Genomic DNA, 72,089 nt, shown 5'->3' with positions numbered 1-72,089 from the left:
AAGAACAATTAGATATTGAAACAATCATCTTCATGTTAAAAAAATAGCATCACATTTGTTCAACTACAGTTAAACAATTGCTACGTTTTTGCTTCTATTACTTGCAGTGGAAGTACAGTAAGTACTACAACATACTACACTGCAAAATTGCCAGATTACGGGCATATTTAATAGCAACTGATACTTTTGTTAACACTCATAACTAATCTTAAATGCTTCTTCAACCAATCAGCTCCTTATTATTCATACACATGGCAGTTAGGAGCTGATTGGTTGGGGCATCATTTAAGATTAGTAACGAGTGATAACAAGAACATCACTCTTTAATAAATATGCCCCTATGTACAATAACCTCTGTGCAACACCGCCACTGACAATTTGCATGTTTCATGGATGCAGTACCGATGTCTGCACAGTTGAGAGATTACTTGCTACAGCGCATGTGTGAAAAGTCTAGGATGACCTTACTGTGCACATGCGAACCTAGCTGTGTGATGACGTACTCATTTCAGTTCGATATCGCTGTGATTAGTGATGGCATCTACGATCCATGGGCATTTCTGGGTGGACTCTGGGAGATGACTTGAAGGGGGTCATTCCGAGTTGATCGCTCGCTAGCAGTTTTTAGCAGCCGTGCAAACGCATTGTCGCCGCCAACTGGGGAGTGGATTTTTGCTTTGCAGAAGTGCGAACGCTTGTGCAGCAGAGCGCCGGCAAAATCTTTTTGTGCAAAACAAGACCAGCCCTGTAGTTACTTTGTGTGCGTTGATTCTAACGAAGGGGGGGGTTTGACGTCACACACCCGCCCAGCCACGCCTGCGTTTTTCTAAGCACTCCCTGAAAACGGTCAGTTGACACCCATAAACGCCCACTTCATGTCAATCTTCCTGCGTTCTGCCGTGCGACAGGAATGTTTGTTACACTCTGTGCAAACCCACGATGCTCGTTGTACCTGTACGACGCGCCTACACATTGTGGTGTATACGCATGCGCAGAAATGCTGATTTTTAGCCTGAACGCTGCGCTGCGAACAACAGCAGCTAGCGATCAACTCGGAATGACCCCCGAAGTGAGGTCAAAAAGATGAGGTGCAATGGAGCGTGTAATGGGAGTGTCATGGCCATGGTTCAGCATGCGGCTAAAAAAAAAATCCGTAGTGCCGAAGCCACAGTGACCATATTTTGTGAAAGTTACATGGAGGCTCTGTGCGAGGCAGGGGCTGCTTGAGGAGTCGCTACTGCTGGTGCATCGATGTTGGAGTGCTCTGATCCACCAGTGCACTTGATCAATGCAAAGTGGGCATTGCAGGGATTGCTCAGTCCCTCGCATGGTACTGCACAGGGGGAATCCATATTTTCATAGTTGGAAATCCGTTGGCAATCACATCCGCACATGAATAGCGTCTACCGCTGAACCAGGCCAAATATCTGTTTAAGCTATTTTATACTGTCTATTTATTTGTAAAGTTATTAAATCTCTTCCTCCATGATTCTTTTCCTCTGTGAAAACTTTCAGTAAGTGAACATCATGGGACAGTTTACAGTTTTCATTTTGTTTGGGTAGATGATTTATGAACTGATGTGCAGTGATGTAAACTCTACAGAATAATAGCGCTGAGCAATTTGTGCTGAAAAGGGTGAAGCATCCCCTTCCGAATAGTTCAGACTGACAGAATGATGTTAGGTGAAAGCACCTTATCACTCAGGGAAAATACAAAAATGCTCCCAGGCCAAATTATTCATTATGAAGTAACTAGGAGGGTGATTTAATGTTGCTAATGAGGAGATTATACCTTGCCTTAATTTTCCACCTGCCCTTGAGCCGCCATGCTTGGGAGTGAGCGTCTCGGAATCTAAGTCTGCTGAAAGCATCTATTAGCTCCTGAAACGTGCTGTAGTCCAAGTGCATTTGTGATTCTTCAGCTAGATTTGTTGCTCAAAAGACCCTGGAAGACATTGTAATTCATTAGAAAACAAACCCTTAAAAACCTAATCACCTGAAGGCAAATGTGGCAGGTGTGTAATTGAGAAAAGTGCAGCTGAGTTTTTAAGAGCACATTTAATAGTGCAGTCACAGTAATTTAGTAGCCAAAATTAAACTGCAATTCACCTCAAATCAACTGAAAAGGTTTAATCCCAGAAAGGCTCAACCAATTTATGTAATTAATTTACTGAAAGGACAAGACAGTAAAAAAAATTATACAGTGTATTAAAAATGTAAATGACTTTGCTTACATCTATAAGTGAGGCGCCATGTTTTGCCAATTACTGTCACCGCATGCCAGGTAGGCTTGTTGCAGGTGGTTACTCATAGACACAGTTGCTAGGACTGTGTGTTCAGTACAGTTCCTTAGGTTTTTCTGATTTGGGCCTAATTTTGGGCCTAATTCATTTTTGTACACAAATGCAATAGCGATTTTCTAGGCTGATGTTAGCAAGTGAAGCTGTCACCCTGACATGAAAAGAGAGCATCCCAAACTCATTTGGAATTGCACATTCGCAACCTATATGCAAAAATGAGGAACATTGATGATAAGGAGCCCGATTCAGACCTGATCGCTGTGCTGCATATTACACTGTCCTGCGATCAGATAGTCGCTGCCCGGGGGAAGTGAAAATGTGCCCCGTGTAAGCGTGAGATTGCATGTGTATGCTGTATGAAAATTCCCCTCAGTCAGTGGACAGCTGCAAAACCGTTCAGATCACACTCACCATATAATGTTTTTCCCATTCTCTGCAGTATATACAGTCTGTGCGTAGCTCAATACTTACTCCTCGAGTGCAAAGAGATCAGGCTGATCGGGGCCAGAGCTGACGTCACACAACTTCCCTGAAAACGCTTGGGAACGCCTGTGTTTTCCCAGACACTCCCTTAAAACGACCAGTAACCACCCACAAACATCCTCTTCCTGGCAATTACCTTGCAAACAGCTGTGTGATCGAAATTTCTGCACCATCCTGTCGCTGTTTGTCAACACGCGTGCGCATTGTGATGCATACGCACAGTAGATCGATAATCGCCCGCTGTGCGCAAATGCAGGGCTGAATCGGGCCCAAGGGTTGGTCTATGGCTAAGCAAACTGGATACAGCAACAGTTACTCAGATGCCATGTTTTTGCATGTATGAGGTTGCAGCCATCAGCAGAATCACACCCCGAAAATTACCATGGCTTGCTTACGTTTTCCTAATCACTCACCGTTAACACCTCCAAACAGTCACTTCCTGTCAATCACTTTTCCATGAAATCCTCATTGCAAGTGTGATCACAGCGGCACCTTCATGCAAGCGTATTGCAATCACAGCACATACACAGTCTGCCGATAATCGCTCAGCTGCGTGATAATCAGCCATTGCATATAAACATGAATTAGGCCCACTGGTGTTTATTTGAACATCTACATATGATTTTATGCATACAGTACGTGAGGATTGTTTGGCACAGGCCGGCATTCTGTAAGTAAAGCTGAGCATACACATTCAGATACAATGCCTGTTAGATCGATAGACATTTTATCTGACAGCCTGACACCCAGCAGATATCATGGATATATTATGAGATGTCTCACATTGTCTGGCACACAATATCTGCATTCCTCCCCTGGGGAGGAGACATTTCCTTGTTGCTCCCGGTTGAAGTCCAAAAAAAATGTCTGTCAGTTGGTGGAGCAGCGCACAGACTGACGGATGCGGCCAACTTCACACTTCAAAATATCAGACAGACATGCTGGACGATCTCTCTTGTTCAACTGATTGATATTTATGGATTGGTCATGCACATACAGTGGGCGGGATGTACTAAGCGGAAAATACGGTAAACTCCCTGTTTACCGCATTTTCCTGATGTACTAACCCCCGGCCGGCAGGACAGCGCCGCGGCGGGGTAAGCCAGCTTTAGCTGGCGTACGTCCATAGAAGCCTATGGGCTTCTCTCCGCGGCGCTGTGTGAGGGATCCGATCGGATCCCTCCCAGCATGCCCTGCGGGCGCCCCTGTCACCCCGCGCATGCGCAGACTGACTCCTGGGGCCGAATCACGGAAGTCAGGCTGCCGCTGCGCATCGCGGAGGACAGCTCTTATCGGAAGAGCTGTCCTCCGCAATGCTGATCGCATATGTTAGTACATATGCGATCAGCATCGTGGCGCAGGGCGGCGATGGGCGGCGATGTACATTAGTACATCCCGCCCAGTATACAATCTGTCATATATCGGGTGGATCAGCCAGATAAATGTATAGGGTATGCCCAACATTTATAGAATTCCAGCAAATAGCTTCATCATATTTCATAGTGTTATATCAACTTTCAACCTCACCTGCTTTGTACATTTGGATCTCTAATGATGATCTAAAACTCTTCTGAATGATTAAAACAAATTTTTTTTTTTTTGGTCTAAGTACTTTAAATAATCATTTTTTAAAACATTGTCACCATAATTTTGATGTTAGCATGCAGCTTCCCTTTTTGTAAAAATTAACTTGCATCCTGACCTGACCTTCAATAGCTGCTGTTTAGATTGGCCTGGTGAAGGTTACAATTCTGGGCCAGAGAGTGTAGCAGATGCTATGGGATAAGCTGCAGCCTCAAATTTACATTTTCTGTATCACAACCATTTACAGGCTGCCCTCTTCCATCAGGAATACTCCTGCCACGCCTTCTCCCACAGATTCTGGTTCATTGCTGTAAGAAACTACAACCAGCTGTTAATTTAAAGAGAGTATATAAGACACACCTATAAACTCATTACTGATCATTTCTTTTAAGAGCTGATGTCACCTTTCTGGACCAATTGGCTCATATTATGAAGTATGCCAGAGCAATTATCAAGTTATAAACAAATTTATACTCTGAGTCAAGGGTGTAGCTACTATAGGTGCAGAGTGTGCAGCTACTATGGGGCCAAGAGATGAGAGGGGCCCACTTTCCCTGTCACAGTTAAGCTGCATACACACGGTGCGATATTCCTTGCGATATGGACTATAGAGTATGCACTTGCGATGCTGATGCGCGGTCCTGTTTGAAAGGAGCTGCAAGTTATAAAAAATATATAGTTAAGTTCTATTGTTTGTATTATTTGGTGCGCTTTCTTCTCGTGCATCTAACCATGTGATTCACACAGTTGAAATGGATAACAATCAGTTTAGAGAACACCAACCTGCTGCCACCAGTCATGATGATGACTATAGTCCAGCATCTACTAAAGTCAGTGCTCAAAGGCATAGCGGATCTAAGTCAGGGCATCTAAAACCAAAAACCCAATATACAGTGGTAAAGAAAAAAAACAACTCTTATACAGGGAAGGTTTGGTGATGACAAACATAAAATTCCCAACATGCCATTCACCACACGTAGTGGCAATGAAAGGCTCAGGCCTTGGCCTTTATTTCTGAGCGGTGGTTTTGCACCTGTCAGTAAGGCATCTTCTTCTGCCTCTCATGATGCCTCAGACTTGGAGTCTGGGAGAGGTGTAAAAAAACTGAAAACCACTTAGGCAGTAGAACAAATTGTGAATCAGAAATAGAAATGTCACAAATACCAAAATAGAGTCTAAGTGTGTCCTCGAGTGCTATGTGTGAGTCTGACCTTTCTGATACTCTACTTGCAGAGAAACTGCCTACCACCGTTTCTGGTCCCTCTATATATGTGGGGTTGAGCAGCATAAGTGTTGCTGATGACATAGAAATTGAGGATGCCACCATGGAAATGCAAGAGGATGAGGGGGAGATTTGTGTAGTTGACGCTGGCACTAATGAGGGTGTTGAGGATGTGGATGTTGTTTGTGTTAGTCAGTCACCAGTGGAAGCATCTCGTGGCCATGATAAGAAGAAGGCCATTGTCATGCCTGGGCATAGGACCAACAAATCCACCTCTTATGTGTGGAATTATTTTTATAAAATACCTGACAACATTTGTCAAGCCATCTGTAGCCTTAGTAGAACCACAGTAAGCAGAGGTAGGGATGAAAGCATCTAGGAACCTCCATCCTATTACATCATCTGCAGCAAGCTCATACCAAGTATTTGATAACATTCACAACTGGTGCTAAAAAAATAACAACCAGCAGTCCAGCATCAGCTAGCTCCCTTCTCTCTACTAGATCCCAGCATGTTTTATTAGTAGATAGTTTCCGTTGTAGCTAGAGATGAGCGGGACCGACCCAAACTTTGGTATCCGAGTCCAGATCCGAGTCCAGCTCGGGTTTCCCACCAGAATTGGATCCCAAAAGAGGCAAAACGTCATCATCCCACTGTCAGATCAGCACCATTTTCACTCCAGCTGTGGAGAGTGTACTGAATGGATGTGTCCATCTCAGTGCTGGGTTGTGTGGCATTGGCATGGAGCTAGTGGCTGCTGTGGGGCTGGAATATCAGTTCCTGGGTGCTCTGTCTGTCATCTGCTATATCTGGCAAGGCGTGCTCTTTCCACCTAGGGGTTATCTCTCCATACATCCAGGGGCTCTGCCCAGTGTAAATTAAAAACTCAATATACGGTGTACATCCAGGGCTGGTCTGTCCTATAAGTATCAGTCCAAGGGTGCTCTGTCTGTCATCTGCTGTATCTGACAAGGGGTGCTCCGCCCCAGTGTAAAATTAAAATAATAAAAGCTAAAAAGCCTAGAAAAAAATTACATATATATATATATATATATATATACACACACAGAGGAGGAAGGCCTGCACTCACAGTACAAATACATCAGGCCCAGGTGCCCGCCCCGATGTCTAAGCACCACAATGTAGCAAATGTAACGGGCGGCACTCCAAGGACTTCAAAACGTGAGAAGAACAGCATTGATGCTGTTCTTCTCACGTTTTGAAGTCCTTGGCGCGCCGCCCGTTACACTTGCTATATATAGCTCCTGACGAAGTCCCCAAGTGACGAAACGCGTTGGGCGTGGCTTGCATTTGCAGATGAGGTTTGTCTTCCGCCTGATACAGAGCAGACGGTATCTCCGTGAAAAATACCCCGCTGACCGAAGGATCATACCGTGGCGGCAGTTATCGGAGAGAGTGGCTAAGTGCATTAACTCTTACTTACATGTACGTGGATATTTACATGAGTAAATTGTTACTTTTTATTATTATTCATTGGTGCGCTCTCCTTATTTTTGACATTATATAAATATATATATATATATATATCACTGGAAGAGAGTGGCACTCTCAGGACTTCATTCAGGTAAAGAAGGACACAGCGGTCACAAACTTGGTCTAATCGACGTTTCGATAATTTAATATCATCATCAGGATCCTAATGACGATGTTAAATTATCAAAACGTCGACCGCTGTGTCCTTCTTTACCTGAATGAAGTCCTGAGAGTGCCACTCTCTTCCAGTGATATTTATGGCCGATTGACCATTTGTGGAGGCACCTGGGCATTTATGTGCTGTTTGTGAGAGTGCCGGTCCCTACACTGCTATATATATATATATATATATACTACACTAGTTTCTTCTATGACTATATATATATATACATCCATATATTGCCGGCACTCACTTGACCTGAACAGCATGCCCTGGTGCAGCATAGTCCAATTCACAACTTCATATAAGAAATGGCACTCAGAGTCGACGTTGTAAGCAAAGAACAAATCTGTATTGAAGTTGAGTACTTTCGGGGACAGCACCCCGTCCTCAGAACCTTACAGCAGATAAGACAGATCTATATATATATATATATATATATATATATATAATTATTATTATTTTTTTTGTGCTGTACCCCAGTGTACTTTACAATTTTAATTTTATTTTCATAAGTACTGTGGCACTGCCGGTCAGACCACAGTATATTATTATTCTGTACTCACACACGTATTGTGCAACACTGTGGGTGAAGGTGGTACCCAGTAATATATTTTCATATTCATACATGTATTGTGCGACACTGTGGGAAAAGTTGGTACCGCAGTAATATATTTTCATACTCATACACATATTGTGCGACACTGTGGGTGAAGGTGGTACCACCGTAATATATTTCCATACTTATACATGTATTGTGCGACACTGTGCGTGAAGGTGGCACCACAATAATATATTTTCATACTCATACACATAATATATTTTATTTCGTACTCGTACACGTATTTTAAGACACTGTAATCTCTGACTCATACACGTATTGTGACACTGTAGGTGGTACTTTTTTGTACAAATTGTGGTGTGTGTATGTACCCCACTTGGTACATGCTTGTTGATAGATATGGAGGACGAACAATTGAGAGAGCAGGAAGCACATACTAGTGCTGCATGTGCTGCCACCAGTCATGATGATGCCAAAGGGCATAGACGGCTTAAGTCAGGACATGTAAATCAAAGGAAAAGGAAAAGTTGGATTAGAAAAAGTCGGATTAGTGCAATAACTAATAATAATTTGTTGTCTATGCTATAAAGACCGTAGTCAATGCCCCAATTGATTCAATTAAATTTTTAGAATCAAACAAATTAAATTTAATTACTAATCAATCCTTCCTTCCACTACATACATACTCTACCTCCCTTGGGCCCCTGATCTAGATAATTAATACAAAAATTAGTTGTGTATATTGGTCAAAAACATACATATTTACAACATGGTACATACCGTGTGTAAAGCTGGCTGAGGCAACCTGAGGCGCTCCACCCATTGTTGACAAACAACTTCCAGCAGGGCCGGATAATACTGTAGCATGAATCCTGGGAGTTATATTTCAGCTAGAAAGCCACAGGCTGCTTTTCTCTTATGTAGAACAGCAAATCTTGGTCCCATTATCCCCAACAACCATCCTGAGCACAAAATAAACATCTGTGTACATATTCACACTGGTAGTAGCCATTTATGGTCTGTTCCCTATGATTATCAATATTCATGAGGTTGTGGCACAAAATGGCTGCACAAACTGTGTGTTAGCAACAAGTGCTCTGTATATGTCACTCAAATGATCAGGTTTTAGATGGTTGGTTGAACTTAGTTCACATAGGATTGGACACAAATTGGCTTCAGTGAGCTTGCTCTGATATACACACAAAACATATCTGTGCAATGGTACAAAGTCAAACATTGCATGATGTCTTCTGACAAACTGTTCATGCTCGAATAGCGAACCTTCTCCAGATCAAAGAAGTCTTTCAGGAACTGAACAACTTAATCTACATTGAGGTTGAAAATAACTTTAATGGATATTAGCAAACCTTCTCAAGGTCAAAGTTGTCTTTCTGGAACAGAAGAACTTAATCCTACATTAAGGTTGAAAACTATTTTAACAGATGATTAGCAAACCTTCTCTTACAGCATTTAAAAATACACTGCTAAAAAAAAATAAAGGGAACACTTAAACAACACAATGTAACTCCAAGTCAATCACACTTCTGTGAAATCAAACTGTCCACTTAGGAAGCAACACTGATTGACAATCAATTTCACATGCTGTTGTGCAAATGGAATAGACAACAGGTGGAAATGATAGGCAATTAGCAAGACACCCCCAATAAAGGAGTTGTTCTGCAGGTGGTGACCACAGACCACTTCTCAGCTCCTATGCTTTCTGGCTGATGTTTTGGTCACTTTTGAAAGCTGGCGGTGCCTTCACTCTAGTGGTAGCATGAGACGGAGTCTACAACCCACACAAGTGGCTCAGGTAGTGCAGCTCATCCAGGATGGCACATCAATGCGAGCTGTGGCAAGAAGGTTTGCTGTGTCTGTCAGCGTAGTGTCCAGAGCATGGAGGCACTACCAGGAGACAGGTCAGTACATCAGGAGATGTGGAGGAGGCCGTAGGAGGGCAACAACCCAGCAGCAGGACCGCTACCTCCGCCTTTGTGCAAGGAGGAACAGGAGGAGCACTGCCAGAGCCCTGCAAAATGACCTCCAGCAAGCCACAAATGTGCATGTGTCTTCTCAAACGATCAGAAACAGACTCCATGAGGGTGGTATGAGGTCCCAACATCCACAGGTGGGGGTTGTGCTTACAGCCCAACACCGTGCAGGACGTTTGGCATTTGCCAGAGAACACCAAGATTGGCAAATTCGCCACTGGCGCCCTGTGCTCTTCACAGATGAAAGCAGGTTCTCACTGAGCACATGTGACAGACGTGACAGAGTCTGGAGACTCCAAGGAGAACGTTCTGCTGCCTGCAACATCCTCCAGCATGACCGGTTTGGTAGTGGGTCAGTAATGGTGTGGGGTGGCATTTCTTTGGGGGGCCGCACAGCCCTCCATGTGCTCGCCATTAGGTACCATTAGGTACCGAGATGAGATCCTCAGACCCCTTGTGAGACCATATGCTGGTGCGGTTGGCCCTGGGTTCCTCCTAATGCAAGACAATGCTAGACCTCATGTGGCTGGAGTGTGTCAGCAGTTCCTGCAAGACGAATGCATTGATGCTATGGACTGGCCCGCCCGTTCCCCAGACCTGAATCCAATTGAGCACATCTGGGACATCATGTCTCGCTCCATCCACCAACGCCACGTTGCACCACAGACTGTCCAGGAGTTGGCGGATGCTTTAGTCCAGGTCTGGGAGGAGATCCCTCAGGAGACCATCCGCCACCTCGTCAGGAGCATGCCCAGGCGTTGTAGGGAGGTCATACAGGCACGTGGAGGCCACACACACTACTGAGCCTCATTTTGACTTGTTTTAAGGACATTACATCAAAGTTGGATCAGCCTGTAGTGTGTTTTTCCACTTTAATTTTGAGTGTGACTCCAAATCCAGACCTCCATGGGTTAATAAATTTGATTTCCAATGATAATTTTTGTGTGGTTTTGTTGTCAGCACATTCAACTATGTAAAGAACAAAGTAGTTAATAAGAATATTTCATTCATTCAGATCTAGGATGTGTTATTTTAGTGTTCCCTTTATTTTTTTGAGCAGTGTATATTGTTAACTGCCATGTGTTTGCTGCCCACTGCTGTCGCTTAGCTTATTTAGCCAGCTTGCTTGGTGCAACCATTTGGCTTAAACTGGACAAAATGAATATTGTGAGCTGTGTCAAAATTGATTGAAAATGAGTGGAAACTCATGTTTTTGAGGTTAATAATACTGTAGGAACAAAAACAGGCACAAATTATTTGATTTTATCTTTTTTTTATGATTTTTGTAAAAAAATACAGATTCAAAACCAAAACCCACAAGGACGGTTTTGGCAAAACCAATACAGATCCAAAACACACAGGAGATACAGATCCAAAACCAATACCCAAGATTTTGGCCAGCGCACATTAGCCTTGTGTCTGATGTTTTTCAGTGTGATGTGTAGATAATGATATTTGTTAATTTTTGAGAAACCTAATACACAAAGCTGCTGTGGAACATTGAGGCTTTATGATTTAGCCCCAAAGGTTAGAAATGTATTTCCAATTATATAAATTTTATTTAACCAGTATACTACTACTTTTTAGCACTTAAGGTAATATCATCTGTGTCTTTAAGGATAACAAAATCATATGATGTAACAGTATGAAAACAGAATTAGAAAAAAAAAGTAATACATTTTTCGAATTAACCAGGTTCTATCACATAATCTCATCTTCCTTTCTTTCTCTCTCTCTCTGGGGCATATTTATGAAAGTCCCAACAAAAGCTAAGTATCTTTGGGATATATTTAAAAAATCTGCCACAGTCTCTCCATAGGTTTCCATGGGGGCTGCTAAACTGTCAAATTTGACCCAGCAACCAAAAGAATGGTTATTAGCTCATAGTAACCTATAATTATTAATTTATTACCGTTTATTATATAGCGGACACATCAGTCCCTGCGACGGGAGGCAATCAATTTGCCAGCTGTCGGGATCTCGGCGGTCAGGATGCCGATGCCGGAATCCGGACAGCAGAAAATGGCGACAGCCAGAATACCGGCGAACAAGGGATATTCCCACCCGTGGGTGTCCACAACACCCATAGCGATCGCTACCGAGCCCGCAGCGTAGTGAGTGCAGGGACCCCGCAAGGAGTCTCGTAGCACTCGCCATGCTGCCGGCATTCTGGCGGCCGGGATGACACTGTCGGCATAGTGACAGCCGGCATCCCGTCCGCCGGGAATACATATGTATTCCCTTGCCCCAGTGCAGTTTACAATCTATATTCCCTATCACAGGTACATGCACACTAGTTTTTTTTTTTTTTGGGCAGGAGCCAATTAACCTACCAGTATATTTTTGGATAGTGGGAGGAACCGGAGTACAGCAATCATGGGGAAAATCTAAAAAACTCCACACAGTTAGGGCCGTGGTGGGAATTAAACCCAAGACCTCAGTGCTGTGAGGCAGTAATGCTAACCATTACCCCATCCGTACTGCCTATGGGTTGCTCTTAAAAACACTTTTTTTTTAATTACAGTATTGAAGCATAAATATTATCATATTAAAAATGCACTTAGTGATAAATATGTCTCTCTCCCTGTCTCTCTCTCTCTCTCTCTCTCTCTCTCTCTCTCTCTCTCTCTCATACAGTATTTACATGACTATCAATATTATTATCAAATTAACACAATTATTTGTAAGCAATTTTAATTCATAAAGAAATGAATTTAGAATTTGAAAGCTGTGTTTTAGGATAGGCAATGAAACATTTTTTATTTTTTAACATTGCACTTTGAATAGCTCCACGTGTTGAGCTGAAGGTGTAATCTCTTCCAGACCACCGGGGTATGGAATGAAAACTGTAAAACACATTTTATTAAACAGAGTCACAAGCAATGTGAAAGATCTTGAATCTATTCAGAGCATGTACTTCATTACAGGCTTTGCAAATTAAAACACAAATAGGATTAGAAAAGAATAATGTAACAATCTCACAGTATGGTCCCTGGAGCATTAAGTCATAAATTGGGTTTGCATTAAATTGTGCCTGCAGTATTGAATTCAGGGAAAGTGCTGTAGGCCAGAGATAAAGCATACTAGTTATTCGCCAGATCCAGTTTGTTCATGGACATGCATTAAATTTGTTAAACAAGATACAAATATCTCCTATTTCATATCTTAATGCAAAATGTGGATATTGCATGTCAAACATTAAGGGTTGTTATGCATTTAAATTGCAGGTCTCTTACATAATGTGACTTAGCCTATAATAAGAGTACTCTGCTGGTTGTGATTGGGGCATGGCTTGTCTTAATAACTTGATTCTACAAACAAGTTGTTCCAGGTGATAAATACTGGCTTTATGGTTTGCAAAAGAGCACAATAGTATGGAAAGATGTGATAAAAATCTAATAAATATAAAAGGAGAGATGCTGAGCTAAATTTGCGCTAGCTTGCATGTTGTAAATTGCGCAGACACTGCATTATCCCACAAAGTTAACCCACATATATATGTGCAAATCAAGACTTCTGTATACAGTATCTGCCCGTTGCACCTACTTATGTATTGGGATGGAAAATGAGTGAAAGGAGACGTGTAAAAGTACAAACTCAGGGGTCTATTTACTAAGCCTTGGATGGAGATAAAGTACCAGCCAATCATCTCCTGACTGCCATGTAACAGGCTTTGTTTGAAAAATGACAGGAGCTGGTTGGCCGGTACTTTATCTACATCCACTTTATATCCATCCTAGAGGTATATTCAATACCTGTCGGATCCTTTCCGATGGAAAGGATCCGACAGGTCAGTATTCAATGCCTGACAATGGCAATCAGACTTTTTTTTAAAAGTCGGATTGACATTGTCAGAAATGGGGCTAAAACCTGTCAGGTTTGGCCGCGCTTTCAACAACACACGCGGATCGGTGGCTGAAGCCAAACGACAAAACAGCCCCCTATTGAATAGGTCGGAACCCCTTCCGACCTAAACCGGTCGGAAGCTTTCCGACAAGATGGCAGCTTCTGACAATTATTGAATACACCCCCAAGGCTTAGTAAATAGACCAAATAGTCTGAGTAGAGCAAGGAGGTGTTCACACAAATGCAGCTCATGTAGAACTGAAGAAGCACACATATACGCTTTTAGGAGGCGTGTCTTATACCTGCTGCGGTGCATGATGAGGAAGATGATTTGGCACAAACCTGGCTCATAAGCTCTCACAATTTGTATGGATGTGCTTATGGATGGCTATATGCTATTTTGGTATAGTCTGTTTTGGTATTGTTGAGAAAGTGCAGTGTGTATGGACCTCTGCCGATGTCTCCGATAGTTATATGGAGACATTTATCCATGAGACAGTTTGGAATTAAAACGATTGTTTGGAACTAAATGATAGTTGGGAGTATACGTTGTATATAGGCCATATCAGGCTCATCTTGGTCAGTCTGAAATCACTCTAGTCATTAACAGCATTGGGCAACATCTTATAGTGTGTACTCAGCATTATACTTTCTGTTTTTTTTTCCTGTTTATGGAGAAAATTTATTGAAATCCCTTGAAATTGTGTAAAATTACAGCTTTGTTTTTTTTTTTTTTTTTATCGGTTGCGATGTTGGCAGCATTGGTCACTTGATTAAGCCGAAGTTTACTCAGAAGAACTGCTCAGCTTGGGCCAGGAAATCTGCGTTGGCAGGTGCAGATTTCAGGCCGGCCAATCCCTGCCTCAAATTTAGGCTTATGGGGCACTGTGTGTAATCAAGCAGCATCCATTCTGCACATGCACAGAATAGTTCCTGCACATGCGCAGTCCACCCACACTCGAAGATGTATTCAAATTATCGGGTTTGCGCACATCTCTGCATTAGGCCCTTAGTTTTGTTAGCCTCCATGATAAGTACAGCATTCTAGGTGCAACTTTTACAGGGAATTTTGTAGTGGAAAAACCAGGAAAATCAGATAGAAAACAGGTAAACTGGAAATTTGAAAGGGGAAATCCTGGCTGGATACAACAGAAAGAAGGTTCCCTATAAAGTGCATATAATACATTTTATAAAATATAAAGTATTGTACTTTAAGGCAATAAAATCACCCTGAGATACTAACTATTCTCTCTCGTTGCACACCTCCAATATCAGTACAGGGGTAACCTAGATAATTATGTCAATCAGCTAAGCATTTTAAAATAATGATTTCTTCTGCATGCTGTTCGTGAATGAAAGTGTGTGGTGTGAAAAGGATCATTATTACATACATGGTACTATGTTAAGCCAAATTAACTTTGAAAAGAATAATGGCTTACAAATATAAGCCACTCGCCAAGTAGTAACCCATCCCATGATTTACTCTAGGCCTGTCAGGAGGTCTGCCTGACGGTAGATGTGCACGTCACACGATATACTGTCCTTATCCTGTCTGCCCCTGTATGTCTTTGTCTAATCCTTTTGTCTCTTCCCCTATTTTACTTACTTGATTGTAAGTTGTTTTCCAATTATGATGTGTATAGTGGTGGTTACATATCTCTAAACATGGAATTGTCAATTGATTAATCACAGTATTGTTTGTATCACCTACATGTACCAAGATACATTGATTCATTACTCAATAAAAATGTATTATTAAAAAAAAAAAAAAGTAATTCAGCATTTGTAGGAACAACAATAATGCAATGCACTAGTAACTGTAGGACAAGAGCCCAGGCAAGAGGAGGATGCCAAATAATTGTATCTTGTATGACAAGAGGAGGTAAGGGAGGGGAAGGTACAGCACTCAATGAGTCTATACCCTAAGTAAGAGTGATCATACAATATCTGAGTCACTGAATTGTACTTGGAGACATAACAAAAAGAGCACAGGTGCCGTGAATAGTGGTAAGGGCAGAACAAGAGGAAAAAAGCACTTGCCCATGAGAGCTTGCAAACTAAGGGAGTGGACAGGGAACATGAGCAGATCAAGAGCTCAGAGATGAGTTTTCAGGGAACATTTAAAGGTTTGGAGACTAGTGGAGAGTCTTATTGTGCATGGGAGGGCATTCCACAGAGTGGGTGAAGCCCGGGTAAAGTCCTGTAATTTTTGAGTGGGAACAGGTAATACATCTGGATGAGAGACGCAGATCTTGTGCAGAGTGGAGGGGTCTGGTGGGAGATATTTTGAGATGAGTGAGGAGATGTATGATGGTGCAGTTTGGTTAATAGCCTTGTATGTAAGTAAAAGCATTTTATATTTGACACAGTAGAATACCGGTAACCAATGGAGGGACTGACAGAGCGGATCAGCAGATGAAGAAGGTCTGGAGAGGAAGATTAGCCTCGCAGCTGCATTTAAAATGGATTGAAGTGGTGAGAGCCTATGTTTGGGAAGACCAGTAAGGAGACAATTACAATAATCAATGCGGGAGATGATGAGTGCATGGATTAGAGTTTTTGCAATGTCTTGTGTAAGATAAGGGCGTATTTTGGATATGTTTTTAAGGTGCATGTAACATGATTTAGTGACAGATTGAATGTGTGGAACAAACGACAGTTCAGAGTCAAGGATGACACCTAGGCAGCGAGCTTGTGGGGTAAGGTGGATAGTTGCATTGTCAACAGTTATGGCAATATCAGGTTGGTAACTACCCTTAGCTGGTGGGAAAATAATTAATTCTGTTTTGGAAATGTTGAGTTTGAGGTGGCGAGATGACATCCAAGATGAAATGGCAGACAGGCATCCAGTGACACGAGCCAATACAGATGGTGATAAATCTGGGGAGGATAGGTAGATTTGAGTATCATCAGCGTACAAATGATACTGAAATCCGAAGGAGCTGATTAGTTTACCAAGAGAGGAGGTATAGATTGAGAAAAGCAGAGGACCTAAGACTGAGCCTTGCGGTACTCCAACTGATAGAGGTAGAGAAGAGGAGGTAAAATCAGAGAAGTGAACACTAAAAGATCGATTAGATAGGTAGGATGAGAACCAAGTAAGGGCTGTGTCCTGAAGACCTAGGGACTCTAGTGTTTGTATGAGAAGAGAGTGGTAAACAGTGTCAAAAGCAGCAGAGAGATCTAGAAGAATAAGTAGTGTGTAATGGCCTTTTGATCTAGCAGTCACTACTTTGGTCAGTGCCGTCTCCGTGGAGTGTTAGGCACGAAAGCCTGACTGAAGTGGGTCCAGTAAGTTGTGGGAGTTAAGAAAGTATGTAAGGCGAGTGTAGGCAAGTCTCTCAAGTAGCTTGGAGGGACTGGGTAGCTGAGAATTGGAACGGTAGTTATAGAGTGTGTTTGGGTCAGAGTTGTGTTTTTTCAGAATGGGAGTAATCACTGCATGTTTAAACATAGATGGGAAGATGCCAGTAGAGAGAGAGAGATTACAGATTTTAGTTAAGGTTGGGAAAAGCACAGGAGACAAACTTTTACTGACCTGTGAGGATATAGGATCAAGAGGAGAGGTAGTGTAGTAGGAGGATGAAAAGAGTGTTGGTACTTCATCTTCACTTGTGGGATCAAATGAAGAGAAAGTGCCAGAGGGTTCAGATAGGGATTTAAGCAGGTCACTGGCTGAGTTAGAGCATACCATTTCATCTCGGATTTTATCAATCTTATCGTTGAAGTAGGAAGCAAGTTCTTGTGTACTGATAGTAGCTAGTGGGGGAGGTGAGGGAGGGTAAAGAAGTGATTTAAATGTATTAAAAAGTCATTTGGGGTTGGTGGAATGTTAAGAGATGAGAGATTGAAAATATGTTTGTTTGGCAGGGCCTGACGATAGGAGTGGTAGGTAGTCTTATATGTGAGAAAGTAACTTGAATTCTGAGATTTCCGCCACTGACGTTCTACCTTCCGTGACAGTTTTTGTAGGTGTCTTGTTGATTTAGAGTGCCATGGTTGGCATCTAAGCCTACGTGGAGTGTGATGGGTAGCTGGAGCAACTTCATCAAGGGCACTCTCTAGGGTCTGGTGCAGGTGGGATACAGCAGTGTCAGGTGTGGTGAATGTAGAGATTGGCGAGAGACGTTGTTGCAGAGAAGTGGAAAGTTGTTGAAAATTTATATTGTTAGTATTTCTGCGTGTTAGAGGAGGCTTGCTTGATTTTAGTGTCCTAGAATTTAAAGTAATAGAAGAGATTGTGAAGGTGATCAGGTTGTGATCAGAGAGAGGGAAAGGAGTGTTAATGAGTTGGGAAACTGAGCAGAGCCTGGTGAACACAAGATCAAGGCAGTGGCCCTCCTGGTGAGTAGAGGAGTCGGACCACTGGGTTAGGCCAAGAGAGGAGGTTAGAGAGAGGAGTTTGGATGCATGAACAGATTGTGGACTGTCAAGAGCTATATTGAAATCGCCCATAATGATGGTGGAGATGTCAGAGAATAAGAAGTGTGGGAGCCAGGCAGAAAAATCTTCTAGAAATTGTTGTTTAGGTTGCCCAGGAGGGCGATAGATAGCTGCAACATGCAGAGAGAAGGGGGTGGAAAATCCTGATAGAGTGAACTTCAAATGATGTGAATGTGAGTGATGGAACCTGAGGTGTATGTGAAAAACTGACAGTAAGATTCCAACCCCACCACCTTTACTATTATTGGGCCTAGATGTGTGTGTGAAGTGGAAACCACCGTGTGACAGTGCTGCAGGGGAGGCCGTGTCTGATTGTGTGAGCCATGTTTCTGTTATAGCCAGTAGATTAAAGTTGTGAGATATGAAGAGGTCATGGATGGATGTTAATTTGTTGCACAGAGCGTGCATTCAATAAGGCACATTTTAGTGACTTGGAGGGGGATGGGAGACATGTGATATTTATGAGGTTAGATGGATTTCTATGTTGTTTTGAGACAGCCGAGTGTGAGAGGGAAAAAGTGGTTGGGGCCTGGATTTGGTGATATGTCATCAGCTAATAAAAGCAGAAGAGTGAGATAAATGTTGGTGGATGTTTGCGAGTGTTTATTCTGGTGGCCAATTGTCATGTGTAGAGATAGTTCTATGCCACATGGAGAGAGTTGTTTTAATAGCAGTCCCTGTGCCAGATAAGAAGGGGGCAGTCCGAGGGGGTAGCCAAAGCAGGTCAGTAAGTAGTGTCGGTGACACAAAGGAGCGCTCTATCAGAACCCAGAGCTTCGGAGCTAGGGAGGTAAACCAATCCCGTATCTGACTAAGTATGCATGCTGCATGATAGCCAGCCAGGTCAGGGTAGGACACCCCACCAATACGTTTAGGTAGAACAAGGGTCCGTCTAGCTATACGCAGTTTGGATCCCTTCCAAATATATCGGGAAAGTACCCCATTGAACTTATCACTGAGCAGTTTAGGGAGAGGCCTGGGTATAGCCCGGAATAAGTACATATGTTAGGGAAATAAAATCATCTTAGCAGCCGCAATACGACCCAACCAAGATATATCATGATTCAACCAGTCCTTGATCAACTTCTCAAAATTATAAAGCAAAACCTTGTAGTTACAATCAAACAAGTCCCAGTCTCTAGCTAAGTGGACCCCAAGATATTTAATAGATCTATTTTGCCATGCGTATCTGTATTTGTCCTTGAGTATCTTAACTTCCTCGGTCGGGATGTTTATGGGGAGAGCCTCAGTCTTAGTAGTATTAAGCTTATAATAAGATACATGGGAGAATTCCTCCAGCACTCGGTGAAGCGGCGGAAGAGAAGTTTCGGGATGTAGCAGACAAAGGAGAATATCATCCGCAAATAAGCTAATTTTGTGGGACAAGCCCCCTATCTCAGGGCCCTCAGCACCTCAGTAGATCTGATCTTTGCAGCCAACGGCTCTATGGCCAAAGCAAATATAATGGGAGATAGTGGGCAGCCTTGTCTAGTGCCGTTAGAGATGTTAAATTTCGCGGACAAACAGCCATTTACAAATACCCTCGCAGAGGGAGCAGAATACAGTGCTAGTATAGAATTTAGTATCTGGCCACCAAGGCCGAAGTGCGTTAACACTGATTTCAAATATCCCCAATGCAGTCTATCGAACGCCTTCTCGGCGTCCAAAGACAAAACTAGCAGAGGTTTTTTGTTATGGTCACAGTATTCTATGATGTTGAGAACCCTACAAGTATTATCTGGGGCCTGCCTGCCCGGGACAAACCCGACCTGGTCAGCCGAGATTAATGAGGGGAGAAGGGGACCCACACGAGTTGCAATGATCTTAGCAAATAACTTAATATCCGTATTTAGCAGGGCAATCGGGCGGTAATTATGGACCGAGGAAGGAGGCTTACCCGGTTTTGGGATCGCTACAATCTGCGCTTCCAGCATTTCACTGGGGAGCCTCCCCGAGGTGGATGCCTTATTGAAGACTGCTAAAAGCAATGGGGCCAGACTGCTTTTGTAGGATTTGCAAAAGTTAGCTGGATAACCGTCAGGGCCCGGAGCCTTATCTGCAGGCACAGCATCAATAGCCGCCTTCACCTCAGAAAGAGGCCAGGGAGCGTACAGGGATCGGCAGGCGGCCAAATCCAGGGCAGGCAGGCCCAGTCCACCCAGAAACGCATCAACGCCAGAGTCTAATGGCTGGGGGGGGGGGTATTGGGGTCTGTGCGCAAATTATAAAGCTGGGAGTAATATTCCGTGAAGGCATTACCAATTTCATAGGGGTCCGAAATTTTACAGCCTGTGGAGTTATACACATGGTGTACCCGTGCTTTCGAACTTCGTCCTCTCAGTTTCCTGGCGAGAAGGCGACCCACCCTGTCACCTAAAACGTAGAAGCGCTGATTTAGCCGCGCCAAATTCCGTTGAACCTCTTGGAGAGCAAAAGTATTAACCCTTTCTCGTGCCTGTAAAAGAAGCTTGTAAAGAGACCTATCAGAGGGTTTCACTTTGTGTGCAGTCTCCAATCTAGCAGCTTCACTTTCAGCCTCAACAAATTTAGCCCTGTACGCCTTTTTAAGTCTAGCTGCCGTTTGTATGGCCGATCCACGCACTACTGCCTTAAGGGAACACCAGTGATTAAAAACGTTTGTCTCCTCGGGGCAGTTGGTTTGTAGAAACAGGGAAATAGAATTCTGAATGTGCTGCTTGGCCTCTAGCTGAGCTAAAAGGAATCTACAAAGTCTCCAAGGGCTCGGGGTGGCCCTACGGGACGCTAAGTCCCATTTGACAAAAAGAGGGGAATGATCAGACCAAGTCATGGGCAGTATATCTATTCGGCTTATAGACGGCAAAGTCCATTTATCTGTCAACAGTAAGTCTATTCTCGAATACGTACGATAGACATGCGAGTAGTAGGTATAAGCTCTAACCATCGGATGTTTGGAGCGCCATGCATCATATAGGTCAAGTTCGCCTAATAAGGTACGGAAACCCAAAGCAGATTCCGGGGGTGCTTTAGTTTTCAATGCCGGAGATCTAGATCTATCAACCCGGGGATATAAGACCAAATTAAAATCTCCAATGTCCATAACAGCTCCTTTAACGTGTTTCTGGAGAACCGCAGAAAATTTCCTACGTCAGTGTCCTCAAGTCGCCCAACCAAAATCAGAAACCTCCCCTCAGGGTCAGCATATTGAGAGGAAACTACAAATGGGCAATGTTGTGAGAAGAGAACAGCAACTCCTGCTTTCTTAGTGGGACCATTGGCCATATAACAGTGAGGGAATCTATTGTCAAAGAAGCGGGGGGGGTTTACTTTGCGGAAATGCGTCTCCTGAACCGATACAATCTGCGCTCTCACCTTATGGAAGGAGGTTAGGGCCACCTTCCTCTTTTGAGGTGAGTTTAGGTCTTTGGCATCGATGGAGACACAGCTAACCATAGTGTAGAATTAGAAATGATACCCAAGCGAAGCTATCACTATGTGTGCACTTCACTGACCGACACTTAATCCAAATGGGGGAAGGGAGGGACAAAACAATGGACACATCAGGGGAAACATATAAAGAAACAATACAAATACAGAAAGCAAAAGAACAGACTCCAACGGGAGTCATAGCGAGGCGTCCAGCAGTGAACGCCTCACCCAGGAAGAATAGGGGGGGGTAGTGACCCACCTCCCCTGCACCCATCCAACTAACTGCAATCCAGTATGCTAGTCCATTTCTGGAAACAGTAGGAAAAGTCAATGGATGCCCTACATTCCTATCAACAGAGAGAGGTTAAAGAAGAACTCTAGAAAATCTAGTCAGCAGTAACCCATGCTGAGAGTATTACACGAGCAACGCCCTGAAGGCTTCAAACAGAACAGACATTACTAAATTGGAATTAGAACAGACTTATCATATGGAAAACAGAGCATAGACAAAGAATTCCTAGCCAACAGGAATGTTCAGGTATGCTTTCCAGCCATCGCCCAGACCTGCTGAAGGCGGCGGTCAGGTGGAGAAGTTCCCGAATTGCTGGAGAGGCCCCATCTGGTAAGTAGCTTAATGTCATCATCCACCGTAGCAACTGCCACGGTGGAGCCTTCCCGGGAGATTAAGAGCTTAGTCGGGTAGCCCAATCTATAAAGAATGCCTTCTTTCCTAAGAACAGTCGTGACGTGCTGGAATGAACGTCTCTTCTGCAGAGTAGCCTGAGAGAAGTCCCCAAAGAGTTGGTGGTGTCCCAATATTTCCTCCGAGTGCGACAATGGTCTGGCAGCCTTGAGCAGGGCTTCCTTAATATGGAAAAAATGTATCCTCATTAAGACATCACGAGGGACCCCGTCCGGGGCATTTCTAGCCTTGGGCAGTCTGTGGATGCGATCAATAAGGAGATCTGATGCCGAAGCAGACGGCAATAGCTTCTGAAATAGCTCTAGGGCAGCATCTTGTAGACTACTGTTCGAAACGGTTTCTGGGATACCCCGCAACTTGAGGATGTTTCGGCGCGATCTGTCCTCTATATCAGCCATTTTGTCACGAAGAGAGGCCACTTCACTCTCCAGAGCCTCGTGGGAAACGATAAGATCATTATGAGAGCCCATCACTTCTCCCATCTTAGATTCTAAATGATCGGTACGTTCGCCTAGATCATCTATGGCATGTTGGCAATCTTGGAGCATTGCACGAAACTCCGCTGCAACTTCGTCCCTGAACTGTGCTAGCAAGATTTTCATATTGCCGACCGTCAAGGCGTCACCCTCGCTCAGCTGCGGAGACTCAGCAGCGCTATGGGCAGGGGACAGTGAAACAGCTGCAGCTGGGGGGGGTGTGGACACTGTGTCAGTATTCCTTGAGTTCTTCACTGCAGTAGTTGCACGAAGAGGCGAAGGTTTGATAAAAGCCACCTGGGACACAGACTTGGATACTTCATGTTTCTTCGGAGGCATAATGATGACAAAAATAGTTAGACACAGAGAAGAGAAAAATAAAAATAAAAAAGGGTAGAAGGCAGAAGGTGTAAGATAAAATCTTCTCTCAGGCAATGCCGCTAAGGCGTCAAGGCATCAGTTAGAGCATATCAGAGCATGGATGAGTGCAGGGGAGGGAGAGAGGAGCAAATGAGGGAGATAATCACATTCGGAGCTGAGGTGGTTTCAATACTCCCGCCCACTCATATCCTCCAGGATCGGGCACAACAACTCCCCAGAGACCAACCTCAAGCTCGTAGTAAATGGGTAGGAGCAGGGCTGACCGTCAGGCACAAAGAGAGGAACCGCTCTGGTTGCCGCTGTCCCGGCGGCAGGTCTGTAGGCTATCGCGGCGGTTCCCACAGCAACGGCACTTCCGGTCTCGGGGAGACCAGGCAACTGAGGTCCCAGCTTATTGCCGGTGAGGCAGCCGCAACCCGCAGGAGCCAGTAAACTGACTCCCCGATTCCGCAGCCACAGCTCACCAGCCACAAAGGTCTCCCCGACAGCAGGCAGTATAGTATGTGGCACTTTTGAATTTCTTAATTTATTTATTTTTATTATTCAGTAAATATATAAATATTTGTTTTCCCCCCCTTTTTGGAATTTCACTTGACTCTCCAATCTGATCAACAATGTCCCATAATCTTATAAAGGGTAAAACTTGCTGTGGCTGAGAATAAGGGTGGATCAGCTGAGGAGAATAGCAGCCCTAGAGCAACTAGATAGGTGCTGATGTCGTCTGCTATTCAGTGTGCCCTTCTAGTGTTGCCTGCTATCTGCAGCCTGTAGTGCCCACAGTAAATATGGTCGCCGCAGCGTCTACTTCTGGGCCTCTGCAGCCTGTAGTGCCCACAATAAGGATGGCCGCAGCAGCGTCTTCTTCTGGGTCTTTCCACAGACCCCAAGCCACTCACCGGCTCCAGGCAGCTCCTACACACAGAACGAGGGCCAGCGTGAAGCGCCGCACCCAGGCAGAAGCCTCCACGCTCTCTGGCTCTCTCTCTTCCTCTGGATCTCCACAGCAAACTGCGGAGACGCCAGACACCGCTCCGGCCGCTCCCGCCACCACAGTCCCCGGCTCGACAGGTGAGGGCAGGCCGCAACCCGCAGGAGCTCGATAACCCTATAATCGCTCCGTTGCGAAAATCAGCAACGAGCGAACAACTCGGAATTACCCCCATTGTTAGCATTATTAATAATAATAATAATAATAATAATAATAATAATAATACATCCATTGATATAAAAATTATAAGCTATGAAGTACAAGTTAAGTTACCTTTAGGCCGGTATTCTATTAGCTGTGGTAATTTACAGCAACAAAATTATTTGCTGGGGGCTATTCAATTAGCCTGATACCTGGCACTTATCGGGGATCCATGATAAGCAACCCTCGGTCTGGTACTTTATCCCGGATCCCATGTGCTATTGCATGAAAATGGGACATTTTTCTCCCAAGAAACAGGTTTTAATTGAATAGCCTATCAGTCAAAAATCGTGCTATTAGCCATATAACACAATACAACTTCCAACAGGTCAAAACTATCTGCACTGGTTACAGTTTTTACAGGTACCCAGAACCATAGCAACTACTCTGGGCTCACGCTGCTCACTATCGAGCCTCACTTTCCACTGTGTGGAACAAGTAGGGATGGAGGGAGTGGCAGCCAGCAACCTTGATTTTGGACTTGAAGATATCTAAATTTGCGGCTAGAGGATATATACCCAGTCTTTTACAAGAAGCAAAAGCAATAGTACTGGCAATCCCTAAAAAGGACATGTTCCGATATAATTGTACATCACACAAGGAGAAAAAGAGAATTACAAGAATTACAGAATTTGCCTCTGCTAGTGAGACTATCACCAAGATGGCTAAACAACACTGGGCAATCGTGAGAGATGATCCTGACCTTTGTCTATTGAACAATACCACCTGAATACCTTGTTATCAATGTGGTAGAAATACTAAGGACTATGTGAAGCATACAGATATTTTATCTTATAGGGAACCTGCTCCTAGTAACTTTCTGTTTAAAAAAACGGGCATCTATAAATGCACTGGTTGTGTGACATGCAGTAATTTAGAAGCAGGAAATTAATTCTCTCATCCACATTGTGGGGCTATTTTTAAAATGAAGTCTGTGTTTTCCAGTAAATATGTGATCTATATGGTCAGGTGTCCCTGTGGTTCTCTCTATGTAGGGAAGAACACAAGACAATATAAGGAAAGAATGGCGCACCATCGTTCTGCTATCCATCAGGCCCTTGCAGAAAAAGAGAGCAACCAACCTGTAGCTCGCCATTTCAGCAACTTTAACCATTATTTGGTGACCATCAGATACAAAGTAATTGAACATATTCCCTCCTCTTTGAGAGGAGGTGATAGAGAGATAGAGAGGGAGCCTTTACTGCAGCTAGAAGCCAAACAGATCTTCAAACTGCAGACTGTATATCCCTATGGGTTAAATGAGTACCTCTCATTTAACTGTTTTCTTTGAAATATGCACCTTTTTCCAGCTGATTTAGAGTTGATGCAGTGAACTTCCATCTCTGGGCTTCTTATGAGTACCTGCCTTATGATTTGCTATGATTTGTGTTCCTTAAGAGACATTGGGGGACATGTACTAAGCAGTGATAAAAGTGGAGAAGTGAGCAAGTGGAAAAATTGCCCATGGCAACCAATCAGCTGCTCTGTATACTTTTATAGTATGGAAATTATAAATGTTACGTCAATGCTGATTGATTGCCATGGGCAACTTCTCCACTGGCTCACTTCTCCACTTTGATCATGTCCCCCATTATTCCTTGTGTCTTTTATTACCTGCTTTATGATAGGCTGATATTATTGTGCTCAGTTTTTTATATATACTGGTAAATGCTAGTAGATATACCTTATGAGCCCTTCTGTGTCCACCTGTTATTTTTAATTGTGTCCTTATAATACTGTATGTATTATAATCTGTATTACTTATTCTACATACGCTTGTTTGGTGTTGGACAACTTTCTATGGCAGTGCTGACTGGGGTGATACTTTATAAAGGTAAAATGTTTGATTTATGTTATTGTTCTCAAGGAAAGATTTAAAAAATTTGCAATAACAGACATGTAAGCTATTGTGATTAACTCCTGTTTCATTTATTGAAAGCCCAGTGAGTTCCTCCTTTATCTTCCTGATATACAGATGTGACCATATACACCTTTCCCCATTTAAGCCATATGGCTTAATCTGCTACTTTATACAAATTCTTTTGCAGAAAAAATAATGGGAATCCATCCAGTCATTACTTGTAGTGGAGCGTCTTTTCTATCTATCTATCTATCTATCTATCTATCTATCTATCTATCTATCTATCTATCTATCTATCTGTATATATATATATATATATATATATATATATAGGCAACAGAGAACTCTCCTGGCAGAGAGAGTAAGACGCGGCACTGCAGGATTTTTGAAGTGAAAAAAACTTTACTTCAACGTTTCGGGACACAAAGTCCCGTCGTCAGGAACAAAGATCATACACAAAATAATACACTGTGTTCTTACCTTATATCACCTGGGTGTACTGCTCTCCCCCTCGTCACCTTACAGACTGCACCGGAGCCGGGGCGCCGCCAGCGGGACCAGGAGGGCGTGTCGCAGTCTAGTGACGTCAGACCCACAGTTCCCGGCGGTTTCTAGGCAACCGTCTGGTGCATCTCCCCGTTCACAGCGCTATCTGTAAGATACACAGGTTAGGAGAGATTAAACCCCACATGCCCACCAAGTAATAAGTAAACAAAAAGAACAAACATAACACTAGAATCATGGCATAACATGAGAGCAGCTTTCCAAATGAGATCAAACCGAGCAAGTATTCAATTAATGTTAAGCAAAATAACATAACTAATTACTGAGTCCGGAGAGGGCTTGATGACTCGTACACACATGTATAGAAAATACAGGGCAAATGGACTCACTATTCCATAAGCAAAAGCACACGGATACCTCAATAAATGGCAACAGGGTACACACAAAAAATAAGTTTAACTTAAATCAAAGAATTCCATGCAATACGTTCATTTAGACCATTTGGTGCAACAGTGTCCAAACGAAACATCCAGGAAGCTTCCCTCCGCAGTAAAGCCTTAGTGCGATCTCCCCCCCTATTAGATGGAGGTATGTGATCAATAGTCATATACGTCAAACTGGAAATCGGATGGTGTTGATCCCTAAAGTGTGTTGCAACGGGCTGATCATTAGGTTTACCATTCAAAGCTGCTTTAATAGCAGAGCGATGAAGAGCCATTCGCTCCTTAAACTTACGTGTCGTCATTCCTACGTAATACAATTTGCATGGGCAAATAATTATGTATATTACAAACCGGGAGTCGCAAGACAGATTGTGCCTGATTTTGTATTCCAGTCCATTATGTGGATGTCTAATCTGGAACCAGTCAGTAAAAACTTGCAAGTTTCACACTTAGGGCATTTGTAACAGCCTAGTCTTCCATATGTAGATCTCTTAGGGGGAATGGTGATGTCTGTATGGACCAGATGATCACGCAAATTCCGGCCTCTTCGGTAGCATGTCATCGGTCGCACATCCTTGAGTCCCGTTAGTGAATGATCAGTAGACACAATCGGCCAAAGGGCTTTACATGCCTGTGGAACAAGAGCGCTTGCTGTATCAAATGTGGTTATCCATGGAAAAACATCGGTTCTCGGTCCCTTAGATGATGTTTGTAATAGGTCAGCTCTATTGAGAGCCATGACACGGTTCTTAGTCTGAAGAAGTCTCTTCAAATTATATCCCCTCTCCTGAAATTTGTGGAGAACTCGATCAAGTTGGCATGAGAGATCCTGTGTATCACTGCAGATCCGTGCCACTATGAGCATTTGAGAATAGGGTAGCCCATTTTTTAAAGGTGGAGGATGATGGCTACTGGCCAGGAGAAGGGTATTGCGGTCTGTTTCTTTGCTGTAAACTGAGGTGGAGATACGTTTGTCGTGAATCTTGATTTCCACATCCAAAAAAGAAATGGCCTGTTTGCTCCACTTGTACGTAAACTTAATAGGGTTTTCCATATCGTTGATCTCTTGCATCATAGAGATAAAGAGATCAGGACTCCCGTCCCATAACATAAACAGGTCGTCTATGTAGCGGCAAAATAGACGAATATGTTTCTGGTATCATCTTCCAGAAAAGAACATAATTTCCTCTTGTTTGAACATATATATGTTGGCATACGCCGGAGCGACTGCCGATCCCATTGCACAGCCCGCTTGTTGTAAATAGATCTGTCCATCAAACATGAAGTAGTTCCAATTCAGGATCAATTCTAATAATCTCAGAAGGAGATCAAAATCCATCTCCAAACCTGTGGTGTATTGTATAAGGAAATCTTTCATTGCCATTAGGCCATCACTGTGAGGGATCGAAGTATACAGGCTCTCCACATCCATTACACACATAATAGTGTCTTCAGAAATGTCAGTGATGTCCAATAGTAGGTTCAGAAAATTTGTGATGTCTTTCAAATACACGCTTGACAATGTGTGGTTGGAGAAGGATGTCCAAATATTGTGAAATTGGTTTATACAAACTACCACATGCTGATATAATCGGTCGTCCAGGAGGATCAGCAAGCTGTTATGTATCTTGGGGAGTGTGTACAGTATTGGAATAATGGGATCCACTTGTGTCAAGGCTGTCTGTAAAAATTGATCAATTAATTTCAAGTTGAAAGATTCTTGCAAGATGAGATTAAGCTCTTTTTGATATTTGGCAGTAGGGTCAAACGTCAATTTCTTATATGTAGTTTGATCAGCAAGCTACCGTTGTATTTCTCTGCGGTAATCATCAATATTCTGCACGACGATCCCCCCGCCCTTGTCGGCAGGTCTGATGGTGATACTTCTGTCTGCTTTTAATGTTTTTAAAGCGTTCCACTGTGCTCTACTAAGATTTGAGTATCTCTGAGATGGGGTCGAGGTGTGCCGAGTCATGGAATCATCTAATAATCTCGTGAAGGTCTTAATACTCGAATTTGAAGATACCGGATCAAAATTGGAGCTGGATCGGGCTTGGATTTATTTTGCAGTGGGTTGAGTTGCTGGAACGGATGCCCTATCTTGGAAAAACTCATTCAATCGTAGTTTCCTGTTCAGGCGTTGTATGTCAATTTGTCAGTTGAAATCGTTGTGAGGGACCGTTGGTACAAAGGATAAGCCGTGATTCAGTAATGCCTCCTCGTTATCAGTGAGTGGACGGTCAGAAAGATTGAAAACTAAATTCACTTTTTGGCTTTGGACTTTGTTGTCCCTTTCGTTTTGCCCGCCACGGTGGTTCCTTGATTTTTTGATGTTACAGCCCGGCGTGTAGTAACCCCTAAAGGGGGCCTCTGGTGGCTACCTGATCCATCGGATTCGGGACCTGCAAAATCGCTGTCACTCTGAGATGATGGAATCGCGGATGCATTTCGGTTCCTCCATGAACGCCAGTGTGGCTTAGAACGTTGGTTGTCTTGTCTTGACGGTTTTGTTCCAGATAGCCAGCGGTAAACACTGTTCGTGTCGTAATCTTGTTGAACCACCTGTAGTTTAGTCTTCTTAAATTTTTGCAATTCCCTTTTCTAGGTATCAATTTGCGTTTGCAGTTTACCCCACCAATGGTCGTGATCATGATCACTCAGTAATGATGAATTCGAATCAAGAATGTCAGCGATCTTTGTTTTAGTGGTTTTAAGTTCTTTCCCAGCCTCTTCGATTACAAGCAGCATGCGATCTAGGCTGCATTTATTCAATATCGTAATCCATCTCCTACAAAAGTCTGGATTTTTCCTACCAATGGTGGGGACATTGCGAACACGAAATCCCCGCAGGATGAGCTTGCGACGGAAGTAATCAGATAGGGATTGTCCGTGTAAAGTGTAGTCTATCTCCTTTTTTCTGAATCTCAATAGCATGTGATAGTCATCTTCAGCTGAGATACCTTCCGAGTCACCTTCATCAAATAAAATGTTTGCAGCCTCCTCATCAGTGAAGCAGAGGGTTTCTCCAATTGGTAATGTCAAGGATGCAAACTCAGTACCTTCCATAGCCATGGAAGAAGTTGATGCCACTGGAGATTGCTTACTCATGGTAGTGTAGTGAATAACCACCAAAGTAGTGAATAAGCAGAAAAATAAAAAATAAAAAATGAAAATAGAAAAATGCAGCAAATCTTAGAAGATATGTAGATAATGACTACATTCAAAAATGTGCATGTGCCTTATCTCTAGGGTGTCCTTTAGCACGGACAGTCCAATTGGTAGATATGCAGCTGGATCGGCACTCTTTCAAATAGTTAAAACAGTACCTGCGTGCCTTCGTAATGGTTAAATAGGCAACAGAGAACTCTCCTGGCAGAGAGAGTAAGACGCGGCACTGCAGGATTTTTGAAGTGAAAAAAACTTTACTTCAACGTTTCGGCACACAAAGTCCCGTCGTCAGTAACAAAGATCATTCCAGTTTGACGTATATGATTATTGATCACATACCTCCATCTAATAGGGGGGGAGATCGCACTAAGGCTTTACTGCGGAGGGAAGCTTCTTGGATGTTTCGTTTGGACACTGTTGCACCAAATGGTCTAAATGAATGTATTGCATGGAATTCTTTGATTTAAGTTAAACTTATTTTTTGTGTGTGCCCTGTTGCCATTTATTGAGGTATCCGTGTGCTTTTGCTTATGGAATAGTGAGTCCATTCGCCCTGTATTTTCTATACATGTGTGTACGAGTCATCAAGCCCTCTCCGGACCCAGTAATTAGTTATGTTATTTTGCTTAACATTAATTGAATACTTTCTCGGTTTGATCTCATTTGGAAAGCTGCTCTCATGTTATGCCATGATTCTAGTGTTATGTTTGTTCTTTTTGTTTACTTATTACTTGGTGGGCATGTGGGGTTTAATCTCTCCTAACCTGTGTATCTTACAGATAGCGCTGTGAACGGGGAGACGCACCAGACGGTTGCCTAGCAACCGCCGGGAACTGTGGGTTTGACGTCACTAGACTGCGACACGCCCTCCTGGTCCTGCTGGCGGCGCCCCGGCTCCGGTGCAGTCTGTGAGGTGACGAGGGGGAGAGAAGTACACCCACGGGATATAAGGTAAGGACACAGTGTATTATTTTGCGTATGATCTTTGTTCCTGACGACGGGACTTTGTGTCCCGAAACGTTGAAGTAAAGTTTTTTTCACTTCAAAAATCCTGCAGTGCCGCGTCTTACTCTCTCTGCCAGGAGAATTCTCTGTTGCCTATTAAACCATTACGAAGGCACGCAGGTACTGTTTTATCTATTTGAAAGAGTGCCGATCCACCTGCATATCTACCAATTGGACTGTCCATGCTAAAGGACACCCTAGCGATAAGGCACCTGCACATTTTTGAATGTGGTTATTATCTACATATCTTCAAAGATTTGCTGCATTTTTTTTTTTTCATTTTTTATTTTTTATTTTTCTGCTTATTCACTACTTTGGTGGTTATTCACTACACTACCACGAGTAAGCAATCTCCAGTGGCATCAACTTCTTCCATGGCTATGGAAGGTACTGAGTTTGCATCCTTGACATTACCAATTGGAGAAACCCTCTGCTTCACTGATGAGGAGACTGCAAACATTTTATTTGATGAAGGTGACTCGGTAGGTATCTCAGCTGAAGATGTCTATCACATGCTATTGAGATTCAGAAAAAAGGAGATAGACTACACTTTACACGGACAATCCCTATCTGATTACTTCCGTCGCAAGCTCATCCCGCGGGGATTTCGTGTTCGCAATGTCCCCACCATTAGTAGGAAAAATCCAGACTTTTGTAGGAGATGGATTGCGATATTGAATAAATGCAGCCTAGATCTCATGCTGCTTGTAATCGAAGAGGCTAGGAAAGAACTTAAAACCACTAAAACAAAGATCGCTTACCTTCTTGATTCGAATTCATCATTACTGAGTGATCATGATCACGACCATTGGTGGGATAAACTGCAAACGCAAATTGATACCCATAAAAGGGAATTGCAAAAATTTAAGAAGACTAAACTACAGGTGGTTCAACAAGATTACGACACGAACAGTGTTTACCGCTGGCTAACTGGAACAGAACCGTCAAGACAAGACAACCAACGTTCTAAGCCACACTGGCGTTCACGGAGGAACTGAAATGCATCCGCGATTCCATCATCTCAGAGTGACAGCGATTTCGCAGGACCCGAATCCGACGGATCAGGTAGCCACCAGAGGCCCCCTTGAGGGGTTACTACACGCCGGGCTGTAACATCAAAAGATCAAGGACCAGCCGTGGCAGCAAAAACGAAAGGGACAACAAAGTCCAAAGCCAAAAAGTTAATTTAGTTTTCAATCTTTCTGACCATCCACTCACTGATAACGAGGAGGCATTACTGAATCACGGCTTATCCTTTGTACCAACGGTCCCTCACAACGATTTCAACTGGCAAATTGACATACATCGCCTGAACAGGAAACTACGATTGAATGAGTTTTTCCAAGATAGGGCATCCGTTCCAGCAACTCAACCCACTGCAAAATTCATCCAAGCCCGATCCAGCTCCAATTTTGATCCGGTATCTTCAAATTCGAGTATTAAGACCTTCACGAGATTATTAGATGATTCATGACTCGGTACACCTCGACCCCATCTCAGAGATACTCAAATCTTAGTAGAGCACAGTGGAACGCTTTAAAAACATTAAAAGCAGACAGAAGTATCACCATCAGACCTGCCGACAAGGGTGGGGGGATCGTCGTGCAGAATATTGATGATTACCGCAGAGAAATACAGTGGCAGCTTGCTGATCAAACTACATATAAGAAATTGACGTTTGACCCTACTGCCAAATATCAAAAAGAGCTTAATCTCATCTTGCAAGAATCTTTCAACTTAAAATTAATTGATCAATCTTTACAGACACCCTTGACACAAGTGGGTCCCATTATTCCAATACTGTACACGCTCCCCAAGATACATAAACGGCTTGTTGATCCTCCTGGACGACCGATTATAACAGCACGTGGTAGTTTGTATAAACCAATTTCACAACATTTGGACATCCTTCTCCAACCACACATTGTCCAGCGTCCGACATATTTGAAAGACACCACAAATTTTCTGAACCTACTATTGGACATCACTGACATTTCTGAAGACACTATTATGTGTGTAATGGATGTGGAGAGCCTGTATACTTCGATCCCTCACAGTGATGGCCTAATGGCAATGAAAGATTTCCTTATACAATACACCACAGGTTTGGAGATGGATTTTGATCTCCTTCTGAGATTATTAGAATTGATCCTGAATTGGAACTACTTCATGTTTGATGGACAGATCTATTTCCAACAAGCGGGCTGTGCAATGGGATCGGCAGTCGCTCCTGCGTATGCCAACATATATATGTTCAAACAAGAGGAAATGATGTTCTTTTCTGGAAGATGATACCAGAAACATATTCGTCTATTTTGTCGCTACATAGACGACCTGTTTATGTTATGGGACGGGAGTCCTGATCTCTTTATCTCTATGATGCAAGAGATCAACGATATGGAAAACTCTATTAAGTTTACGTACAAATGGAGCAAACAGGCCATTTCTTTTTTGGATGTGGAAATCAAGATTCACGACAAACGTATCTCCACCTCAGTTTACAGTAAAGAAACAGACCGCAATACCCTTTTCCTGGCCAGTAGCCATCATCCTCCACCGTTAAAAAAATCCACCCTATTCTCAAATGCTCAGAGTGGCACTGATCTGCAGTGATACACAGGATCTCTCATGCCAACTTGATCGAGTTCTCCACAAATTTCAGGAGAGGGGATATAATTTGAAGAGACTTCTTCAGACTAAGAACCGTGTCATGGCTCTCAATAGATCTGACCTATTACAAACATCATCTAAGGGACCGAGAACCGATGTTTTTCCATGGATAACCACATTTGATACAGCAAGCGCTCTTGTTCCACAGGCATGTAAAGCCCTTTGGCCGATTGTGTCTACTGATCATTCACTAACGGGACTCAAGGATGTGCGACCGATGACATGCTACCGAAGAGGCCGGAATTTGCGTGATCATCTGGTCCATACAGACATCACCATTCCCCCTAAGAGATCTACATATGGAAGACTAGGCTGTTACAAATGCCCTAAGTGTGAAACTTGCAAGTTTTTACTGACTGGTTCCAGCTTTAGACATCCACATAATGGACTGGAATACAAAATCAGGCACAATCTGTCTTGCGACTCCCGGTTTGTAATATACATAATTATTTGCCCATGCAAATTGTATTACGTAGGAATGACGACACGTAAGTTTAAGGAGCGAATGGCTCTTCATCGCTCTGCTATTAAAGCAGCTTTGAAAGGTAAACCTAATGATCAGCCCATTGCAACACACTTTAGGGATCAACACCATCCGATTTCCAGTTTGACATATATGATTATTGATCATATACCTCCATCTAATAGGGGGGGAGATCGCACTAAGGCTTTACTGCGGAGGGAAGCTTCCTGGATGTTTCGTTTGGACACTGTTGCACCAAATGGTCTAAATGAACGTATTGCATGGAATTCTTTGATTTAAGTTAAACTTATTTTTTGTGTGTGCCCTGTTGCCATTTATTGAGGTATCCGTGTGCTTTTGCTTATGGAATAGTGAGTCCATTCGCCCTGTATTTTCTATACATGTGTGTACGAGTCATCAAGCCCTCTCCGGACTCAGTAATTAGTTATGTTATTTTGCTTAACATGAATTGAATACTTGCTCGGTTTGATCTCATTTGGAAAGCTGCTCTCATGTTATGCCATGATTCTAGTGTTATGTTTGTTCTTTTTGTTTACTTATTACTTGGTGGGCATGTGGGGTTTAATCTCTCCTAACCTGTGTATCTTACAGATAGCACTGTGAACGGGGAGACACACCAGACGGTTGCTTAGCAACCGCCGGGAACTGTGGGTCTGACGTCTCAAGACTGCGACACGCCCTCCTGGTCCCGCTGGTGGCGCCCCGGCTCTGGTGCAGTCTGTGAGGTGACGAGGGGGAGAGCAGTACACCCAGGGGATATATGGTAAGAACACAGTGTATTATTTTGTGTATGATCTTTGTTCCTGACGACGGGACTTTTTTGTGTCCCGAAACGTTGAAGTAAAGTTTTTTTCACTTCAAAAATCCTGCAGTGCCGCGTCTTACTCTCTCTGCCAGGAGAGTTCTCTGTTGCCTATTTAACCATTACGAAGGCACGCAGGTACTGTTTTATCTATTTGAAAGAGTGCCGATCCAGCTGCATATATATCTATCTATCTATATATATCTACCTATATATATATATATATATATTTGAAACTTTTACAACTTTAACATAATTTGCACAAATCCAAAATAACTTTAGACCTATTCAAATACACCATGTACCAGAAATAGCTTTTTCTCATATTACTGCATGCCATTTTATCCAAGATTATTACATTATTCACTCTCCCTGCAAGTCACTCCTCTTTGCACATTGCCACCTCAATTATCCACTCCCCTCTTGTTAACATTCATGAGCTTTTTACCTTCTTTTGTACTTTGGCTGTAACATCCACAATATGTCACCATAACAAACATTTACAAACCTCCTACAACTATATTTATCTCTATGTCCTGCTTTTATTAGCTGGTGTCATATCACCAAATCCAGGAATTAACCACTAGCTCCACTCACATTTAACTGATTCACAACAATATATAAATCCAGCTAACCTCATAAATTTCACATGTCTCCCATCACTCTCCAAAACATTAAAATGTGCCTAATGGAATGCCTGCGCTGTTTGTAACAAGTTAACATCCATCCATGATCTATCCATCTCTAACAGCCTCAATCTGCTGGCTATAACTGAAACTTACACAATCATACATGGCTTCCCTGCAGCACTGTCACTTGGTGGTCCCCACTTTACGCACACCTCCAGATCTGGCAACAATAAAGGAAGTGGGGTTGGAATATTACTTTCCCAATTTTTCACATACACTGTTCTACCACATGTTCCAGCACTCTAATATACATAATTTGAAGTACATTCTATAAGGATTTTCACCCCTTTCTCTCTGTGTGTTGCTGCTATTTATCGCCCACCTGGGAATCCCAAACAGTTTCTGGAAGATTTTTCTGCCTGGCTTCCTCACTTCTTATCCTCTGACATCCCCACTGTCATCATGGGTGACTTCAATATCCATATTGTCAGTCCACAATCTCTTCATGCCTCCAAACTACTAGCTCTAAACTCCTCTCTTGGCCTCTCCCAATAGTCTGGCTCCTCTACTAATCAGGAGGGCCACTGCCTTGATCTTTTATTCACCAGATATGCTCAGTTTCTGCATTCACTAATACTCCTTTCCTGCTCTCAGATCACAACCTTATTACTTGCAAGTGTTCCTCCATTACTTCAACCTCATTGACACTGAAGTCATCTAAGCCTCCTCAAACCCACAGAAATATTAAGTCTATAAATTTTCAACAACTTTCCATCTCTCTGCAACAACTGCTCATCGATTTCTACATTCACCTCTCCTGAGACTGCTGTATCACACCTGAACCAACCTCTAGTAACAGTCACACTCCATGCAGGCTTATATGTCAATCATGGCATTCTACATTACCAAGACACCTGCAAAAACTCTCATGTAAAGTAGAGTATCAGTGGCATAAATCTTGTACTCCTAGCTACTTACTCACATATAAGACTATCTATGAAACTTATTGTAATAAATATATTTCCAATCACACATCATGCTCAAGCCACTAACCCCAAGTGAATTTTTAATACATTTTAATCACTTCTTAACCCTCTCTCAAACAACCCACCAGCTACTGTCAGTGCACAGTAGCTTGCTTTCTACTTCAAGGACAAGATTGATTGGATCCAAAATGAAATTGTATGCTCTTCCTCAACCAGTGACCTGCTCAATTCCATACCAGAACCCTCTGTCACCTTCTCTTCACTTGATCCCACAAATGAAGTTTAAGTATTATTATTATTTATTATTATCCTTTATTTATATTGCGCCACAAGGGTTCCGTAGCACCCATAACAAATAATCAAACAGGAAAACAGCAACTTACAATTGACAACAATATAGGACAAATACAGGGTAAATAAACATAGCTACATCAGCAGATGACACTGGAATAAGTATCAGGTGGCAGAAGACTACTAGATTTGGTGCAGTTGAAGATTATTAAAGAAAAAGGATAAGCACATGAGGGAAGAGGGCCCTGCCCGTGAGAGCTTACATTCTAAAGGGGAGGGGTAGACAGACAGGGGTGACACAGATGGGGTACATAGAGAGAGCATGGAACAGAAGGTTAGGATGAGATTTGGCTGGGTTTGGTGAAGAAGTGGGTCTTGAGAGCCCATTTGAAGTTTTGTAAAGAGGTGGAGAGTCTGATGGGGAGAGGTAGGGAATTCCAGAGAAGTGGTGCAGCATGTGAAAAATCTTGGAGGTAGGAGTGGGAGAAGGTAATGCGTAGGCAGGAGAGTCGGCGTGCATTAGCAGAGCGAAAAGGACGGGTGGGAGTGAATAGGGAGATAAGGTCAGAGATGTAGATCAACACTCTCCTCATCCTCATATTACACTACCTCTTCTATATATCCTATACCCTCACAAATCAGTAAAGTTCTGTCTCTGAGCCTCTCTCTCTAACTACTGTACCATCCCATCTCTCAGCCCCTCCAAGCTATTTCAGAGAATTGCCTATACTCGCCTCACACACTTTCTTAACTCGCACAGCTTATTGCACCCACTTCAGTATGGCTATCATTCCCAACACTCCACAGAGACAGCACTGACTAAGGTAGTGAATGATCTGGTCACTGCAAAGTCTAAAGGCCATTATACACGTCTTATTCTTCTAGATATCTCAGCTGCTTTTGACACTGTTGATCACTCTGTTCTCATACAAACACTACAATCACTAGGTTTTCAGGACACAGTCCTTTCTTGGTTCTCAGTCTACACATCTAATCGTTCTTTTAGTGTTCACTTCTCTGATTCCACCTCCTCTACTCTACCAAACTATCAGTTGGTGTACATCAAGGCTCAGTCTTAGGCCCTTTGCTTTTCTCAATCTATACCACATCTCTTGGCAAGCTATTCAGCTCTTTCAGATTTCAGTATAATCTGTATGCAGATGATACTCAAATATACCTATCCACTCCAGATTTGTCACCATCAGTATTGGTCCATGTCACTGAATGCCTTTTTGCCTTTTCATATTGGATGTCTTCTCACCACCTCAAAAGTATTTTTTTCCAAATTAGAATTAATTATATTTCCAGTTTTCCACTGGCCAATTGTAGATACCAACCTGATAACTCGACCACTGTTGATAACTTGACAATCAAGCCAGCCCCACAAGTTCACTGCCTAGGTGCCATCCTTGATTTTAACTGTCCTTTGCTCCCCACATTCAATCTGTCTCTAAATCATGTTAAATACAGTAAATCTAAAAATCATATCCAAAATATGACCTTATCTTACCCAAGGCACTGCAAAAACTCTAATCCATCACTCATCTCTCTCCCGCTTTGATTATTGCAATAGTCTCCTTACTGGTCTTAACATAAGACTCTCAACATTACAATCCATTATAAATGCAGCTGCAAGGCTTGTATTCCTCACTAGATGGTCATCATCTGCTGATCTGCTCTGCTAGTCCCTGCATTGGCTGCCTGTTTTCTACCGTATTTAACCATTAATTATAATAAGGCTATTAACTAAACTACACCAACATACATCTCTCTGCTTATTTCAAAATATATCCCAACTTGACCTCTCCACTCTGCACAAGATCTGCAGCTCTCATCCACACACATTACTCGCTCCTATTCATGATTGCAGGACTTTTTTCAGACTGCAACTACTATGTGGAATACCCTCCCACACACAATAAGACTCTCCTCCAGTCACCAAACCTTCAAGCATTATCTGAAATCTCTTCAGGCAAGTTTATCAAATTCCAGAACCGTCCACATAACCTTCATAAATATTCATATCTAATTACATCCCCTCTCACAGCTACACATCCTCACAAACAGAATTTTCTTTTTTTTCAATTTGACATCCTCTTGACCCCTGGCATGCTGGGTGACTATATCATACAGCCCACAAAGAAACTCTGCAATCTAGCATCTATCCTTAACTATCAATGCCTATTTCCCTATAGATTGTAAGTCCGCAGCTTTTCGCAGGACCTGTATATTTTAATGCGAAAAACGGGTGTATTTCACAGGACCTAATTGGATAGGGGGATAAAAAAAATGGCACTATCGTGGGTAATTGGATATTCCCTTATGTCTGTTATTACCCAGTTTTGTTCTATTACTGTTGTTCCAATTGTAAAGTGCAACCTAATATGCAGCGCTATATATGAAACTTTTAATAAATATATTGTTTTCTCTGAAAACTTGGTGCTAAAACCTGGTCTTTACTGTAGTAAAAAAGAGTATGATATACAGCAAATCTTCTGTAATTGTAACCTTTAAAATATTTATGTGTCTATGAACATTTTTTTATTTATTACATACTGTATTTTCAAAATCGTCTAAATATATGCTGTACATGAATAATTATTATGTTAATTGTAATTAATGTATTTAAATTGATACTGATTACGTGGCATATTTAGCAATTAATAGCAGCCCTATAGATTTCAATGGGTCTGCTTAAATGCTGAATTTTCAAAGCTCTGTTGTTAGCCACTGAAGTCTATAGGCTTGTTGGCAGAGTGTTGCGGTGTCGGATAAGGATGTTAGTCCACACAACGGCACTTAACCATGATGATTGGTTTATTCATATAACAGAGATAACAGATTGTAGTATATAAAAGATGTTCTGCAGCAGCAGGAACTCACAGTATACATGTGAAGCAGTACAGCGGTGACACAGCGATTTAGTACACACAGGGTGCGGCTGCGGGGTAGACAAGGTCACACACTCAGGAGAGCAGAAGCTGCACATCAGTGCAGATGTCTCTCCCTGGAAGAACTCTCTCTGACTGTGCACTAAGCACCTCCTCCTGCGCTGAGCTAACACTAGGAGGAAAAACACTACAGCAGGGAAGCTGCCTCTAGTGCTAGGAATGGAGACAGACTGCAGAGTGATCCACTGCCTAACAAGGCTACCTACAGGCTACAGTCCTCAGAGTTTACTGGTGGAAGAGTTCTTCCCCAACACTCTCCACTCGCACATGTGCAGTCATCCTACTGCACATGCGCAAAACCGTGTTGGGGTCCCAACGGAGAAGTGATGTGATTCCATTAGTGATCCCGTAACTTCTAACACATTGCAGGGACTCCATTAGTGAGCACGTCACGTCTAACACATTGCAGAGACAGGTTACTATAGAAACGTCGGTGTATTTTAATGCATTGTGGTTATCCTTCATTTCTTATTGCCACAATAACCAACAATGGTGGTCATTCCGAGTTGTTCGCTCTGTAATTTTCTTTGCATCGCAGCGATTTTCCGCTAATTGCACATGCGCAATGTTCGCACTGCGACTGCACCAAGTAAATTTGCTATGAAGATTGGTATTTTACTCACGGCATTACGAGGTTTTTTCTTCGTTCTGGTGATCGTAATGTGATTGACAGGAAGTGGGTGTTTCTGGGCGGAAACTGGCCGTTTTATGGGAGTGTGTGAAAAAACGCTACAGTTTCTGGGAAAAACGCGGGAGTGGCTGGAGAAACGGAGGAGTGTCTGGGCGAACGCTGGGTGTGTTTGTGACATCAAACCAGGAACGACAAGCACTGAACTGATCGCACTGGAAGAGTAAGTCTCGAGCTACTCAGAAACTGCACAGAGAAGTCTTTTCGCAATATTGCGAATCTTTCGTTCGCAATTTTGATAAGCTAAGATTCACTCCCAGTAGGCGGCGGCTTAGCGTGTGCAATGCTGCTAAAAGCAGCTTGCGAGCGAACAACTCGGAATGAGGGCCAATAAGAAATTATAATTATTGGGTCTAGAACACGATAATAAATATACCCCATGTGTGGAAAAAAAAAGCAACGTGGATTCATTTGAATCATTTTCCTTGAGTCTAGGAAATCCGTTTAACAATATATTCATAAATAGGTTATAAGGTTTATGCATACCTCCCAACATGACCCACCTTAAGGTTCCAAAGTGTTGAATTCTAAATCTTTTGTAGGTGTCACATCAGCCCCTGCCCCATTAAAACTTGCAGTCTATATTCTCTACCACACACACTGGGATTTATTTTGTTAGCAACCAATTACACTATCAGTATGTAGTTGAAGTGTGGGAAGAAACCAAAGTACCAGGAGGAAACCTATGTAAACACAAGGGGAACATTCACACTCTGCACAGTTGACTTTCATCACTCTTTCCCTCTTTCTGGAAATGTTTAGCCAGAGCATATTTACATTGTTTTTGAGTGATTGCTGCTTTATGCTCCGCCAGACTATGTTTATATTTTTGTCTGGGTAGACACATTTTGTCACATGGACATAAATGGAAATATACAGTATCACTGACAATGTATTCATGTGACTCTTTAAAGTATAATGTTTATTTGTGGATGAATAAAATGACTTGTTCCACAGTTATTGGAAAAATGAGTACATTGTTATTACCCCTTGGTTTTCCCAGTATATAGGTCTAATGCTAAGTTTTCTATAAGGATATGTACATTTTCCTGAGGATACCACCTGCCATTATAGCTAGAGATCATTTTGAAGTTGTGTTTGACTAAGTTTAAAGGCCTTTTTTACCATCATTCTTCATCTGCTTATCCATAACCTCCCAATAATAAGTGACCTTAGATGGAACAACCTGTATTCAGTCAGACTATGTGGAATGTTCACAGCAGAACAAATTATTTCATAGGATGAGTCACCTGTCCACTTACTGGGCCTTAGTTGCACATGATCCCTATGCAATGCTATTGTTCACATAGTTGAGCAATTATTTTCAACTGCTCATGCATGAAAAATGTCATATGATGTCACTGCCGAATACCACTCTCACTGACATTGAGGAGCTGCAGCCAATGGGATTGTCGGACAAGACTGAGTGCAGTAATGGTGCGTCTTAATAATTTAAATGCATATGCAGAAATGCCTGTCAGCAGAAATATTTTAAGCAGGAGGCATATATCGTGTGTGTGCTGGAGGGCTGCGTAACATATGCATTAATGATGATGACAGCAGCTCTATATAAAGGGATTAAATTATCTGCTTGTTTATTGACCCCTCCAGCTGATAGTACTTAGGGCCTAATTCATGTTTGTACACAATGGTCGATGTTCACGCTAAGGAGTGATTAGCAGACTGGCGCATGTGCTGCGATCACAATGCACATGCAGTGTCGTACCGGGGGTATGCAGTGGTAGGGGCCCATGATTAGAGGAGTGGCCAGTCTCCAAAGGGTGTGTGACCAGCCACCACAGAGGTTTGGCTAACCATTATAGAGTACCTGGTCTGGATTCCTTGATAATTTATATAGTAATTAATACTAGTGCATGCATGATAATGTTCCAGATTAATGACAGCAATGTACTGTAGAGATTCAGAATACATCATAATCCTGTGCAGTATAAGGTAACATATGTATAATATATAATCCAAGTGCACAGTCTAGAACCTGATCCCTAGAGGGGCCTACCGGTGGTTTCCCTTGTACCCCTGTGGGCCAGTCCGAGCCTGTGCGCATGCATCAAGGTGCCACTGCAAGGAGGATTTCATGGAGTAGTGATTGACAGAAGTGATCGTTTGGAGGTGTTAATGAGGAATGGTTGGAAAATACAGGCTATTTTCATGGGATGTATCTGCTTTAGCTGCGAGCTCATATGTGCAAAAACATGGTGCCTGTGTCATTACTGCTGTGTCCAGTCAGCATAGGATAGGTCTGCCCTTATCCTTGAGGTTCTTTGGTTTTGCATATAGGCTGTGAAATGTGTATGCAGTTGCAAATTAATTTTCGAAGGTTCCAGTGGACATCTTTTTCATTTATGGGCGGCAGCTTCACTTGCTAAAATTAGCAGTTCCGTAGCCTAGAAAATCGCAATTGCGTATAAACATGAACAAAGCCCTTAATCCATTATCGTTGCTGCTTGATAAAATGATGTTACGGCTTGCATTACTATATGGTCATGCGCATTTGCACTACTTCAGGAAACCATATGCAAATATTGGGGGTCATTCCGAGTTGTTCGCTCGTTGACGATTTTCGCAACGGAGCGATTAAGGCAAAAATGCGCATGCGCTAAGTATTTTAGCACAAAACTTAGTAGATTTACTCACGTCCAAACGAAGAATTTTCATCGTTGAAGTGATCGGAGTGGGATTGACAGGAAGTGGGTGTTTCTGGGCGGAAACTGACCATTTTCTGGGAGTGTGCGGAAAAACGCAGGCGTGCCAGGATAAAACGCGGGAGTGTCTGGAGAAATGGGGAAGTGGCTGGCCGAACGCAGGGCGTGTTTGTGACGTCAAATCAGGAACGAAACGGGCTGAGCTGATCGCAGTGTAGGAGTAAGTCCCGAGCTACTCAGAAACTGCTAAGAAATTTCTATTCGCAATTCTGCTAATCTTTCGTTCGCTATTCTGCTAAGCTAAGATACACTCCCAGAGGGCGGCGGCCTAGCGTGTGCAATGCTGTAAAATCTACTAGCGAGCGAACAACTCGGAATGAGGGCCATTGCTCCTTATCACAACAGGGAGATGAGGCTTGGAAATGTCAGCAGCAAAGTCACATTACCCTATTTGTACACGATATAGTGAAATAAAGTGTAATTTGGCCAAGAGAGTCTTGACAGTGTAATTAATAAATGTAACATTCATTTTCCATATAAAATGTATTGAATTAAAAATATCTGTTGGTTACACATTTAGTTCTGTAGTCCAAATTTTAAGAAAAAGTAAGTAATACAGATAGCCATGACTTGTCAGTAATGAATGAAGATCTCCAGACATAAGGGGAGGCATCTCTAAAGGCCCCCATACACTAGTACCATTCTGTCCTTTCTGTGTAATTTACTTCCGATTCCATTCCGATGCTCGGTGCTGTGCACATCAGACCGGATCCGGAGATAGTCACTGCTGCACCAAGGATACATCAAATCCTGGAGCAGTGAATGGGATCGCATGTGATGTACCATGTGCAATATAGCCGCCGGCGGGGAGTTGCCGAGGTATCACCTACATGTGTGTCACCACCTCCCAAGCTACTAATAGTCAATTGATTACTAAGCTCTAAAGTACGGATTACCAATATAAATCCATACCCACACAACAGAGGAGTGGGACGCTGCCCTCTGAGTGGAGTGGACATATACCAGGATACCCCAGAGACTACTTTGGACATTCCCCCCTCATTGAGTACTGTGAGTAGCATTACCCCCCCCCCCTCCCCGCCCACCCAACCTGTATTATAAATGTCAATTTAAGTTGATTTCTATTTACATGAAATTTTGCACATTGCATGAACATTTTATTTTGTTGACAAGTAGAAATATTTTTGTTTCTACAAACCAAGTTGCATTAATAGAGACAACACAATTTTGCATCTCAGGCGCAATTGCAGGATTGATTTTAAACTTAAGTGACCCAAGTGAAGTTCAAAGGGGTAGCTTCATCTGTCAGTTGCTGCCCAAAACATATACCCGTATAAGTGAACGCAAGGTGTACCATTATCCAAAAGTTTATTTTTTGATAGTTAGAAATATTTTGGAAAATAACAGTAGTGGTCATTTGGAAAGAAGAACCATATTTGAATACATGTTATTGCGTTTCATTAAATTAATAAGTTAGTGATTGAACAGTGTGACTATTCATATGTGTTCAACTATATTTCATTTTATACATATTGAAACTTCCTATCTTAATAAATAGTATTCCTTTTTAGAAATAATTATTGTATAAACAGCACAATGTCAGCATTTTATGTTGCTATAGTCGTATACTTTGATTTTCTACAGTGATAGTCGTCTTATTTCACTTTCTGTCTTTTATAGTTAGAGCCTCTTTTTAATTTTGCTTGTTAAAATATGAAACCATATGGTAACTGTCATGGCAATTATTCTTCATCTGGTTAAATTATGGGCTCCTGAAAGGACAGCGGATACAATATTTGATTTGACAGTAGTTAGTTTGCAGTGTTAGAAAATTAATGCAGCGTTACACGTCCTCTGTACAGGGGTTATATAATCGCATATTGATTTTGCACCTTGCTTTTCCTAGAAAATGAAGTTTGAACTTTTGTGATATATCTTTTTCTTGCTCTGAATTCAGAGGCAATGACGAGTACATTAAATATAATTGATAGCCACATTTTCCAACATAAGAGGTTTCATAAAATATAAAGGGCTTGTGACATATAGGGATAAAATGGTTACAGACTGAAAAGAAAAAACTCTGTCAGGTATTTTGATATTCATAGTTATTGCTTCTGTAGCTCTGCTTCATTGCTTTGATGTGGAACCTGATGTGATTCATTGTTTCATTACACAAGTATTGTACCTAATATTGCAGAGACACTAGATGGGTATGTGTACAGTACAAGGAAATGCAGATTGCAGCGTATGGCCCTGGAAATGTTTTCTTTGCACATTTCATGTTTTTTTTTTTTTTTTTTAGAGTTTATTTTTAATGTACCATAGACTTCCATTAAAACTAAAAGTCAAAAGTCTCGCAGACACAATGCAATTTAAACAGTTCTTCATACACTTTTAATGCCTTGGGTGTTAACCAATGCAATCTATTTTACTGGTCGTGTGCCTTAACGCATAACAATGACGTTGTGCTATAATCTAGAACCTAATGGTGGGAACGAACCCCTAAGAAACCATTCATTCAATCCTTTACCTGCATTTCAGTGGTTAGTAAGTGACAAAAGGTCCTTCCGCCGCTGTCCGTCTTCTTCCACTGGACGCTGAGGGCTTGAGCGCCTGCGTGATCTCTGGTTCACGCAGGCACACTAGTGCTAGCATTAACAGATTTTAGCAGTGAAAAGTAGCAGTAGCAGTGAAAAGATTTGTGGAGACAGCTGATTTTCGTGTCAGCTGTTTCCACGTCGGCGCAATGATGAATTGCTCCAACGCTCACAGCGAGTAAGAATATTCATTATCGGGTGCCGCACGGTGCCTGATAGTTACCATGATGGTTATGCCCATGGAGGAGTTATTTCCAAAGTGTCAGGTTTAAAAACCCAGCGCTACTGATCATGTTTATGCCCGATAATTAAAAGGACAATGCTATAACTAGCCATGCGTTGATAGTAAAAGTATTGCCCTTTTACATATTAGTCATAAATGTGATCAGAAGCACCAGGGTTGACAACCTGACGCTCTGTAATTAAACTCCTCGGTGACCATCCAAACTACTGTGTTTGTAAACTGTGGCAGAGGCAGATTTAGGGGCCCCCCTTCCTCAAACAATCCATAGCACTACCGTATACGAGTCTAATTCATGATTACATGCTGCGGCCAATGTTCACACAAGTGAGCAATTATTGGCAGGCTACGCATGCACATCGATTGCACTGTGTCAAGGTACCTTTGCAATGTCACTCGCACTGAAGAGTTTGTGTGTGCGGCAATCTCTACAGCTATTGCTATGTAATACTATAGTGGAATTATAAAGCACCCCCTATGTATGTGGGGGGTATTAGGGCACGGCTGTGATTGCAGAGAGGGGGGTATTAGCAGGGCCGTCTTAACAGCAGTGTAGGCCCCTGGGCACAGCAATGCACTGTGGCCCCTACCTATCCTCCAGCAGTAGGGGTGGGGGGTGCTATCAGCGGCGGCTTTGATGACCCGTGGGCGGTAGTGGGTTTTCTATCTTCCACTCAGCATGTAGGACCTGGAGCAGTAATTTCTGCTAATTACTCCTTTACTGCACAGATGGTGGGAGATGCGGTGAGAGGGAGAACACTAAACTGCAGAAGGGGGCATTGCGCTGAATAAAAGGGCCCCAGTACTTTCCAGGGCAGTAGGGGGTGTTTAATATGCAGGGGAGGGGTAGATAGTGGAGTGAGCTTAATAGTCATAATTTTCTGGTGAGAGGGCAGCTTGCTTTATTGCAGATATCTCAAACGCCTGGAAATAGATTTCTTAGCTTTCAATGGGATATAAAAGTAGAGAGTCCCACCTTTCAGGAGGTGCTGGGGACTTGGGGATCAGATATCAGGAGCCAGAGCAATCCACCAACGAAATTATAAAACTGCATGCCAGGCATGTGGAGCTGGAGCAGGGACCAGCTGCTGGAAAGCTGATATCTCTGGTTCTGGGCATAGTAGAGACAAGCTGCCAGTGTCCATTGAAAGGGAGAGTCCCAGCTTTTGGAGTATACCCTCAAAACTACTCTAAGTCAGACAGAGCCTGAGATATCTGGGGGAAAAGAGCAATTAACTGGCTCGGATGGGGACCACTGCTTTGAAGTTGGATATCTCTGGTTCCCCAGGGGCGATTTTAAAAAATCTGGTACCCATGGAAAGAGTGGACCCTCAGCTATCAGCATGGGACCCTTATACTACTACCCATTGAGCCCATATGAAAATACGGCCCTGGGTATTAGGACAGGGCTGTTATTTGGGGTGGGGTGTGTGGGGGTGGGGTTATTAGGACAGGGCTGTGAGTGCAGGGAGGGGGATATTAGAATGGGGCTGTTACTTTGGGGGGGGGGGTGGATTAGGACAGGGCTCTGAGTGCAGAGAGGGGGGTATTGGACAAGGCTGTGAGCCCAGAGAGGGGGTATTAGGACAGAGCTGTCAGTGCAAAAAGGGGGGTAGGACAGGTCTGTGAGTGCAGATGGGGGGTATTAGGACAGGGCTGTGAGTGCAGAGAGGGGGTATTAGGACAGGGCTGTGAGTGCAGAGAGGGGGTATTAGGACAGGGCTGTGAGTGCAGAGAGGGGGTATTAGGACAGGGCTGTGAGTGCAGGTGGGGTAGGACTGGACTGTGAGTGCAGAGAGGGGGGTAGGTTTGGATAGAGCTGTGAGTGAAGATGGGGGGTATTAGAATAGGGCTGTGAGTGCAGAGAGGTGGTATCAGGGTGTTCCTGTGAGGTTGGATAGCAGTTTCAATTTAAAACAGTTACAAGCACAAAGGTTATTTTACAAATAGAAGCTGGCAGTGTATGCATCCATGCTGGGACTTGTAGTCCCATTTCCATTACAGCTAAAATTGTGCACTTTACACACTCAAACAAATTGGGAGAAATACATATGCACACTTGTAAGCATATAGCGAATTCTTATATATATGAAGACTTATAACATCCCCAATAATCGTGTGTCTAGAGTAGACCTTTTTCCTCTCTGGGGGTGCGACCCTAGTGTAACCAAACTATAGAACAACACAAAAAAGAGAACTAGAAGACGGTTATTAAGTTGGGTGCACAAAGTAAATTTGATGAATTAATTAATGTAATAAAACATAGCTTTTATTGCTTACTTTAATATAGAGAAGGTCCCTTTAAGTAGGACACATACAGCAAAAAATATAGAGGTTAAAATATGACACATCCAAACAGATAGGTGATAAAGATTGAAATAATGGTGTGAAAGAGATTCTAAAAGGAGGCAACACCACAATGACTCCTGCAGTTGTATATTTTATTTGTGTATCATCCGTACTGGAAAATTCCTTAAATAATTGTTCTTAATTCATACCTAAATATACCTCTACTGTGTCTCAATCCACATAGAGGTATGAGTATCTGTGCATCATTCGTGTTCAGCAATTATCATGCACTTTACGCACAACCAGCAATACCAGCTGCTCAATGCAGGGTGCCTTATAGCGTTGTTACATCAAATGACAGTATATGGAGCTTATTCAGTATCAGTAGCAGATTCTGCTACTGAGTACAATCGCATACTGGGGGCCACTCAGCACAGGGCAAGGCTGCCCAGCATGCAGAGTCCCGACGAGCGCTGTGATCACAATTCAGTTGCGATCGCATCGCAGAACGAGAAATTAGGGATGACCCCCTGCATTTGTAGCATGGCTGCCTATGCAGGCACACCGCCGCTATCTTTTTGTTTGGAGCGGCTGCATGTGATTTCACGCAGCTCCTCCAAAAATTATCCGAACACGCCTCCACTGTCCAGACCACTCCCCGAAACCGCCACGTCGTCCCCCCTTCCCAATGGCTGCCGCTGTCAAAGTGCGCAATGCAATTGCACTCTGATAGTTTGCACATGCGCTTCAACAGCAGCTGCAGCACGGGAGGTACTATTGGCAGCAGCTTGTTGGGTACAGCAGGTGGTAGGGGGAGGTTATACTGTTTGCGGCTGCAGCTATTGGTTTAAAGCAGGGTGTAGGTTGGGTCAGGCCGGAGAGGCGCTCCCCCAGCACTGCATCCCTTCCCTGCTGTGCCGTCCTGTCCCCCCTGCTGCTGCTGCCAGCTGCTGTGCCTGTCACTGTATGACAGGTAGCAGCGCTGGCAGCATGAAAAGCCTCCCCCCTCCCCCAAATCACTTGTGACAGCAGCTGTGTAGGTCGGCGCAGAGGAGGGGGCGGAGCTACATGGGACGGAAGGGGGCAGAGCAAAACAGGGCGGAGCTAAACAGACCAGGCTGCTGTAGAGAGAGGGACAGTCAGACTTAGGTAAGTGGAGGGTGAGAGAGAAATGTGTATGTGCGTGTGTGCATATATGGTGGGGGTGTATGTGTGTATATATGTGGGAATTGTGTGTGTGTGAGGTATGTCTGTGTGCACACGCATTATGGACGCTACTACAGGGGGGCCATTACATGTAAAGACGCTACTACTACTGAGGGTCCATTACATGTAAGGACGCTACTACTACTGGGGGGCCATTACATGTAAGGACACTACTACTGGGAGGGCCATTACATGTAAGGACGCTACTACTACTGGGGGGCCATTACATGTAAGGACACTACTACTGGGAGGGCCATTACATGTAAGGACGCTACTACTACTGGGGGGCCATTACATGTAAGGATGCTACTACTACAGGGGGGGGGGGCATTACGTATAACGACGCTACTACTGGGGGGCATTACATGTAAGTACGCTACTACTACTGTGGGGGCATTACGTATAAGGACGCTACTACTAATGGGGGAGCATTACATATAAGGACGCTGCTACTGGGGGGGCCATTACATGTAAGGATGCTACTACTGCTGGGGGGGCCATTACGTATAAGGACGCTACTACTGCTGGGGGGCATTACGTATAAAGAAGCTACTACTACTGGTGGGCAGGCATTACGTATAAGGACGCTACTACTACTGGGGGGGCATTACGTATAAGGAAGCTAATACTACTTGGGGGCATTACGTATAAGGACGCTACTACTATTAGGGGGGAATTACTTATAAGGATGCTACTGGGGGTGCACTACGTATCAGGACGCTGCTGCTGCTACTACTGGGGGTGCACTACATATAAGGACGCTACTACTACTGTGGGTGCTCGCGCTGACCCTTTGTTGAATTTATAGTTTGCAGGGGGGCGCCGAACACCCTAGCACTGGCCCTGGGTTGGGTGATACCATCTGTGGCTAGAGACAGTCAAATGCATGCCCAGTGTGAGCGGGCTGGCTGACACTGCTGGCAGGTGGCAATACCAGTGGTGAGCAGTAAAAGGTTTACCGCTAGGGACTCTGGAACTGTGTGGGCCGCCTGGGACCCCCCGCCCAAATGAACTAGCCAAATACTTAACGCAAAAAATATCAGGCATGTGAAGCACCCTGAGGCCCCTTAATAACATATATTGCACAATAGTCTGTATGGAGAATATCACAATTTATTAAAAGAATAAGCCTCATAAATTAAATCAAAACTGTTACTTGTGGAAGTTAAGTAAGAGAGCAGATCCACTTACCAAAAACATTCCAGCCAAGGACTGTCAGACCCACTCTTATAACAGCCATCCAATCAGAGGCAGAACTCTGGGAGGCAACGGAGTAAGCTGCCGCCGGGCTCCTGATTTGAAGGGGGGCACCTCTCCTCCTGTTCCTTGTGTTTAGTGACATTAATCAATTAAGTTAAATGACAGCAGCCGGTATCTCTTCCGTAGCCAACTTCCCCACTAGTCACTGCACCTTACAAATCACACCCTCTTTATTATAGATACACTGGAAGCAGACACCTTACTGATGAAGCTATTTGCTCCTATAAAGGAAGCATGAGAATTCTAACTATATGAAGTTATTTCTCAGACAATTACAAGTAACTTCATATACTGTAGTTAGAATTCTCATACTTCCTATGCAAGAGCAGATATCTCCATCAGTAAGGTGCATGCTACCAGTGTAAAAGGTTGTGGGTTCTAATCCTGGATATGACACTTACAAATTAATTGTCAGAGAAATAATCAGCATTGTGAGTGACTGAGCAGATCTATGTAGTGTGTGGTTGGACCCCTACATAGATCTGACTAGTTGCAACGGTTTTGTAGTAGCTTCATATAGTTAGAATCTTCTACGCCACTGCATCCAATAACATTTCAGGCTGTATTTAGTAAACTTAGAACAGTAATAATAGTAAGTGTGTTGGCATTCACTTTAATTGCCATTTTACATTTTAGGGTTAAACCTGCTGAGAATCTGTGCAAAAGATAGAAAGCAATAGAAAGTTGGTAGAGCACCAGTGGCACAGAATTCAAACCCCACCCTTTCCTCCCAACTACAGTATCTTGTCCACCTAATTATCTTCCTCCATCAGTCCCCAATTATATTTCATTTCCAAAATAGATTATTTTCAGTTTGCAGTTGATGTTTTGATTTTTAATTCAGCGGTGTCTAAACTGGACTGTACTGTGTAGTATACTAAAGCCCAGATTTATCAAGCCTTAGAGTGATAAATTGCACAGTGATAAAGTATCAACCAATCAGCTCCTGTCATATTTCATACACAGCCTGTAACATGGCCGTTAGGAGCTGGTTGGCTGGTACTTTATCACCATGCTATTTATCACTCTCCAAGGATTGATAAATCTGGACCTTAAGTCTAGAATTTTTCTGGTACTCACATTAAGCCTGATTCTGAGTCGGAAGCATGTGGAGATGCGGGTGGATTTCATGGCTATTTGCATACAGCACATATGCTGTAGATAGAAATCGCCGACTGCGCATTCACCAGACAAGGACAGAGTTTGCAATTGCGTGCGGTCTTCCCTGTTCATCTGTTCCAGGCAGTCTTTATAAATATCTTTCTAGCAAGTACAGTATTTGTAACAAACTTTCTAATCCTGGGAGTAAGGGGTACATTTACTAAGCAGTGATAAGAACAGAGAAGTGAGCCAGTGGAGAAATTTCCCCATCATCCAATCAGCAGCTCTTTATCATTTTATAGTATGCAAATTATAGATGTTACTTCAGTGCTGATTGGTTGCCATGGGCAACTTCTCCACTGACTCACTTCTCCGCTCTTATCACTGCTTAGTAAATGTACCCCTAAATGAGCCAGTGGGCGGTTCCCACAGGTGTGACAGTTGCTGTTGATGTTGTTGCATTGCGATCACATCACTGCAGGGTATTTGCATGGCAAATTCAGCAAAAATGCTTACAAATTGTTTCCGTATAAGCTACAATTACTGCAAAGTTTAAGTAACGATGACAAACGAGTTTGTCATTATTTCTGTGTTTGAAACAAATTGGATTATCATATTTAGATCTGTCATGAGACAAAAGGCTCACACATAGAACATTTGTAAATTAGTCATAGACATATACTACATAATCCATTAAGTATTTTGACTATATCAATAACACTTTGGTTTATATAAAATGTTGAAAGTGCCTATTTCTTTTATAGTAACCCTATATACAGTAAAGTGGCTGAATAAGGCTGCTACTACTAATTATCATCATCTTTGTATATCACTGCACCTAGGGGGTCGCACGCTGCAGTTTATCGCAGTGGTGCGATCGGGTCAGAACTGCGCATTGACAGGTAGAGGTGGTCGCTGAGCGGGGGCGGAACGGCGGCGTTTGGTCGCGTTTCGTGGGCGCGGTCCGGCCAATGCAGGCGTGGCCGGGCCGAACGGGGAACGTGCCGCAGCAGCTGTGTGACGTCACATGCAGCTGCTGCGGGCTGGGGAGCGATGAGTAGCTTCCGGCCAGCACGCTAAAGCTGCGCCGGTCAGGAGCTAATCATGAAGTGCAAAGGCATGATGCCTTTGCACTTCTGCGGGGAGGGGGGGGGGGGGGGACCTGATAGGCGGGGCGGACTGCCCGCATGTCAGTGTGAATGATCGTAGCTGTGCTAAGTTTAGCACAGCTACAATCATCTCAGAATGACCCCCTTAGCCTCTAGTGCTCACAAGAGATACGCCTCCTAAGAGTAGCCCACATCTAATTGTGTTGCAGTTATATGAGCACATTCTTGAGGGGGGTACACACCTAGAGATGTGTGCTGAGCGATCTAGCACAGACCGCTCAGCAAACATCTCTCCCCCAGCTCAGTACACAACGCGATGTATGCTGAGTGGACGAGGGGGGGGGGCGCTTACTTCACACAGCAGTAAAGTGAGTGACCTGACTAGATTGTGTCTGCATGCAGGACAATCTAGAACTGACAATAACGACGCGTGGGGCCGTGCATTGCTATCGCTATGGGCATACACACGGAGAGATCCGTGCTTCATTTCTAAGCAATCTAGTCATTGTGCTCACACTTCCCTTGAATGCCCCTGTCTGAGGTTTGTTAAACCTCCCCTACGGTAGTGGGACAAAAGTCAACAATATGTAATATGTCCTTTGAAAAAGTCACGTTAATCGTGACAAAACGCGTTAGGCTCCTCCCCTTTTGACTCTGATTCACCAGCACCGCAGCTTCAAGGAACTCTGTCTACAGCGGAGAGTTCTCCAGTCTGCACGGTGGATATATTGCTATCTCCGAACGGCACTAGCTCACACTGTCAGACGGCTGCAATCGGCCGCGGGACACTGTTAGCGCTTATCATCAGACGGCTGTTCCCGGCAGTGGGAAAACGACAGCCCGTATCATCACTTCACAGCAATACCTGGTTGTGAGACAGCGCCAGCCTTCATCATCTAAACGGCTATTCGGCCGTGGGACAGCGCTTCAGTCTCATACAAACCCGTGCAATGGCTCTGGTCAACATCACACCTGTGAATCTCCACCGCAATTAGCGGCCACAGCGTGTGCTCTTTTGACGTCCTGGAAGATGTGTTAACACCTATGCTTAGGGCACCAAAAGGATTTCCACCAGCCCAAGGTAACACACAGGTAATTATCCTGCATCCGGGACTTCCAATTTAACAGCAAATTTGGATAACTATTCCTTTATCAAGTCTCTCTCCTTAAACATCACACGGTGGGCTCCATACAGGACTGTACCGAGGACGCTCGGTAGTACCAGCCCATAGGAGAGGTAAAACTGCATATTGCTCATTGCACACCTGACTGCTGGGCCCCTTTCTGTCTCCGATTATTGGAGAAAAAAGTTTGCTGTTTCCATCTATTCTTAGCCACAATATACTGCAGAGAGTTAAATTGTAACTATTTAAGTTTCATCATGTTACAATCCTTAAATAAGTATCAATCCCATACCCTGAATCAGGGGAATATTACATATAAATCTTGATTGATACTGTGTGTTTATATCATGGTGTTTCAGAGTATAGTTATTTATCTATTATGTTTTATATGATTTATTTTATTTGTTGTTGATGTATTTTACTTTATAATAAACCCATTTTATATAGAAGGCTGTCAACTCTCCATGATTTATACCAATCTGTAAAGCACCCTAAGCGCAGCCGATTTTTTTCCCTTCCTTTTAACAATATGTAAAGGTCTACATACAGTATACATTTTGTGCCCATGCACCCTAAGGAAATGTTTCAGAGAAGTGAATCATTGACATCTGTCACTTTCCCAGAGGAATTTACATTCTAAATTCCCTACAACACAAACACACACTAGGGTCAATTAGTTGTAGGAACTCAATGAACTAGGGCCCAAACATTACGGCAGAATAGGGGCACCTTCCCATTCTCCTGACGCCTGGCTAGGGGGGGATCAGGAAAATACAACATCTTAAAAATCCTTGATTTGCTTGATTCTGACCAAACAATCATCGGGATCGGCGAGTTAGGGATTTTTAACATGCTGCTTTTTGCAGAGTCCCTGACAGATCATTGATGAAGATCAACAAATCGGATCACCAATCAGCATTGAGGAATCGGGGGCTTAGATTTATGGCCCGCATAAGTCTTTGGTCTGTGGAAGCAAACTGAAGCACCCACAAAGACATCTGCAGAGCCGGCCTTCGGCATAGGCAAACTAGGCAAATGCCTAGGGCATTTGGTATGCTTAGGGGCACCAGCAGCTTCTGCTGATTAAAATGATATGTGGCATGCCTATATTCTGTGTGTGACTGCGGCTGTATCTGCATACGAAATGCTACGTTGCAGTGTATTCCTGGAAATCACTGAGGTGTAGCATTTTGTATGCAGATACAGCCGCAGTTGCACACAGAATATAGGCATGCTGCATATCATTTTAATCAGCAGAAGCTGCTTGTGCATCCTAGCCACATAGTAATGCAAATAATATGATGCATTTTCATAAACAAAAGGTGCCCGACGTTAGCAGAGCTGCCAGCTGACTCATGCCAGGCATCTCCTGCAGAACTAGCGACGGTGCTAGGGGGCACCAGCCAAAATCTTGCCTAGGGCATCATATTGATTAGGGCCGGCTCTGGACATCTGAGAACATACAAATTCCACCAGATAACACCCGTAAGAAATTTAACGATGTCTCAATAATTCATCAAACTCACATTTTGCAACCAATAAAGAAAATGTATGTGCAAACACCAGTTGACGGATAAACTTTTTTTGAGTTTAAAAATGCCAATAGACTCAAATCATTTTAATGTGAACTGCAAGGCATTATAAAAAGTATATGTAAGCAGAAAAAGATTATACATAATAGACAATAATACAAATTATATATATTTTTTGTGCCTTTTTTTAATTTAGTGTACTGTTAAGTGGGAATGCTTATTATCCACTTATCCATGATAGAACGTTCACAAAAACAAACACATAATAACTTTCTCTTTCACAGACTCTGCTGACTGATGTCCAGGGGGCATTGAGGCATATAACAATGGGGGTAATTCAGAGCTGATCATAGATGTGCTAAATGTAGTACATCTACGATCAGATTCTCAGACATGCGGGGGGATGCCCAGCACAGGGCTAGTTCGACCCGCATGTCAGGCACTGCCCTGCCCCCCCCCCCCCCCGCACAGGCGCGAAAGTGCCGTACAGCAGCAATGCTTTTGAACCCGCCGAGTAGCTCCCTGCCTGCGCAGCCTAGCAGTCACGCGCAGCCGGCCCCCGCAATGGTCCGGAGAAGCCCACATTGTCCGGACCACTCCCCACTAACGGCGTTTTAACGCTGTTGGCACGCCCCCTCCCGCCCTGGGACTGCCTCTGCCTGTCAATCAGGCAGAGGCAATCGCAGCCCTGAGATGCTTCCACGTCTCACTGGACCTCACGGGGTGCGCACGCGCACTCCCCAAAGGGCTTCAGACTGTGATCGGGTCTGAATCAGGCCCTATATAAGTAGTGTCAGAGACATCAGGGGCTGTAGGAAGAGTCTGGAGTGCAGCAATAGATATAGCTCAAGTGCTATCAGCGGCGGAATGGTATGTGATAAATGTGGCCATTGGGCAATGTTGGCTTTTGGCAAGTGACTGGTGTCTGTGTTTATAACACAGGTTATAATTATTGACTCCTAGCCATAGGGGGGTGGTATTAATGTGACCGGCGGTCGGGAGACCGACCGTCACATGACTTTCTCCACCATCCCAACCCCTCACTATCCCGATGGTCGGCATGCCGACCAACAGGGACTATTTCCACTCGTGGGTGTCCACGACACCCACAGAGTGAGAATAGAACCAGTGGCGACCGCAGGTTGCCACCGAGCCCGCAAGGGGCTTGCTGCACTCGCCCCTCCCCGCCATGATCCCGTCGTCGGTATGCTGCCGGGATCCCGGCGTCGGTAAGCTGACCGGCGGTCTCCTGACCGCTGATCAGCCATACTACACCCCCTTAGGGTTATATGAGTCTGAGAAATCTTCTCCCAATAATCATTGTCACCATAATTAAGATAATTAAGGATGGTAATGGTAATGTTTTACTGCAGCTATGACATTATAGAGAGATAGAGTAGTTTATTTAGGCTGGCAGGGGTATTATTAAACACATAGCAAATTGTCTGTCTGTCATACAGAACTTTATTCCCATTACTCAGCAGGCAGAACAGCCAGTTGTATGTAAGATGGAACCAATATGAAATCGACTCTTCTAAATTTATAAGAAAGAAATCACAGAGTTGTACATTTAACACTTTTGCTGCCAGAGGCAATGGCTGCACCTCAGGTTGTCAAACCATTTGTTTTGCTCTAACTTTAGCAAATATTGTTATATTGGGATGGATAGGACACTCAGGTACCAGTCATGTTTCCCACAACCTTCACTTAGCTAGTTTGATATATTTATTACAACCCACAAAATATACCCCAAATGTTATTCTGCACCTTTGAATGTATATAAGGATAGGACATATGTTTTCTTTATTAGAGGTTTTTGGGGCTGATACAGAGTTAAACACTGGCCTGCTTGTGAAGTGTACCTTGTGTGTTATGTCACGGCGCATGCTCTGAAACTCAATAGTCACATTGCATGACAGGAAAGGAATAACTGGGTTGTAATGGGACGTTCTTATATAGGCATAATTTACTGGGGGTTTGATGATGCATCTGCTGCCTACACAGAGTTGTATGTGGGAGAAAGCCGGAGCCTCTGAGGGAGGTGGGGAGGCACCACTATCTATTTCACCTCCAATCGCCTGGTATGAAGTTACACCCCTGAAGGGGAATGTATTATGTGTTTAACCGTAAAGTGCTTTTAAAATGACTTGACATCCTCAGAGATTGGTAGTTAGTCTGTTCAATTATTTGCATTGTCACAAGCCATCTTTTACATCACCCAGGCGCAGTTATACAGAAAACTACTTTTACAGATAAAGTATACAAATTTATAGGGCCGTTAGAGTCTTATGATCCTCACTGGTGTTTTAGACAATCTGAGATCGGTGTCCTATGGCATAGCACAGGGCTGGCTCTACCATTAGGCAGCTGTAGGCGGCTGCTTAGGGGCGCCGCTGAATTCATCTAGCAAAAAACTGGAGGATGTCTCTGTATGTGGCCTCCTTCTTTTACAGCTGGCTGCTGCTGAGGGTCTAATGCTATCAGGCTGTACTTGTGTCTCAGCGCTTCCTCTGTGCTGACATCAAGCCGTGTGAAGGCACATAAGCGATGGATGTAACTATGGCTCCCGAGGGGCGCCCCCATGGCCGCTCCTCATAGCCCTGATGCACCCCCTCTACAGGCCCCTGAATCCCGGTTCTCCAGCAGCAAGCAGCACCTGACCCAGCAGCGTCGCCGTAATACTGCTGCCATCTGGAACACTGGGGCACAATACAGTATGTATGGAGGTGTCAGTAATGAACTTACAGATGGGGGGATGGAACACAATAAGGAACACACAAATATATGTATATATATGTATGTATACACATACTGTACAATTAAATATCCCCACCAGACCCCATATACAGATAGGCACCTATCCTCCAAGAAGAGTAGGTAAGTATGAGCTTGATAATTAGACATAATTGCACACACGAAGAAGCATTTTGCGTCTGCAGTTTTTGTGAATGGCAAATAAGCCTTAATATAAAAACAAAAATAGACCGCCAATTCTTAATTGGTTGCTATGGTTTAATACAAATTTGGATGTAAATATTATTACACTGACATGTTGACCTTTTGCCCATGTCGACTGAATGCCTGTCGACAATTAGCGGTCCACCTACTGACTGTCGATATTATCCATGTCGACCTAGCATCCAGATACCAATATAAACACCAGTTTTCTGTCTTTTGTCTGCTATTTGTGCTATACTTTTATGTGGTTTTTTTTGTATAAATTATCTTTTATACTGAAATAAGCTCTACCATACATTATAAGATTTTCCTACATATATCTAGTCTACAGAGTAAAAATGACAGCAACATGCTATATAAAAACACTGCAAATGACTATTATTTCTGTTATTAATTGCTATTATTTGCATTTATTTAAAAACGCTGCACATTGTAAGGGTACAAATAATAATACACTGTTCACTGACATGAAACAAATGGTGTTGGTGTCCCTGCCCAAATAAGCTTGCAACCTTAGAGTGCGGGTAATAATTAAAATATATGCCCTCATTCCGAGTTGTTCGCTCACTAGCTACTTTTAGCAGCATTGCACACGCTAGACCGCCGCCCTCTGGGAGTGTATCTTTGCATAGCAGCATTGCTAACCAAAGATTAGCAATTCTGATATTAATAGCAGAATTGCTAACAAAAGATTAGCAATTCTGATATTAAGTATTTCCTTGCAGTTTCTGAGTAGCTCCAGACCTACTCCTAGATTGCGATCACCTCAGTCCGTTTAGTTCCTGGTTTGACGTCACAAACATGCCCTGCGTCCGGCTAGCCACTCCTCCGTTTCTCCAGCCACTCCTGCGTTTTTACCTGGCATGCCTGCGTTTTTTAGCACACTCCCTGAAAACGGCCAGTTTCCGCCCAGAAACACCCACTTCCTGTCAATCACACTACGATCAGCAGAGCGATTGAAAAGCTTTGTTCGCCCGTGGGTAAAATAGCATAGTTTTGTGTAAAATTGCTTAGCGCGTGCACCCTGCTGTGCATACGCATGCGCAGAACTGCCGGATTTTAGACTATTAGCAATTCTGCTAAAAATAGCAGTGAGCGAACAACTCGGAATGACCACCATAGAGTAGTGGCTTATCAATTGTTGCTGGTAGTACAGAAAGTGTTTGTGGCTAGTGTAAGGTAGAAAGTTGAAACGTTATCAGACCCTAATTGGGGACCCAAGCCTCCACTGGCAACTGGCTTATCTGCACAGTTAAAGGTGATATGGTATGGTCGGAATGAGGAGAGTCATTGGAAGGTGGAACCATGAATGGTGAACTAGTCACAGTACAATGGTAAGAAAATCAGCTATTTGCAACCTTAATTGTCCTTCACCATTTTGCCAAACTAAACCAATGTGTGCCATGTGTGTGTAATGTTTTGGAATAATTTGTGCCACATGGGTACACCTGTGGGCACCCACCTGCATTGGCACACTTGTGGTCACCCACCAACTCTAAGTAGTTGTGTGTCTGTATTATTCTTTTGACATTACGCTTGTTGTGGCAGTACATTTGTCATTTGTACTCTATATTTCCATAAGTTTTGGTGGTAATTGCTGCTACCAAAGAGGTCACAAAGATTACCATAAAAAGAGGAAAATGGGTGTCGCCAGCGGGATCCGGTCTGAAGATCGACAGTGTCTAGGTTGACAATGTGTAGGTCGACCACTATAGGTCGACAGTCACTAGGTCGACAGGGTAAGAAGGTCGACATGTTCTAGGTCAAAAGGTCGACATGAGGTTTTTTTTTAAATCTTTTTTTTTTACTTTTTCATACTTAACGATCGACGTGGACTATGACTGGAACGGTAATCTGTGCCGAGCGAAGCGAGGCACCTTGCCCGAAGCATGGGACATGGTGCACAATTTGGGGTTCCCAGTCACTCTACGAAGAAAACAGCACCAAATCCCCCCCCAAAAAACGCATGTCGACCTTTTGACCTGTCGACCTAGAACATGTCGACCTTCTGACCCTGTCGACCTTCTGACCCTGTCGACCTAGTGACTGTTTACCTATAGTGGTCGACCTAAATATTGTCGACCTAGACACTGTCGATCTAATGATCCACACCCGTCGCCAGCAGTGACTGTTGAGCTATCTGTGCCAGAAGCTGAACGCAGATGGTACTCCAGTAGAGCTTTACTACAACCCTGTCTTTGCGTGATAACACATAATAACATTTGCCATTTGTAAATTCCCAACGTCTTCACAAAACTTTAGCTCCTTTATCTATGTGAGAAGATGATTAAGTGAGAAGTTGTACATCTAAAGCGCAGCCATCACAATATCAAATATTGCAGAACATTCCAAAATCGGTCACATGGTAGTATGGATCCTTCTGTAATCATGTGGTGAACACCAGGATTAACAAAAACAAGGCTGAAGTCTTTATGATACAGAAACCTTTTCTATGTGAACACTGAAAAATTCTTGGCAGCGTCTGAATTCCTGGAACAGTAAATGAAGGAATTTTCCCGAGGCCTGTGATTTATGTGACACTCAGTTTACACAAGTTCAAATAAAAGTCTTTGCAAAAAGTGATCTCAGGGAGATGATTTAAGTTACTCCTGAGAAATAAGAAGATATATGTGTAGGAGGGAAAAAGGGGATTTTGCAATATCATTTTTGCCCATTTTGACAGAATTGAGATAAACTATAAAAACAAGTGAAAATATGAGGTTAAGGAGAGCAGGGAATATACAAGCTATTGTAAGGTTGGATGCTGGCTAACACCAAACTTTACAAGATAGCGCTAGACCACACTTTTATTTCAATTTGCCTCATAAAGGTCTTAATTTTGTAAATTCAATCTAAGAGACTAGCTAAGACAGACCCTCATACATTCAACTCTCATCTTTCTCACGCCAGAAGTGTCTACTGTTGGTGGTATATATGCAATAGAGTGGTTCTCAAAGTCCATCCTCAGGACCCCAAAGACGTCATGCTTTCCAGGTCTCCTCTCCACACAGAATCACAAGTGAAATAATTAGCTCCACATGTGGATCTTTTAAAATGTGTCAGTGAGTAATGAATACACCTGTGCATTTGCTAGGTAACCTGGAAAACGTGAACTGTTTGGGGTCCTGAGGACTCACTTTGAGAAACACTGCAATAGAGCTAAGGCCTTCCAAACCTTTGGCCTAATTCAGATCTGATCGCAGCAGCACATTTGTTAGCTAATGGGCAAAACCATGTGCACTGCAGGGGAGGCAGATATAACGTGCAGAGAGAGTTAGATTTGGGTGGGTTATTTTGTTTCAGTGCAGGGTAAATACTGGCTGCTTTATTTTTACACTGCAATTTAGATTTCAGTTTGAATACACCCCACCCAAATCTAACTCTCCCTGCACATGTTATATCTTCCCCCCTGCAGTCCACATGGTTTTGCTCAACTGCTAACAAATTTGCTGCTGCGATCGGATCTGAATTAGGCCCCATAGCCTACTCATGCTGACAAACTTTTTACTACTGAAAACAAGCTATGTCAGCATGAAGTGATAATGACTTTGTCTAGTCCATAACAAGGACCACGTTATCACAAAGCTTCCCCTTATATAGAGTGACCATATTATCCCTTTTACCTAGGACGCTCATGGATTACACAGATTCTGTGGCTGGTTGACTTTAAGCCTACATTTCAGCTGGTTTTAATCAGCCACCGAACCTGTGTAATCCATGAGCGTCCCAGGTAAAAGGGATAATATGGTCACTCTACCTTATACATCAACAGGGTGTCTAACCAATTCTCTAACTCACATCCTTCAACATGCCTAAGACAATACAATACTGCCCACAGGAGCTGGTCAAGCATTTAAAACTCGGCAACCCACAAAGAATGTCTCCAGATGTTTCAGAAGGGAACAAATGAGAAATAGACTCAGATGAGCAGGTTTCTGCAGCCCCTGCCACTATTGGAGATATTGCACCCATCATCTTATAAATGAGAAGTATAATACCTGTTACGCATTAGGAAGTTCATAATGCCTTAAAACTAAAATGGCAGAAACTGGCACTTGAGTAGACACACTTAGCAGACATCACACCAGGTACTTAGTTATATACTTCTGCTAAACAAGAATATTTGGACAATAGCAGCAGAAAGAAAAATATTAAAATCTGTAATATCTGTTAATCAGTCAAGATGGCTCATTTTCAGGGTCAGGGTGGACCTGATGGAAGGGGCATGTCCACTACCATGTTGGGCCAGTTATGGTGGCCAGATATTTTTTTAATTCACACTCCTAGGACACTGGTCAGATCACTCAGTCACCATCAGGCAGCTTGTGGCACCCATGGTTCCGCTCAAGCCACCTGTCACAGGGGCCAGAAAATATCAGTGCAACTATGGAGATCCCTGGACTTTTCCCTACCCCTAAACAGTGGTGACGCTCCTCCATTTGGAGAAATGGAGGCCGTCGCCGCCCGATCCTCACCCCCAAACGGCATCAATTACTGACGGTCTGATACCAGACTGCATGCTGTGTCACAGGATCCGTTCGCACATATGCACAGAATGGGTCCTGCGCATGTGAAAATCACCGATAACTGGTACTTTGCAGTGCAGGGCGCGCCTCTGTCCACATCTGAATCAGGACCACAGTGTCCCCAGTTCACACTGGGACTAATTCATGTTTGTACACAAATGCAATAGCAATTTTTTATTCTACAGAACTGCTAATGTTAGCAAGTGCTGCTGCTGGAAAAAAGCAAGGGGTGTTTTTTTGGGGGGAACACTGGTTCACCTTTAAATATGGTGAATCAATGTAATATAGAGACCGATGTGTCCTAAAGTGACATATTTGTACTCAGATAACGCAAATTGTGGGGCTAATTCAGGTTGGATTGCAAATCGCGATCCAACCGGAATTATTACGATCGCCCCGCGGGTGCAGGTGCAGCACCTGGGGGGGTGTGCAGAAAATGTGATCACCTCTGCCTGTCAATCAGGCAGAGGTGGTCGGGGGAGGCAGCAAGGGTTCCAAGGGTGGAGACGGAGCGTTGCGGGGGCGGTGTGGCGCGAAAGGGGGGCGGGGGCGGCCAAACGGGGGCATGATCACGGCAGTTGCGTGATGTCACACCTGAAAAATTGGGTTTCTTTGCCACAGGATCCCAAGCCTGAAAAATGGGGTTTCTTTGCCACAGGATTCCAAGCCTGAAAAATGGGGTTTCTTTGCCACAGGATCCCAAGCCTGAAAAATGGGGTTTCTTTGCCACAGGATACCAAACCTGAAAAATGGGGTTTCTTTTCCACAGGGTCCCAAGCCTGAAAAATGGGGTTTCTTTGCCACAGGATCCCAAGCCTGAAATGGGGTTTCTTCATAACAGGTTCCCAAGCCTTAAGTTAGGCTGCAAGCTTACCTTGTTAAAGGACAAAAGATAAACTTTCTAACTTACAACAAAAAAATTATATTGCGGTGGTCCATGGTGGCTGTGCCACTACCAGTTCTTATAGAACTGGAAATCCAATCGCCTAGAGGCCACGCCCGATAGCCATGCAATAACAGCCACGGGTAAAAAAAAAATGGGATCTTTTCGCCATAGGGTCCCAAGCCTGAAAAATGGGGTTTCTTTGCCACAGGATCCCAAGCCTAAAAAATGGGATTTCTTTGCCACCGGATCCCAAGCCTAAAAAATGGGGTTTCTTTGCCTTAGGATCCCAAGCCTGTAAAATGGGGGTTCTTTGCCTCAGGATCCCAAGCCTGAAAAATAGGGTTTCTTTGCCACAGGATCCCAAGCCTGAAATGGGGTTTCTTCATAACAGGTTCCCAACCCTGAAGTTAGGCTGCAATCATACCTTGTTAAAGGCTAAAAGATAAACTTTCTAACCTACAATAAAAAATGTATATTGTGGTGGTCCATGGTGGCTGTGCCACTACCAGTTCTTATAGAACTGGCAACCCCATCACCTAGAGGCCACGCCCGATAGCCATGCAATAACAGCCATGGGTAAAAAAATGGGATCTTTTCGCCATAGGGTCCCAAGCCTGAAAATGGGGTCTCTTCGTCCAAGGATCCCAAGCCTGAAAAATTAGGTCTCTTCACCACAGGATCCCAAGCCTGAAAAATCGGGTTTCTTTGCAACAGGATCTCAAGCCTGAAAAATGGTGTTTCTTTGCCACAGGATCCAAAGCCTAAAAAATGGGGTTTCTTTGCCTTAGGATCCCAAGCCTGAAAAATGGGGGTTCTTTGCCACAGGATCCCAAGCCTGAAAAATGGGGGTTCTTTGCCACAGGATCCCAAGCCTGAAAAATGGGGTTTCTTTGACACAGGATCCCAAGCCTAAAAAATGGGGTTTCTTTGCCACAGGATCCCAAGCCTGAAAAATGGGTTTTTTTTGCCACAGGATCCCAAGCCTGAAAAATGGGGTTTCTTTGCCACAGGATGCCAAGCCTAAAAAAAATGGGGTTTCTTTGCTACAGGATTCCAAGCCTGAAATATGGGGTTGCTTTGCCACAGGATCCCAAGCCTGAAAAATGGGGTTTCTTTGCCACAGGATCCCAAGCCTGAAAATTGGGTTTCTTTGCCACAGGATCCCAAGCCTGAAATGGGGTTTCTTCATAACAAATTCCCAACCCTGAAGTTAGGCTGCAATCTTACCTTGTTAAAGGCCAAAAGATAAACTTTCTAACTTACAACAAAAAATTAATATTGCGGTGGTCCATGGTGGCTATGCCACTATCAGTTCTTATAGAACGGGCAACCCCATCGCCTAGAGGCCACGCCCGATAGCCATGCCACGGGTAAAAAAAAAATGGGATCTTTTCGCCATAGGGTCCCAAGCCTGAAAAATGGGGTTTCTTTGCCACAGGATCCCAAGCCTGAAAAATGGGGTTTCTTTGCCACAGGATTCCAAGCCTGAAAAATGGGGTTTCTTTGCCACAGGATTACAAACATGAAAATGGGGTTTCTTTGCCACAGGATTCCAAGCCTGAAAAATGGGGTTTCTTTGCCACAGGGTCCCAAGCCTGAAAAATGGGGTTTCTTCATAACAGGTTCCCAAGCCTGAAGCTAGGCTGCAAGCTTACCTTGTTAAAGGCCAAAAGATAAACTTTCTAACTTACAACAAAAAATTTAAATTGCGGTAGTCCATGGTGGCTATGCCACTATCAGTTCTTATAGAACGGGCAACCCCATCGCCTAGAGGCCACGCCCGATAGCCATGCCACGGGTAAAAAAAAAATGGGATCTTTTCGCCATAGGGTCCCAAGCCTGAAAAATGGGGTTTCTTTGCCACAGGATCCCAAGCCTAAAAAATGGGATTTCTTTGCCACAGGAATCCAAGCCTGAAAAATGCGGTTTCTTTGCCACAGGATCGCAAGCCTGAAAAATGGGGTTTCTTTGCCACAGGACACCAAGCCTGAAAAATGGGGTTTCTTTGCCACAGGGTCCCAAGCCTGAAAAAATGGGTTTCTTTGCCACAGGATCCCAAGCCTGAAATGGAGTTTCTTCATTACAGGTTCCGAAGCCTGAAATTAGGCTGCAAGCTTACCTTGTTAAAGGCCAAAAAATAAACTTTCTAATTTACAACAAAAAATTATATTGCGGTGATCCATGGTGGCTGTGCCACTACCAGTTCTTATAGAACTGGCAACCCCATCGCCTAGAGGCCATGCCCGATAGCCATGCAATAACAGCCACGGGTAAGAAAAATGGGATCTTTTAACCATAGGGTCCCAAGCCTGAAAAAAATGGGATTTCTTTGCCACAGGATCCCAAGCCTGAAAAATTGGGCTTCTTTGCCTTAGGATCCCAAGCCTGAAAAATGGGGGTTCTTTGCCGCAGGATCCCAAGCCTGAAAAATAGGGTTTCTTTGCCACAGGATCCCAAGACTGAAATGGGGTTTCTTCATAACTGGTTCCTAACCCTGAAGTTAGGCTGCAATCTTACCCTGTTAAAGGCCAAAAGATAAACTTTCTAACCTACAACAAATAATTAATATTGCGGTGGTCCATGGTGGCTGTGCCACTACCAGTTCTTATAGAACCTGCAACCCCATCGCCTAGAGGCCACGCCCGATAGCCATGCAATAACAGCCATAGGTAAAAAATGGGATCTCTTCGCCATAGGGTCCCAAGCCTGAAAAATGGGGTCTCTTCGTCAACGGATCACAAGCCTGAAAAATTAGATCTCTTTGCCACAGGGTGCCAAGCCTGAAAAATGGGGTTTCTTTGCCACAGGGTCCCAAGCCTGAAAAATGGGGTTTCTTTGCCACAGGATCCCAAGCCTAAAAAATGGGATTTCTTTGCCACAGGAATCCAAGCCTGAAAAATGCGGTTTCTTTGCCACAGGATCCCAAGCCTGAAAAATAGGGTTTCTTTGCCACGGGACACCAAGCCTGAAAAATGGGGTTTCTTTGCCACAGGATCCCAAGCCTGAAAAATGGGGTTTCTTTGCCACAGGATCCCAAGACTGAAATGGAGCTTCTTCATAACAGGTTCCCAAGCCTGAAGTTAGGCTGCAAGCTTACCTTGTTAAAGGCCAAAAAATAAACTTTCTAACTTACAACAAAAAATTATATTGCGGTGATCCATGGTGGCTGTGCTACTACCAGTTCTTATAGAACTGGCAATCCCATCGCCTAGAGGCCATGCCCGATAGCCATGCAATAACAGCCACGGGTAAAAAAAAAATGGGATCTTTTCACCATAGGGTCCCAAGCCTGAAAAATGGGATTTCTTTGCCACAGGATCCCAAGTCTGAAAAATGGGGTTTCTTTGCCTTAGGATCCCAAGCCTGAAAAATGGGGGTTCTTTGCCGCAGGATCCCAAGCCTGAAAAATGGGGGTTCTTTGCCACAGGATCCCAAGCCTGAAAAATGGGGTTTCTTTGCCACAGGATCCCAAGACTGAAATGGGGTTTCTTCATAACTGGTTCCTAACCCTGAAGTTAGGCTGCAATCTTACCCTGTTAAAGGCCAAAAGATAAACTTTCTAACCTACAACAAATAATTAATATTGCGGTGGTCCATGGTGGCTGTGCTACTACCAGTTCTTATAGAACTGGCAACCACATCGCCTAGAGGCCACGCCCGATAGCCATGCAATAACAGCCATGGGTAAAAAATGGGATCTTTTCGCCATAGGGTCCCAAGCCTGAAAAATGGGGTCTCTTCGTCAAAGGATCCCAAGCCTGAAAAATTAGGTCTCTTCGCCACAGGGTGCCAAGCCTGAAAAATGGGGTTTCTTTGCCACAAGGTCCCAAGCCTGAAAATGGGGTTTCTTTGCCACAGGATCCCAAGCCTAAAAAATGGGATTTCTTTGCCACAGGAATCCAAGCCTGAAAAATGCGGTTTCTTTGCCACAGGATCCCAAGCCTGAAAATGGGGTTTCTTTGCCACAGGACACCAAGCCTGAAAAATGGGGTTTCTTTGCCACAGGATCCCAAGCCTGAAAAATGGGGTTTCTTTGCCACAGGATCCCAAGCCTGAAATGGAGTTTCTTCATAACAGGTTCCCAAGCCTGAAGTTAGGCTGCAAGCTTACCTTGTTAAAGGCCAAAAAATAAACTTTCTAACTTACAACAAAAAATTATATTGCGGTGATCCATGGTGGCTGTGCCACTACCAGTTCTTATAGAACTGGCAACCCCATCGCCTAGAGGCCATGCCCAATAGCCATGCAATAACAGCCACGGGTAAAAAAAATGGGATCTTTTCACCATAGGGTCCCAAGCCTGAAACATGGGATTTTTTTGCCACAGGATCCCAAGCCTGAAAAATTGGGTTTCTTTGCCTTAGGATCCAAAGCCTGAAAAATGGGGGTTCTTTGCCGCAGGATCCCAACCCTGAAAAATAGGGTTTCTTTGCCACAGGATCCCAAGCCTGAAAAATGGGGTTTCTTTGCCACAGGATCCCAAGCCTGAAATGGAGTTTCTTCATAACAGGTTCCCAAGCCTGAAGTTAGGCTGCAAGCTTACCTTGTTAAAGGCCAAAAAATAAACTTTCTAACTTACAACAAAAAATTATATTGCGGTGATCCATGGTGGCTGTGCCACTACCAGTTCTTATAGAACTGGCAACCCCATCGCCTAGAGGCCATGCCCGATAGCCATGCAATAACAGCCATGGGTAAAAAATGGGATCTTTTCGCCATAGGGTCCCAAGCCTGAAAAATGGGGTCTATTCGTCAAAGGATCCCAAGCCTGAAAAATGAGGTCTCTTCGCCACAGAGTGCCAAGCCTGAAAAATGGGGTTTCTGTGCAACAATGTCCCAAGCCTGAAAAATGCAGTTTTTTTGCCACAGGATCCCAAGCCTGAAAAAATGGGGTTTCTTTGCCTTAGGATCCCAAGTGTGAAAAAATGGGGTTTCTTTACCACAGGCTCCAAAGCCTTAAAAATTGGGTTTCTTTGCCACAGGATCCCAAGCCTGAAAAATCGGGTTTCTTTGCAACAGGATCCCAAGCCTGAAAAATGGGGTTGCTTTGCCACAGGATCCCAAGCCTAAAAAAAATGTGGTTTCTTTGCTACAGGATTCCAAGCCTGAAATATGGGGTTTCTTTGCCACAGGATCCCAAGCCTGAAAAATGGGGTTTCTTTGCCACAGGGTCCCAAGCCTGAAAAATTGGGTTTCTTTGCCACAGGATCCCAAGCCTGAAATAGGGTTTCTTCATAACAGGTACCCAAGCCTTAAGCTAAGCAGCAAGCTTGCCTTGTTAAAGGCCAAAAGATAAACTTTCTAACTTACAACAAAAATTTTATATTGCGGTGGTCCATGGTGGCTGTGCCACTACCAGTTCTTATAGAACTGGCAACCCCATCGCCTAGAGGCCACGCCCGATAGCAATTCAATAACAGCCACAGGTAAAAAAAAATGGGATATTCTTGCCATAGGGTCCCAAGCCTGAAAAATGGGGTTTCTTTGCCACAGGATCCAAAGCCTAAAAAATGGGATTTCTTTGCCACAGGATCCCAAGCCTAAAAATGGGATTTCTTTGCCACAGGATCCCAAGCCTGAAAAATTGGGTTTCTTTGCCTTAGGATCCCAAGCCTGAAAAATGGGGGTTCTTTGCCTCAGGATCCCAAGCCTGAAAAATGGGGGTTCTTTGCCTCAGGATCCCAAGCCTGAAAAATAGGGTTTCTTTGCCACAGGATCCCAAGCCTGAAAAACTGGGTTTCTTTGCCACAGGATCCCAAGCCTGAAATGGGGTTTCTTCATAACAGTTTCCCAACCCTGAAGTTAGGCTGGAATCTTACCTTGTTAAAGGCCAAAAGATTAACTTTCTAACCTACAACAAAAAATTAATATTGCGGTGGTCCATGGTGGCTGTGTCACTACCAGTTCTTATAGAACTGGCAACCCCATCGCCTAGAGGCCACGCCCGATAGCCATGCAATAACAGCCATGGGTAAAAAAAATGGGATCTTTTCGCCATAGGGTCCCAAGCCTGAAAAATGGGGTCTCTTTGTCAAAAGATCCCAAGCCTCAAAAATGAGATCTCTTCGCCATAGGGTCCCAAGCCTGAAAAATGGGGTTTCTTTGCAACATGGTCCCAAGCCTGAAAAATGCAGTTTCTTTGCCACAGGATCCCAAGCCTGAAAAATGGGGTTTCTTTGCCACAGGCTCCCAAGCCTTAAAAATTGGGTTTCTATGCCACAGGATCCCAAGCCTGAAAAATGGGGTTTTTTTTGCAACAGGATCCCAAGCCTGAAAAAATGGGGTTTCTTTGCCACAGGATCCAAAGCCTAAAAAATGGGATTTCTTTGCCACAGGATCCCAAGCCTGAAAAATTGGATTTCTTTGCCTTAGGATCCCAAGCCTGAAAAATGGGGGTTCTTTGACACAGGATCCCAAGCCTGGAAAATAGGGTTTCTTTGCCACAGGATCCCAAGCCTAAAAAATGGTGTTTCTTTGCCACAGGATCCCAAGCCTGAAATATGGGGTTTCTTTGCCACAGGATCCCAAGCCTGAAAAATCGGGTTTCTTTGTAACAGGATCCCAAGCCTGAAAAAATTGGGCTTTCTTTGCTACAGGATTCCAAGCCTGAAATATGGGGTTTCTTTGCCACAGGATCCCAAGCCTAAAAAAATTGGGGTTTCTTTGCTACAGGATTCCAAGCCTGAAATATGGGATTTCTTTGCCACAGGATCCCAAGACTGAAAAATGGGGTTTCTTTGCCACAGGATCCCAATCCTGAAAAATTGGGTTTCTTTGCCACAGGATCCCAAGACTGAAATAGGATTTCTTCATAACAGGTTCCCAACCCGTTAGTTAGACTGCACTCTTACCTTGTTAAAGGCCAAAAGATAAACTTTCTAACTTACAACAAAAAATGTATATTGCAGTGGTCCATGGTGGCTGTGCCACTAACAGTTCTTATAAAACTGGCAACCCCATCGCCTAGAGGCCACGCCCGATAGCCATGCAATAACAGCCATGGGTAAAAAAAATGGGATCTTTTCGCCACAGGGTCCCAAGCCTGAAAAATGGGGTTTCTTTGCCACAGGATCCCAAGCCTGAAAAATGTGATTGCTTTGCAACAGGATCCCAATCCTAAAAAAGGGGTTTCTTTGCCTTAGGATCCCAAGCCTAAAAAATGGGGGTTCTTTGCCACAGGATCCCAAGCCTGAAAAATGGGATTTCTTTGCCACAGGATCCCAAGCCTGAAAAATGGGGTTTCTTTGCAACAGGATCCCAAGCCTGAAAAATGGGGTTTCTTTGCCACAGGATCCCAAGCCTGAAATGAGGTATCTTCATAACAGGTTCCCATGCGTGAAGTTAGGCTGCAAGCTTACCTTGTTAAAGGCCAAAAGATAAACTTTTTAACTTACAAAAATAAAGGATATTGCGGTGGTCCATGGTGGCTGTGCCACTACCAGTTCTTATAGAACTGGCAACCCCATCGCCTAGAGGCCACGCCCGATAGCCATGCAATAACAGCCACGGGTTAAAAAAAAAAAGGGATCTTTTCGCCATAGGGTCCCAAGCCTTAAAAATGGGTTTTTTTTGACACAGGATCCCAAGCCTGAAAAATGGGATTTCTTTGCCACAGGATCCCAAGCCTGAAAAATGGGGTTTCTTTGCCACAGGATCCGAAGCCTGAAAAATGGGGTTTCTTTGCCACAGGGTCCCAAGCCTGAAAAATGGGGTTTCTTTGCCACAGGATCCCAAGCCTGAAATGGGGTTTCTTCATAACAGGTACCCAAGCCTTAAGCTAGGCTGCAAGCTTACCTTGTTAAAGGCCAAAAGATAAACTTTCTAACTTACAACAAAAATGTTATATTGCGGA

This window comes from Pseudophryne corroboree, chromosome 5, assembly GCF_028390025.1.
Source record: "Pseudophryne corroboree isolate aPseCor3 chromosome 5, aPseCor3.hap2, whole genome shotgun sequence".
NCBI lineage: Eukaryota > Metazoa > Chordata > Amphibia > Anura > Myobatrachidae > Pseudophryne > Pseudophryne corroboree.
Note: the sequence above shows the minus strand (reverse complement) of the source record.